The sequence below is a fragment of the Nansenia antarctica genome, assembly GCF_963989245.1.
Source record: "Nansenia antarctica genome assembly, chromosome: 12".
Classification (NCBI taxonomy): Eukaryota; Metazoa; Chordata; class Actinopteri; order Argentiniformes; family Microstomatidae; genus Nansenia; species Nansenia antarctica.
The window spans coordinates 14,257,032-14,329,120 of record NC_137682.1 but is presented as its reverse complement, the minus strand read 5'-3'; the positions used below and the strand labels follow the sequence as shown (position 1 = coordinate 14,329,120).

The 72,089-nt window shown below is 47.1% G+C and overlaps 4 protein-coding genes across 4 annotated transcripts; all 4 read left to right on the top strand.

Moving 5' to 3' along the window:
* Positions 1 to 1,920: 1,920 nt before the first annotated feature.
* On the top strand, positions 1,921 to 2,895 carry LOC308168889 (olfactory receptor 52E8-like; the record flags this gene model as incomplete). The annotated part of the gene is made up of 1 exon (XM_080543531.1): positions 1,921 to 2,895. One exon carries the CDS (start codon positions 1,921 to 1,923, stop codon positions 2,893 to 2,895), a length of 975 nt encoding a protein of 324 aa, XP_080399657.1.
* Positions 2,896 to 25,536: 22,641 nt separating this feature from the next.
* On the top strand, positions 25,537 to 26,511 carry LOC308168888 (olfactory receptor 52E8-like; the record flags this gene model as incomplete). The annotated part of the gene is made up of 1 exon (XM_080543530.1): positions 25,537 to 26,511. The coding sequence occupies one exon, from the start codon at positions 25,537 to 25,539 to the stop codon at positions 26,509 to 26,511; it is 975 nt and encodes a 324-aa protein (XP_080399656.1).
* A 14,174-nt stretch (positions 26,512 to 40,685) lies between these two features.
* Positions 40,686 to 43,676, top strand: LOC308168887 (E3 ubiquitin-protein ligase TRIM35-like; the record flags this gene model as incomplete). The annotated part of the gene is made up of 6 exons (XM_080543529.1): positions 40,686 to 41,090; positions 41,878 to 41,973; positions 42,273 to 42,503; positions 42,617 to 42,639; positions 42,725 to 42,843; positions 43,144 to 43,676. 6 exons carry the CDS (start codon positions 40,686 to 40,688, stop codon positions 43,674 to 43,676), a joined length of 1,407 nt encoding a protein of 468 aa, XP_080399655.1.
* A 1,882-nt stretch (positions 43,677 to 45,558) lies between these two features.
* cul1b (cullin 1b) lies at positions 45,559 to 68,886 on the top strand. The gene is made up of 22 exons (XM_080543427.1): positions 45,559 to 45,679; positions 54,459 to 54,851; positions 56,771 to 56,945; positions 57,288 to 57,455; positions 57,697 to 57,747; positions 57,947 to 58,037; positions 58,271 to 58,434; positions 58,810 to 58,972; positions 59,091 to 59,221; positions 59,335 to 59,442; positions 60,109 to 60,215; positions 60,986 to 61,034; positions 61,678 to 61,809; positions 62,068 to 62,185; positions 63,785 to 63,861; positions 64,505 to 64,623; positions 65,476 to 65,581; positions 66,590 to 66,637; positions 66,795 to 66,877; positions 67,404 to 67,509; positions 67,609 to 67,722; positions 67,899 to 68,886. Exons 2-22 carry the CDS (start codon positions 54,712 to 54,714, stop codon positions 67,977 to 67,979), a joined length of 2,331 nt encoding a protein of 776 aa, XP_080399553.1. The 5' UTR covers positions 45,559 to 45,679; positions 54,459 to 54,711; the 3' UTR covers positions 67,980 to 68,886.
* The last annotated feature ends 3,203 nt before the right edge of the window (positions 68,887 to 72,089 follow it).

Below are 72,089 nucleotides of genomic sequence, written 5' to 3'. Positions count from 1 at the left end.
CAACGATCATATTCTGCTGTTGCACAATATTCTACTGCGCCCCATAGTGTCTTGGTGGTAAAGTGCAGGCAGTCAAAGGTATACTGTCATTCACAGGAGATTAATGCTGGTGCGCGTAGTTCTTTTGGAAAACGTGTTTATTTTAGAATATTTATCATATAAATAAATATAAATAATAGTCATTACATTGACATTTTTGATCAAATAATGGTTGTGGTAATGTATTATTAGCGACCCCCACAGATGTATGATTTTACTGCTTTCATGGGAGCTCAGACCTTCCTTATGGGAGCTCAGCTCCCATTGGCTCCCACATAACTCGAACCCTGGTGCTACGGTTAAGGTTAGGGTTGGGGTTAGGGATGGGATTAGGGTTAGGGTTAGACATGCCAGCATGTACCAAGTCGACGTAGCACATAACCCTAACCGTAGTTTTCCCACATGTACCGTCTTCCCACATGTACCGTAACAGAGAAGCGGAGAGCATTCACATGCAGGGAGGGCTGTCGGCACAACGGTCCGTCGGCATATTGATGCGGCACCCTCACTTAATTTGGGTGAGATGATAGGCCTACTTTGCAACTTTACAGTTTTGGTAACTGTTTGTCTACTGTAACATAAACAGGTACATTAATAATAATAATAATAATTATTATTATTATTATAATTATTATAATTATTAATAATTATAATTTACAATACAAATACAACAATTGGGGGTCCCTCAAAAAAATGTTGGGCGCGCAACCGCCAAGGCCTCATTATGTCCTGTATAACATGATAGCCATCTATGAGGATTGCGCTGTATATAAGATGATAACCAAGGGTCTTTCTGCTGCTGACCATGGGGCTGAGTCCTGTTGATGGGGCCCATTTTTCTTTTAGAATCTGTAGGCTACTGTATTTGTTAATTAAGATTTCATAAATATGATATATTGTCTGAATTTGTCTTGTTTTATCAAATGTTTAAATTATTTTCATTTCTTGTGCTGGTTTATTATGAACAACATGTAAAATTGCAGGAAACTAGCACAAATAATTGGGTGGGAGAGAGGGGCCGCCGCTGCCAAAACGTGCACAGTTTTGGGTGGCTCCGCCGCCAAAAAATCTCACTCCAAACTTTTGGTGAAACTTGGCAGCCCTGTCACTACATAGTTAACAAACTAACATTTGGCTATGGCATGTAACTCACTCTTGGTGTGTCGGCAACAAACATACAAACTTGGTTAGCCTAGTGGACATACTATCTGTGGTGACCACCACATAGGACTCGGTAAACACACACCACCCAGACAGGAGACAACACGGAGTAACAGTTATAATTCTGCCCTCTGGACGTATTTAATTAGAAAAGAAGAATGTCAATGAAAAAAGGAATGTCCAACTGAAACTCGCCTCCTGGTGTCTAACGTGAAACTTAGGGCTCCTCTTGTGGAGGGCAAAAAAGGGTGGACTCAGTACTCCGTTCGGGGGGACAAGCTGATAGTCTTGTAATTTGCTTCAAAATCATTACATATTTTGTTACATCATCCATTGTTCTTCAGATAAGAGGGCGTGTTACATATTTTTTCCACAGCTGTGCTGATATTCGCAGTGGGACAAAGGGATGGAATAAATTTGATCGCAGTCAAGTGGAACACCAACACAACTCTAGTTTCACTTGTGAATAGGCTGTTCATTTTTCCTCTGACACCATCTGTTGGTAAGTTTGTATCACTAGAACAACCTTTACTTTGTTACAGTTCAAGTGTGAATGAGGAGAATATTTGGGAAAACGTGTTATTTATTGTAGGCCTCTCATAATGTATGGTATGTGTGAAACAATAATAATGGACGTCAAAAGACAATAATTTGTATTTGACAATTATAGGTAGCAGACCTACAGCAGACACAACCTGAAGACCTGCCCTGTATGCCGCGATGAGCCCTATGATCCACACCATCACGCAAAATACATCCATTGTGCGTCCTCAGTACTTTTTCATCAGTGGCTTTTCTGGCATTCCTTATGTCAACTACTACTTTATCTTCCTGATCTTTGTCTATCTAATTTCTGTTTGTGGTAACTCTGTGGTTATGTTCATAATAGCCACTGAACGCAGTCTGCATATCCCAAAGTATATTTGTGTTTTGAACTTAGCTATAGCTGACATTGGTGAGAGCAATGCATTTATTCCTAACCTTATTAAGACCTTTCTTTTCAACTCACAATACATCTCATATGAAAACTGTTTGTCCAATATGTTTTTTGTGTTTTTTTTTAGTGCTTTACAGTCCCTCACCCTTGTCCTGCTGGCATATGACAGGTTTGTTGCTATATGCATGCCCTTGAGATACCACAGTATGCTAACTAACAAGACCATGTATATGATGATAACAGGAATATGGACGATCGATGCTTTCATTGTCGGCACAACAGTGTCTTTGGTCACCAGGCTGTCTTACTGTAAAACTATTGTCATTAACAGCTGTTTCTGTGATCATGGGCCTATGATCAAATTGGCCTGCAATGACTACTCAGTTAATTACAATATGGCCAGTATGAATACGTCACTATTTCTCCATTCACCATTAGTCATCATAGTAGTGTCTTACATTTGTATTCTTCTTGCCCTGTTTAGAATCACATCATGGGAAGGACGTCTGAAAGCACTTAAAACCTGTGTTTCACATTTAATAGTTGTGGCATTTTTCTTTCTCCCAATTATCGGACTGTACATGGCTGCAATAACTGTCGGTGTTCATCCCAATGCCAGGATTATAACTTACTCTCTTGCTATTGCTGTCCCACCCATGGTGAATCCAATTATTTATGTTTTAAATACTGATGAAATCAAAGAGATTTTGAAAAGATTTGTCAAAAGAATCCCATCTAGCATTGTTCCAAGAAATTAATGGTCTCTATAGAAGTGGACTATGTTGATTCACATACTGTTTATTCACAGCACTTCAATGTTGTAATTGTAATGTGTTGGCTTTCAACTCTGTTATCTTGAAAACACTCAGTTTGACTTGAGTTTGACATGATGTGTAGTACGGGAGACCGGGTCTTAAAGTTACAGTTGTGTGTTGTCACAGTGCTCACAACAAAACATCTGGATGGTGCTGAGAATTGTCCTCATCCTCATCCTGACCACTTCCTGATCTTTGAAGTGGTCAGGAGCATCATATGTGTGACAGTCTGGTCATTTCGTCCGCATATCGCCATCCGATGTTATGTTCTGACTTTTTATTTTTTATTTTTATACATTTCCTCGTTGTTGAAAATCAATGACACGCCGCTAGTCAACTAACACAGCTTTTTTTGTGAGCCTGCTAACAATGTAACGTAGTGTTATAATTAACTAGGTAGCAGTGGGGATTACTCACCAAATCCATTGCGTTGCAGTATTTGGGCTTGACTAGCGAGTTTGTGTTGAAATATATCTGAAGTATATCAGGGCTGGATTCGTCATGCCAGGCGATACTTTCCCATCTGGTTGGCCAGGGAGAACATTGCCTGTGATGTCGACGAGGTCTTGTGGCCTTTGTGTAGTAGAGTATATGCACAAGGCTTATTTTCTTTTTTCTAGTGTTTGTTCTGTATGAAGAACACTTTACAAATCCAACTGTCATTGCTGAGATGTGTACAGTATTTCAGAAATAAAAAAAGTTATATTCTTGTATTTGTGTGTTTTATATTTGAGTATGAAAACATAACAGTTTATAACAGGCTACTGTACGTATGTAGTGTAACACTGAAAATGTAAAAGGCCTACTGATAATCTTATCACAAAATTCTGTCCATTCGTATGTCACACATTTCATTTCCGACATCACTGGAACAATTTTGATTGAACTTGATGGGTGAATGATGGGTCTTGTCATACAGATGTGGCATGGACAGAATTACAATGATTAGCCCAATTTGTACAAAACTACAGTGAAAGATGAGTCTTGCCACAGAGGTTGTTTCCAGGTGATGCCGATTCCTCATTAAAAACATAATAATAGGATGCAATGTGAAGAGCTAGGAGTGTAGCCTAATGCAGTAGGCCTATAGCCCAATGAATTTGGGAATATTTTTTGTGACAGGGTCTGATGAAAAGGTCTCCAAGTAGGGCAACATCCGGTTTCCGTTTTTTCCAGATTATGAAAGGGTAGAAACAAGTGGAAGAAGTTATGCATATTTGAATGTTGATACCCCCCAAATCAACGAGCCGAGAAATTCAGCCTCAAAGCATTCACAGCCACTATTCACAGGTAGGTAATGGGTGGGAACAATAGCTGGTTAACTCCACCCCAACCACTCCCCCATTACACTACCTGTCATTATCTACCTGTCATCTGTCAGTGGGGTTGTCAACTAACCCTCAGGAAACAAACTTGCAGGGCTGACATGTTTAAATTGCTAAAGAATAATAATAATAATTCAAGATTCATGATTTCATGATTATTGCCATGTGTGCCAAAAGTTTATTACATCCCATTATACAAGTACAAGAGAGTAAAATTCTTATGGCTTCAGTTTCAGTCGACATTGCAGCAGCAAGAGAAAACAAAATGGCAATGGAAAAAATGGAAAAAGGAAACAATAATAATGTTGTGTCTGTGTGTATGCATTAATCATTATAGTCCATAATGCATCTAGTGGGACTTGTGTAGTTCCTTTCCATCCCATCTGGGCATCAAAGCTATAATAAAATAGAAGACAGTGCATTTTAAATGATTGCCCACTGCTACCAACACACAATTTTTACAAAATACTACTATGTTCATAAAATAGAATTGCTAATACAATGACAATGACAAATACCTGAAGTGCTGGTGACTCACATCAAGGTCTCATCTCTCGGAACCTCTCACCTTCGTCATTCTGTAACACAAATTTCAGGTCAAAGGTGTGGACACTTCTATAGTGTAGGCTTGCATGCTTTTTATAGACTCTCATGAACATAGTGTACTGTACTTGTTGAAGTCATCCGGTACTGTAAGAAGTAGGCTAGTGAAATCATTTCACTCCACAGTATTATTCTACAGCAAATCTACAAATCAATGAATTAATCATTATTGTTGATTCCACACAACATTACAGTTCATTACAAAAGCATTTGCCTTTTCTATAATCTATTACATCTCTAACAAAGCTAGCTAGCTAGCTAACAAGCTAACACGTGTTTGACTAGCATAGTAAACACACACACACACACACACACACACACACACCATAACTTGTGTACGTTCGTAAACAACAAACAAAACCGCTAAGTCATCTAACAAAAACAAACAAACAAACAAGCTTCTAATAAAGCTAGCTAGCTAGTGAACAAGCTAACACCTGTGTGGCTAGCCTAGTAAACATTCACTTACACACAGTGAGTAAATAACGTGTAACTCACTACAGAGCTGAGAAGTCTCACGCTTTGGCCGTGAGACACACTCATATCAACCAGTTCACTCTCATACGCCACACCTCAAATTTCTCACACCGAGAAATAACAATTGTTTTGCGCGACTTTTATTTTTGAAATTCTTTGAAAGAAAGCTACCGGACACGAGTTTTGTGGCATCTTTCTGCACGCGCGTTAACTTGAGTCTGCAATCGAAGCGGCAGGCGAGCGCTAATGGAAGAACCTGTGTTCACGCGAGCTGCAAGAACGTAGCAAGCAGTGGTTGCCAGATTGGCCTACTTTTGGTCACACTGGACGGGTGGATTCGGCAGCTTTTAGACTGGTTGGGCTGGAAATTGACATTTCCGTCTGGCAACTCTGGTAGCAAAATATGTGCATACAACATTGTATCTGGTAGCCTACTGGTCCTTTCAAATCGCAAGTTGTTTCATCCGGTAAAATAAGTTAGTGGTTTACGTTTCTCTGTTCTCTTTTTCGGGGTGATGGAGGAGGGATTGGCAGTGAAATTCCAGATAAAATCCATGATGGGACTTTGCTCATCATCCTCCGTCCTCTCACACTCATGCTTTTCCCCCTCCATTAATCTTCTGTTATTCAACACGTGTGTGAAAACGGATTGTATCCTTTATCTCAGAGACATTAAGGCATACCGTTTCTTAAATAGGCCTACTCACTTAAGGGGCCCATCCGCTGTGCCGACGGACCACGATGCCGACGGACCACGATGCCGACAGTTTATTAGAGGATTTCTGCGAGAGCTGACAAGACGGTACATGTGGGAAAACTAGGGTTAGGGTTAGGTGCTAGGGTGCTACGCAGGGTTCGAGTTATAAGCTGAGTTTTGTGGGGGTCTCCAAAATAACAGTGCGAAATGTTCTCATGCACGCGCGTGAATCATGCCCACACAGCGATGGGACTTACAAGTTTTAATTAGCCATAGGCTACTCATTTCACCACATCAACAGCACCACATGAAACAACAGCTATAAGCGATAGTTACGGGTATCTCGGCCAATCATTTTGTTGTTTTTGCTATACAGTCCATTCACTTTCCCTGTTAGCATGACACATTGTCCACATCTCCATTTCCAGTGACATCGCACCTGACATAAATAATCATGTATGCTCGTCCATGAATTGTGCTTTCATCTAATGTTATGCTACTACGGGAATCAAGTGATTTGACATTAGAAATCAATTTGTTTCATCTCTTGTGCAATGTGCTCTACAATCTGGGCACATGAATGATCGGATTGGTGAGCAGGGGCCAACTGTCGCGCCATTCATCTTATTAAGTTTCATAATTGGATTCAGTTTTGTATATGGCATCCTTTCTTTAGCGACAGTATAGGCTGCCCTGAACGAACTAGCTGTCTCCTTATACATACTGGAGGTGAGTTCTGCTACTTTCTTCGGAAGCACTTGCTTTTGTTTGAGCTCTGCTATTTCAACAGTTTCAACGTTGGGTGTCATAACAGGTGCAGCTGAATTCAAGTTTGGTTTCTTGGTTGAAAAACCGAAACTTTCCAGGCTTGTCGACTCGGTCGGCAGCAGTGGCCTTTTTTGGGGCGGCATGATAGCTAGCTACCAGTGGTGTGCCGTCAGGGCCAGCAAGGCCTTCTCTGCTGGCCTAAACATCATCAGAATATACATTTTATTTTAATATATTTTTTCCACAAATATGTATTAATGATTCCCCATAGTCTATTCTCTTCATTTCATAGCTTTCCTCTTGGTTGCGCTGCTTCCAGTCTCCGATTGAGATTTGGAGGGCTGGCCTTTATGTTGGAGCTTTTATCCAATCAAAATGTGTTGCTAGGGGGCTCCAAAATCTGCCCAGCCTGCACGCTAAACGGTGCCGCGGATACGACCTGTAACTTAACGTTGGAACGAGAAAACCTGTGGCGTTCCTAGTAAACCTACGTAGATGCGAGCAAAAGCAACAACGGCGCCTGCTGTAAGGCTCAATGATGTCAGCACCCAGCACGTCTTTTGATTGGATACGCACTATTGATACGCACTATTGATACGCACTATTGATATTCACTATTGAGATGCGTAAATATGCCGGTAGATGTGAAACTTTTGAAAGTGCGCAGGGAAACGGAGCGCCACAACGAAAGCTTTCGTTGACTGATCGATAATACTGATCGATTGTGTCCTGTTTTTGGGTAAACAATAACTTTCATTTAGGGGACACGATAAAAGCGCCGAGTCCACAAACAGGAAACTACGTTGAGCTTATTTCTTTTCTGGCTGAAAACAACCCAGATTTACATTACCACCTGTCCACAAACAAAGTGTTTACTGGGACGTCAGGCAACATACAAAACGACCTGATTTTTGCTATTGCTGAAGTGGGAGAAGAGATCAAAATGGAGATTAAAAAGGCACCCTTTGTCGCTATTATGGTGGACGAGACGACAGACGTGGGTAATGTAGCGATCTTAAAGATGTTAGTTTAACACTCTTCATTGTAAATGCGGATTTATTGATTAAAAATGCTTCGGAAATATTAATATAACTCTGTTGTACTTGTCTGACTATGTTAAGGTGATGCAACGCCCGGTTATACTGTGTTTCTGTCTAGTTTCTAGAGCCATGGCGTCATAACGATGGTATTAAGAGGTAGAATAATTCAGGTAGGAATGTGTCGGACATCACTGAAGGCCTAGGTGTGAAATGCACCGCCCGCCACTGTGTTGTGTCCTGTTTATACCGCCAGTGGGCGCTAGTATGATAGTGATGTATGCAGTGACGGAAGTGATGTATGCACTTACGGATGTCAAGAACAAGAAGTCGAATAAACGTGCGAAGTGAACAGCAGCTGCGTGTCTCCCGGTCTCATTCTTTCCTAACTACTTTCTTACTACAGAATACCACATTTTTGGCGACGAGGATGGCTATTTCCGTACCCTTACCTACACCGTTCATGCCTGTGCCAGGCGAACCTGCTATTTCTTTTCCTACTTGGTTGAGAATGTTTGAAAATTACATGCTCGTAATTGATGCTACCGGAGAAAAATGGCCGGAGGAAAGAAAGCGCGCGGTTCTTCTCCATGCACTTGGGACCGAAGGACAAAGACTGTTCTACACTCTAAAGGATACGGGTGTTACCTACACTTCTGCCGTGGATGGACTGAAAAAGTACTTTGTTCCTAAGGTGAATGTGATTGCTGAACGTCACAAATTTCGACAGAGAGCTCAGGGTCCTGACGAGACGGTTAATCAGTTCCTTGCTTCATTACGCGAGCTAGCTGCAGCTTGTGAATTTGGTGCCATGGAGGAACAAATGATTCGTGATCAACTGATTGAGCGTGTTGCTAATACACGCATACGAGACAGACTTTTGCTTGAATCGGACTTGTCTCTGGACAAAGCTACTTCAATGGCCTTACAAATCGAGGCTGGACTACGGAACTCCAACGTTCTCTCTGGAGCTACAGCTTCGGTGAGAGCCATCGAGAAACAGCCGACGAGGAGGAGGTTCGACAAGGGCAAGAAGAAAGCTCCGACGACGACTGCACCTGCCACGGTCTACAGCCAGCCAGCTACAACTGGGAATCAGCGCGCCTGCTTCCGATGCGGATCCACAGGACACTTAGCTAACAAGCCTACATGCCCGGCGGTTAAGGTGACTTGCAATACATGCGGAAAAGTTGGACATTTTTCCAAGGTGTGTAGATCGGCTCAAAAAGAGGTGCGTGAGGTAGTGGTGAATGACGTTACTGTGCTTTACATGCAGGGGGCCGTCGTGAATGATAAAATTATGTGTACTGTACGAGTTGATGCAAATTATCATTCCCATGATGTTGAGCTGATAGTGGATACAGGCTCATCTGTTTCTATTATTCCAGAGAGTACTTACCAGACACTTTTCCATACATGTGTCCTTGCTGAGCCTACAGTGAATCTGCTTACTTACTCCAGAGAGAAAATTCCTGTTAAAGGTTGCATGCATGCTACAGTTGTTCATAATGGACATTCAGTTACAGGTTCATTGATAGTGGTTGAATCAGGAAATGCATTGCTGGGACTAGATTTATTTGTAGCATTGCAGATGTGCATTGAGGGTAACAAAATTATTACTGTTAGCTCTGCTAGCTCTCCTACTGTGCTCCGAGCACCTACTGTACAGAGTACCACTCCACAGACCGAACCAGAGGTTCTAGTACAGGAGTTAGGGTGTGCAAAAGGTTTTATGCACAAAATACAGGTTAAACCAGATGCTGTGCCAGTACAGCAGAAAATGAGGAGGCTTCCGTTCTCAGTGAGGCAGGCTGTGACCGATGAGCTCGCAGATCTACAGGAAAAAGGCGTTATAGAACGTATAGACGCATCTCCATGGGTTTCCCCTATAGTTGTGACCCAGAGAAATGGGGGAGGAAAGCCTCGCCTGTGTGTTGACCTCAGAGAACCTAATAAGGCAATCATCAGTGACTGTCATCCCTTACCGCACATGGATGAACTGTTCGCTGAGCTCCGTGGAGCCACAGTCTTTTCTACTATAGACTTAGCCTCTGCTTATCACCAGTTGCCATTGCATCCAGATAGCCGTGATTTAACTGCGTTTATCACGCATGAGGGTCTCTTTCGTTTCTGCCGAGTGCCATTTGGCCTCGCTTCTGCTCCTTCAGCTTTTCAGAAAATGATGTCGACTGTACTGACAGGCCTGCCAGGCGTACAGGCCTACCTGGATGATGTGATTTGCTACGGCATCACACAGCAGGATCACGATGTCAGCCTACGGAGAGTGCTACATGCTCTAAATGAAGTGGGACTTAAACTGAACATGCACAAGTGTAAGTTCAACCAGAAAGCTCTGCGCTTCCTGGGCCACACTGTGTCCAAAGATGGTCTTCATCCTGACCAAGACGGGGTCAGTGCTGTGGCGAACGCGCCTGCCCCGCACGACACATCCTCCCTGCGGTCCTTCCTAGGACTTGCATCGTGGTACAGTAAATTCATACCTGACTTCTCTACTGTGGTGGAACCGCTACGTGCTACACTCAGGGAATCTACTGACACTAAGTTTGAATGGACAGCGGATGCAGAGTCCAGTTTTACTGAGGTTAAGAGACTGATTACTGAGAGTCCTACCTTAGCATTATATGATCCTGAGTTACCTACTTATGTCACTACCGATGCTTCTAACTATGGATTGGGGGCTGTAATGAGCCAGATTCACCCAGACAATACAGAGAGAACCATAGCTTTTGCGTCCAGGACACTTTCTCCTGCAGAGAGAAAGTACTCTACCGTCGAGCGTGAGGCGCTGGCATGCGTTTGGGCGGTGGAAAGGTGGAGAACCTACCTGTGGGGACATCGTTTTGTCCTACGCACAGACCACCAAGCGTTGACAACCCTACTCACTTCCAGGGGTACGGGTCGCGCAGGTCTGAGAATAGCGAGATGGTCTGCACGTCTACTATGCTTTACTTATGATGTCACTTACCATCCAGGGAAACGTAATGTGACTGCTGACTGCTTGTCCAGACTCCCTCTGCCTTCGACAGGAGAGGTGGAGGAGGAGCCAGACATGGTGGCTACTGTGTTCACAGGTTCCTCACATGCCATATCTGTGACCGAGTTCACTGCTGCCTGTGAGGCCTGTCCTGAACTGACTCAACTGAGACAGCAGATACAGAAAGGTTGGCCAAAATGCAGTAAGAATGTGACAAAGGAACTTGCTCCATATTTTAGAGTGAGAGATGAACTGGCTGTGGATGAACTACTTGTCATGAGAGGCCCCGACCGTGTGGTGGTTCCTACTACACTACGGTCTAAAGTTGTAAATTTAGCTCATGAAGCGCATCAGGGAATAGTGCGTACTAAACAGAGACTACGAGAGCTATATTGGTGGCCGCAAATGGACAGATGTGTCCAGACATTAGTAGGCTCATATGTCAATACAATGACAAAACAGCCAAAACTGCGCCTGCACCACTTACCCCAGTGGAACTGCCAGGTGGACCATGGGAGAAGGTGGCCATTGACATTGTTGGTCCCTTTGACTGTGCGACATGGGACTGCCGTTATGCTATTACACTCACAGACTATTACAGTAAGTGGCCAGAGGTGGCGTTTGTCTCTACTGTAACTACAGAGGCGGTTATTAGCTTCTTGAATACAGTGTTTAGTCGTGAAGGTAACCCTTCCTTCCTGGTCTCTGACAACGGATGTCAGTTTACCTCCCATGCTTTTGCAAGCTTTCTGGGAGAGAGAGAGATAAAGCACCTGCGTTCCAGTGTTTATTATCCAAGAGCCAACGGGGCTATTGAGAGATTTAATCGAGTTCTCAAAGAGTGTATTCAGACGGCTGAGAGAATGCACAAGCCATGGAAACATGCAGTAACAGAGTTCTTACTGAACTATCGCGCTACGCCGCATGCTACTACAGGAGCTACTCCCTTTGAGTTGCTGAGGAACAGAAAGATGCGTACAAAACTAAATGTCCTCCCTGTCTCACAACAAATTAAGTCACATGAGAAAGTGCAGGAGACAGTGAGACGCAAGCAACAGGAGAGTAAGGAGTACACAGACAGAATGAGGGGAGCGAAAGTGCCCATGTTCCAAGTGAATGACACCGTACGTGTCCGCAGACCGGAGCATGTAAAAAAGGGATCATCAAGATTCACAGAACCGCTGACAGTAGTTAGTAAAGCAGGACAGAATACATACCTGCTCAGTGATGGTCGAAAATGGAATGCATCCAAGCTTACACGCTTCCCCAAGGATGCTCTGTCTGGCACCAGTGGTGAAAAGGAGATTGAGCTAGAGGAGTTCATGGTGCCCGAGACAGAGAATGTGTTTAATGAACCAGGTCCAAGAAGGAACCTTAGAGTCAGAAACCCACCTAGGTGGCTGGTAGACTTTGTGCCGTAGAGAACGTACTAAAAGGGTAGGATAGAACACGGTTCTAACTTAGTACAAAAAGGTCCTACAATGCAATGACAAAAGTGAATGTTCATTTCATGTTTCACTGTCATAAACTGTTTATTGTTGTTATTCATTCTGCTGATTCATTCATTTTCATTTCCTTAGTTTTCATTTTATTTCAATTGTACTGACACCAGTCTACAGAATATTGCATTCTTTGAGTACTGTAATTCCTTTAAGAAAGGGGGAAATGTTGTGTCCTGTTTATACCGCCAGTGGGCGCTAGTATGATAGTGATGTATGCAGTGACGGAAGTGATGTATGCACTTACGGATGTCAAGAACAAGAAGTCGAATAAACGTGCGAAGTGAACAGCAGCTGCGTGTCTCCCGGTCTCATATTTTCCTAACTACTTTCTTACTACAGAATACCACACACTGCTAGCTACTGAATGTTTTCTTCTCAATAATCACGTTCGCAAGCTCTCAACGATCATATTCTACTGTTGCACAATATTCTACTGCGCCCCATAGTGTCTTGGTGGTAAAGTGCAGGCAGTCAAAGGCATACTGTCATTCACAGGAGATTAATGCTGGTGCGCGTAGTTCTTTTGGAAAACGTGTTTATTTTAGAATATTTATCATATAAATAAATATTAATAATACTCATTACATTGACATTTTTGATCAAATAATGGTTGTGGTAATGTATTATTAGCGACCCCCACAGATGTATGATTTTACTGCTTTCATGGGAGCTCAGACCTTCCTTATGGGAGCTCAGCTCCCATTGGCTCCCACATAACTCGAACCCTGGTGCTACGGTTAAGGTTAGGGTTGGGGTTAGGGATGGGATTAGGGTTAGGGTTAGACATGCCAGCATGTACCAAGTCGACGTAGCACATAACCCTAACCGTAGTTTTCCCACATGTACCGTCTTCCCACATGTACCGTAACAGAGAAGCGGAGAGCATTCACATGCAGGGAGGGCTGTCGGCACAACGGTCCGTCGGCATATTGATGCGGCACCCTCACTTAATTTGGGTGAGATGATAGGCCTACTTTGCAACTTTACAGTGTTGGTAACTGTTTGTCTACTGTAACATAAACAGGTACATTAATAATAATAATAATAATAATAATTATTATTATTAATAATTATAATTTACAATACAAATACATCAATTGGGGGTTCCTCAAAAAAATGTTGGGCGCGCAACCGCCAAGGCCTCATTATGTCCTGTATAACATGATAGCCATCTATGAGGATTGCGCTGTATATAAGATGATAACCAAGGGTCTCCATATGCGGTGCACACAGCGCGCAGGGTCCCAATACCGCTGAGGCCCAAGGTCAGAGAGGAGCTACGCCGCATGGAGGAGAACGGTATCATAGAGGAGGTGACCGAGCCAACTGACTGGTGTGCCCCTATGGTGCCTGTGCTCAAGAAGAATGGAAAGGTGCGTATATGTGTTGATCTCAAGAAACTAAACGAACAGGTCAAGAGAGAGAGATTCATCCTACCTACACCAGAAGAGATCATAGCCGAGCTGAGTGGAGCAACGGTGTTCTCCAGCCTGGATGCAGCCTCGGGGTTCTTCCAGATACCTCTGCACAGCGAGAGTAGCCGGCTCACCACATTCATTACTCCATTCGCAAGGTACTGTTTCCGGCGCCTGCCGTTCGGAATAACGAGCGCCCCGGAGATATTCCAAAGGAAGATGACTGAGACACTCCAAGGCCTGCAAGGCGTCGCAGTCTATATGGACGATATAGTCGTGTACGGAAAGGACATGGAAGAACATGATCTCCGTCTCCAGAAGGTCCTGGAGAGAGTCGAATCTTCTGGGCTCAAGCTCAACAAGGAGAAGTGTAAGCTAAGGCAGACACAGCTCAGCTTTCTGGGACAGGTGGTCGACGCCACAGGTGTGCGGCCTGATCCAGCAAAAGTGCAAGCCATCCGAGAGCTCGCAGCACCAGAGAACGTGCATGAGCTCAAACGTGTCCTTGGCATGGTAAACTATCTCCGAACCTGTCCACAGTGGGCCAGCCACTGTACGAGCTGCTCAAGTCCAAGACAGCCTGGACCTGGGGCCCAGCACAACACACAGCCTTTGAGAAGGTGAAAGAGCTCCTGATGACATCACCAGTATTGGTATTCTACGACGCCAACCGACCCACTGCAGTCTCAGCTAATGCAAGCAGCTACGGGCTCGGCGGCGTGCTGCTGCAGCTCCATGGAAAGGATTGGAAGCCAGTCGCATACTGTTCCAGGAGGCTGACGGATGCGGAAACCAGATACGCTCAAATCGAGAAAGAATGTCTGGCGAGTGTCTGGGCCTGTGAGAGGTTTAAGAAATACCTCTACGGCCTCGAGACCTTCGATCTAGTGACCGACCACAAGCCCCTGGTCCCACTAATGAACAGTAAAGACTTGGACAACGTCCCACTAAGGTGCCAGAGACTTCTCATGCGGCTCATGCGCTTTAAGCCAGTAGCTAGTTATGCGCCTGGGAAGACCCTTGTAGTGGCAGACACACTGTCAAGGAGCCCTCTGAGCCACGCTGAGAACGGGAGAGACACACACTCTGAGGTGGAGTGTTACATCGCAGCTGTCATGGACAGTGTGCCAGCTAGCCCACGAAAGATGGACAGCATACGAGCAGCTACTGCGGCCGACGAGAGGCTGCAGACGGTGATCAGGTACATCAGGTCAGGATGGCCTGAGCACGCATACCAAGTACCAAGTGACATACGTGAGTACTTCGCTACACGAGATGAACTTTCAGAGTACGACAGGCTCGTCGTCAGAGGAAGCCGCATAGTGATACCAGCGACAATGAGAGCAGACATCCTCGATAGAATCCACGATGGACATCAAGGACTCTCAAAGTGTCGGGACAGGGCGAACGCCTCGGTCTGGTGGCCCGGCATTTCCACACAGCTCAAGAACATTGTCTATTCGTGTCAGTCCTGTTGTGAGTTGAGAAGAGCACAGCAGAAGGAGCCGTTGATATCTACTCCGCTCCCCGACAGACCATGGCAGCGTATAGCTCTAGACCTCTGTGAGCACAACAAGCAGAACTACCTAGTCATCTCAGACTACTACTCAAGGTATATTGAGATACTGCACATGACGACGACAACCAGTACTCAAGTTGCTCTGAAGCTCAAAGGAACATGCGCCCGCTACGGCATCCCAGATGTGGTTGTCAGCGACAATGGACCTCAATTCTCGAGCGCTGAGTTTCGAAACCTGGCATGTAAGCTCGACTTCGAACACATTACTTCGAGCCCACACAACGCACAGGGGAACGGTCATGCAGAAAGGGCGGTCCAGGTTGCTAAGCGAATCCTGAAACAGAAAGACCCTCTCATCGCACTCATGTGCTACAGGTCGACGCCCTGCAGTACAACGGGGGCCAGCCCAGCTGAACTTCTAATGGGCCAGAAGATCCGGACGACTCTACCGACCATCGAGGGGAACCTGCAACCCTCATGGCCTGACAAACAGCAGATCAAGCAGAAGGACGAGGCTGAAAAGAGGAAGCAAGCCTTCTACTATAACGGACGACATGGGGCGAGACCCCTACCTCCACTACAGCCTGGTGGTAAGGTCCTCACCAAACTGGACCACCAGAAAACCTGGACAGCTCCTGCAGTCAAAATTATAATTTACAATACAAATACATCAATTGGGGGTCCCTCAAAAAAATGTTGGGCGCGCAACCGCCAAGGCCTCATTATGTCCTGTATAACATGATAGCCATCTATGAGGATTGCGCTGTATATAAGATGATAACCAAGGGTCTTTCTGCTGCTGACCATGGGGCTGAGTCCTGTTGATGGGGGTCAATTTTCTTTTAGAATCTGTAGGCTACTGTATTTGTTAATTAAGATTTCATAAATATGATATATTGTCTGAATTTGTCTTGTTTTATCAAATGTTTCAATTATTTTCATTTCTTATTGTAACCAGGGAGTAGCTAAAGGACTGTAGAATTTAGGAAGGGCTGGTTATCTAACTAACTCGGAGCTAAATCGGCAGTGTAGGAGGATAGAGGCAGGGGGGCGCCAGCAACCCTTTAGACTAGCATTACTAGCATTAGCATTAACATTAGCTAACAGACAACTAAACACACAGCAATGTAGCAAATATGAACAAACACATTTATTTATACAAATGATATATACATCCCCGTATATACTCCCTCCCCGCCGGCCACACACACACTCAATCACTCACTCACACGCAGTACCTGGCCTGAAAAAGGCTTAGAGTCCCGGACTGAAAGGAGCGCGTTGAGGCCTGGTTGGAGCTCGCATGTGCGTCGAGGAAGGCAGCAGACAAAGGGGGGGGGGTGACGTTGCAACTCGAAGGGAAAGGGGCTTCTTCGTAGTCAACGACGAGGTGTGACGGGTTCAGGTCCGGTGGTCCACGGTCAGCTCCGGTGGTGTCGGCGGCCGGTCGCAATCCACTCGTGGAGGCGACGGCTCTGTCCAGCTTGGGTCTCGCTATGCGCCAACGTTAGCAGCCGGCGGCTAGCAAGGCTGGCTAACGGGGACACAGCAAAACTGGGCTAGCGCTGCCAACTCAACAAACTCCGAACTCACGGTGCTGCGGGTAGCCCGTGATTCACTACGAACAGTCAATGTTAAAGGCAGGTCTCTAAATGACTCGTGTTGTCTTCGGTCTCAGCACCGTGTGCGTTTACTGATCCACCATCTTTGTCTCACATTCGGTTCCTTCTGCTTCTTCTTCACTCTCGTCACTCTCAGACCACAGACCACTTCCGTCGCTATATATACACCAACCGAACATACATCCGGTCACGTACGCCAATCATACATCCGGTCACGTACGCCAATCAAAACCACGCCCACTAATCCGGCGCTTGCACAATACTAAACAAATCTAAGACAGAACTTATACAATTACAATAACAATACATACACCTTCATGAGAAACGTACATGAATAGTATGGAAAATAATAAAGGAAATAACAGGGGCAAAATAGGGCTGATTTGGGGAAACTAACTGGCTCTAAATTGTGGGCCTTCATAACAGCCGCCCCATGAAAACCTCGGTTTCATTTAACTAGGGAAGGCACACTGGCTAGGCTGCTCTAGCAGCGTGAGGTAGGAGGTGATAGTGTCCTTCGTAATTTGAGGGAGCTCAATCAGGCGTGCCACAGGTCGGGTGTAAGTGCGACCACCAACGTCCACGATGGCCGTCCGCACCCTTCCATCCGGACCCGGCAGGACCTTGGTCACTCTGCCTGTCTGCCAGGCGGCGCGTGGAAGGGACTGGTCGATCACCAGTACCACGGCACCTTCGGATAAGTTGTCTCTCTCCCTCGTCCACTTCTGCCTGACTTGCAGGGTCGGCAGGTAGTGCAGTATGAACTGCCTCCAAAACTGGTCCGCGAGCACCTGGCTGTGCCTCCACCATCTTCTTCCGGTGAGCTCTGCAGGGTCGTAGACTACCTGAGGCAGTGCAGAGTCTCGCCGCCCCATCAGCAAGAAGTTGGGCGTAATGGGATCCAGATCTGCTACATCACTGGAGGTATAGCCTAGGGGCCGGGAGTTCAAGATGCCCTCAATCTCTGCTAGTACAGTCTCGAGCACCTCATCGGTAGGCACCTTCTGTCCGAGAATGGTACGTAGGACGTTCTTTACTGAGCGAATCTCCCGCTCCCAGGCTCCCCCGAAGTGTGGAGCATTTGGGGGGTTGAACTCAAACTTCACTTGCTGGGAGGCGAGTCTGTCACGGGCCTCCTCAGTCATCGCAGCGTAGCTCGCCCTCAGCTCGGCCTCACCACCGACGAAGTTGGTGCCTCTGTCCGACCGGAGGGTCTTAGGGGTCCCTCGCCTGGAGGTGAACCTCTTGAAGGACATGAGGAAGCTGTCGCTTGTGAGCTGGTGCAGAACTTCAAGGTGCATTGCTCTCGTCGTCAGGCACGTGTAGATGATGCCCCACCGCTTTTCGGAGGCTCGCCGGTTTCGGACTAGGAGTGGCCCGAAACAGTCGACCCCAGTAGAGTGGAACGGAGCCTGTCTCAGTCGCAGCCGGTCCTCGGGCAGATCGGACATCATGGGCTGCGGCGGCGTGGCTCGCCACCTCTGGCAGTCCGAGCAGGACCTTTGATATCTCCGTACCGCCTCCCGTCCATGGAGTATCCAGAATCTCCGTCGTACCTCCGCGAAGACACGCTCTCCACCCGCGTGCTGCACTTTGTCATCATGGTGCTTGATGACCAATCTGGTGACCTGATGCTTAGTGGGAAGCACAATGGGATGCTTCGTGTCTAGGTCTAGATCTTGAGCGCGGCGCAGTCTGCCACCCACGCGAATGAGAACACCGTCGAGCTCTGGAGCTAAGCCGCGGAGTCTACTGTCCGAGGGGATCGGCTTCCCTTTCTCGAGACACTCCAGCTCTCGGGAGAAGGCATCCTGTTGGGCACTCTGCAGCACCAGGAGCTCCGCCGCGGTGTAATCTTCGGCGCTGAGCGTAGTATCTAGGGGTAGACCGGCCTTGGAGCAGAACATCCTCTTCTGCAGCTCTTCGAGCGTCTCACACTCCTCTCCCGGAGTAGTCTCAGGGTCTACGACCTGGGTGGCTCCGCAGAACAACGTCTTACGCAGCTCTTTGTCCTCTCTGTCTTCTGCTAACGCCGGCGTGGCTGGCCACTCTGACTCCCGCTCCTGTAGGAAGTCTGGTCCCGTGTGATACAGGTGGGGCTCAGCCAGATCCTGGAGAGTTGCCCCTCTCGTGATGACGTCAGCAGGGTTCCTCTTGGTGTCTACATAACGCCAGCAGTTCACCTCAGTCAACTCCAGAATCTCTGCGACTCGGGTGCCCACGAACACCTTATACCGACATGAGCTGGACTTCAACCACTGGAGGACGGTAGTTGAGTCTGACCACATGGTGACGCTCATCAGAGGTAGCTGGAGCTCGTCGAGCAGGAACCTTCCCAGTTGCGCGCCGTTCAGGGCAGCACACAGCTCCAGTCTTGGGATGGACTGTTGCTTTTTCGGCGCCACTCGGGAACGTGCCAGGACAAACGAGACGTGGACTTCACCTCCAAGCTCTGCCGCTCTGACGTATGCCACGGACCCGTACGCCATCTCCGAGGCGTCGCAGAATACATGTAGCGTGATGACACTCCTCTCTAGGTCCGTGGAGGGAGGGAAGTAGCTCCGCTGCAGCTTGATGTGCTGGAGAGTGGGAAGTTCCTGCTCCCAGGCCTTCCACTTCTCTTCTAGGTGACGAGGCAGAGGATCGTCCCATCCTCGTTCTTGGGCCCACAGCTCCCGGACAAGCACCTTGGCCATCGTCGTGAAGGGAGCGATATATCCCAGTGGGTCGTACTGGCTCGCTAGAGTGCTGTATATCGTTCTCATCGTGACGCGTTGGGGCTTGGCAGGCTTATTGCGATAGCGTAGAGTGTCGGTCTGGAACTGCCAGATAAGTCCGAGCGTCATCTCCTGAGCATCATCTGGTGAGTGAGAGACCCAAGCCTCGCTGCTGGTCGAGGTGGCCTCCTTCGGGAGGTCTCTGATGACTTGCGGGTCGTTGCTGGCCCACTGGCAGATCTCAAATCCACCCTCCTGGAGATGAGCACGCAGGTCCTGGACTAGCTGACGGGCTTCCGTGGCTGTCTTCGAACTGTGGAGGCAGTTGTCCACGTAAAAGCTCTTATGGACGGCGTCAAACACTCCAGGAGGTGCCGTCTCCTGCGCGGCGTGAGTCTGTAGCGCATAGGTGGCGCAACAGGGGCTGCAGGTTGTCCCGAAGGGTAGCACCTCCCACTGGTAGATAGAGGGGTCGGGGTCGCTCGGGTCCTCTCTCCAGAGAAACCTCATGAGTGGCTTGTCTTCCTCCAACATCCTGACCTGGTGAAACATTCGCTTAATGTCACCACTGACTGCGATCGGCTGCTGACGGAATCGCACCAGAACTCCCAAGAGAGCTGGGGTCAAGGTTGGACCAGGGAGAAGATAGTGGTTGAGGTTGAGCTTCCCCACCTGGTAGCTACAGTTGAAGACCACTCGGTTCTTCCCGTTGTGGTGAACATTGTGGTGCGGGAGGTACCAAGACTCGGCACTCTGGTTCGCCTCGGCTGGCTCAAGCTTCTTCACCAGCCCGGACTCCGTCAGTTTCTTCATCTCAGTTCTGTAAGAAGCAGCAAGGACCTCGTCCTTCCTCATACGCTTCTCAGTGCTGGTCAGACACTGTAGGACGGTTCGAGGGGATACTCGAAACTCTGGCATGGGTTCTCTTCGGAGTAGTGGTGTGACGTATCTCTTCACGCCCTGGACTTCGATACGCACTGTCTTTGCTTTAAGGAGGTCTATGGCGTAGACGTCCTCCTTTGACCGTACGTAGAGCTTCTCATTCTTGTAGGGCGCAACGTCTAGCGTCCACAGCTTCTGGACGTTGTCTAGTAGCGCCGCATTCATGGAGTCCACACTGGTGTGAAGGCAGTTGATGGTCTGCACTTCTTCGGTTCGGACATGGAGGGATGACGTAGCTCTCCCTTCTCTATCTCTCCACTCGGTAGCGCCTTGGAGGGCCCACCCAAGCGCAGTCTTAACAGCCATCGGGCAGCCTCGTGGTCCTCTCAGCGGAGGACGGAGCGACACGATCAGTGCAGCGTTGTCCGAGCCGATGAGAAGGGTTGGCTCCGCTCCTTCTATCGGATGTAGGTCTACTCGCCGTAGGTGGGAATATCTTGCGCGTAATCTCTCCAGGGGGTAGTCGTAGCGGGAGAGCGCTAGCTGGTCTGCGGTGAAGACATTCTGAAGCCGATATCTGTCCGACGGCCGCCCCGCCGGGGAGATAGAGAAGTTGATTCTCGCCCCGGTGACCTCTTTAAGGTCGCGACGTATCGTGCGCAGAGTCAGCTTCTCCTCAGTCCCTTGGAGCCCCAACTGGCGCACTGCCTCCTGGAGAAGGATGGTCCGTTCCGACCCGTCGTCTAGAACGGCGTACGTGTCGTACACAGCGTTGTTGTGGTGAAGTCGGACCTTCACCACCTTCAGTAGGACCTTGGAGCCGCTGCTCTGGGCTGGGTCTAGGTAGTAGACAGGTGTTTCCTCTTCCGGGGCGCTACCGGACCTAGGGCTTCTGGTGCCCTCCGTGGACCTGGCGAGTGAGACCTCGTGTAGGATGTTGAGGTGGACCTCCTCACAGCGGTTGCACTTCCTCCTCAAGGTGCAGTTCTTAGCCAGATGGTCGCGCCCACAGTTCCAGCACCTCTTGTTCTCCTCGAGCCACCTCTGCTTGGCCTCGGTACTCAGGTTGTTGAAGTCACTGCACTCATTGAACCAGTGCTCGCTGGTGCAGTACGGACATGGCGGTGGACCTCTCCGTCCCTTTTGAGGGGGTTGAGAGGAATCCTTTCCCTCAGGTCGGGCTTTCCTCTCTCTCCGAGGCTCCTCCTCCGTGTGCAGCACTCCTACTGGGCGTCCTCTGTTCGAGCTCGGCCTGTCCCAGCGGTCTCCCTTCTCCCTCTCCTTCTTCGGCTCAGCGTAACCCATGGCGTCTACGTTGGTGTCATGCACTTCCTCCAGTAGGAACTCCGCGAAGGCAGCCATGCTCAGACCCAACTTCCCGGGGTTACGAACGCGCTGCTTTCGCCGGAACCTCTCCTGCCGGAAGCGTGGGATCTTGCGGAGCAGCCGCTCTACGTTGGAGGTGCTGTTGATCTCGCTGGCGCCAGCTGGGCCCTGCGTCTTCAGCATTCCAACCAAGGTGTGCACGCGGAGCGCGAAGTCATCCAGCGCCCGTTCATCCTTGATGGGGGCCTGCTGTTCGAGGGCTTGCAGTTCAGCAAGGGCGTGGTTCCAGGGACGACCGTAGCGGGCATCCAAGTCGGCGAGCGCTCTGGTGTAAGGTGTCGGTGCGGAGGCATGGGCCAGAACCATGTTGTGGGCTCTGGGGTTCCTCACATGCTGAAGGAGAATCGCATATTTGTAGGACTCTGAGCAGGAGTCGTCCAAGAGCGTGTCTAGGCAGATGCGTAGTTCCACATACTGGCTCCTGTCCTCGTCCTTGAAGAAGGGGAACTTGGGTCCCTCCACCTGGGGAAACATCCTGTAGTGGATGATCGGGGCTGGAGTGACGGTCTGGGTGTCCGGCCTGCATGCATTTTGGTTCACTGGAGGACCTAGGGGTGTGCTACGCTCTTGGGGAATGGCTCCCCTCCCGGGCAGCGACGCTGGCTCCCTCTGGGCCGCGTAGCGGTCGGGTCCCTGGTCCTCTTCCTTCAAGGTGGTCAGCTGGGCCTGTAGTTGGACAGTCATGGCGGGGGTCATGGAGCCATCGGCGGGGGGTTCAGGAGATGCCACTCGAGAGGGCCGTGCGGATGATGCTCTGGAGCTACGGGCCGACGGAGCTCTGCTGATGCACACGTCGCGCATGGTCTGCATCACTTCCTCCATCTTCTCCGCGTGCAGTTGCTCTCTCGCCATCTGCCTCTCCGCCGCGCGTTCCGCCCCCTCCATCTGGAGGCGCTCGCGCTCGAAATGGATGCGTTCCCTCTCTAACGCCTCCTGGCGCTGTCTCTCCGCCGCACGTTCCCTCTCTAACGCCTCCTGGCGCTGTCTCTCCGCCGCACGTTCCGCTCCTTCCATCTGGAGGCGTTCACGCTCGAACTGGAGGCGTTCCCGCTCTAACGCCATCTCGGCCTGTTGGCGCATACATTCTGACAGCGCGGCACTACTCCCTCTGGAGTGCATGCTATCCGCCCCAGAGGCAGAACTGCCCACGGAAACCCTGGACCGGGAGGAAGCCACTGAACGGCAGGAGCTAGGTCTCGAGCGCGCCGTACTGGGAGGCAGATCGTTAAGGCTGAGGCCCTCCCTCTTCCGCCCGCAGGCGCTGTCAGACCGGGCCTCTCCTTCCTGTTCTTCCGTTTCTACGGCAAAACCCTGCTGTTCTGCCATCTCATCCTCAGGCTGGTGCTCTTTGATGGCTGTCTCGGTGCTAGCCACCCGCGCGCCGGCGGACACCTCGGCCTCTCCGACCACTGTATCCCGTGGAGTGCGCTCCTCACTACCACTCAGTGAGCTTTCGAGCTCAAGCTCATACTCTTGTAACCTCGGAGGCAATCGCGGGACTCTCTGTGGTCGTGGCTCTGGCTCAGGGGGCGGAGAAGGGGGGGTAACTGTCTTGTCTGGTTGGCTGCGCTCAGCCATGCTATCACTACACAACCTATCCGGCTCGAAGGACCAATTGTAACCAGGGAGTAGCTAAAGGACTGTAGAATTTAGGAAGGGCTGGTTATCTAACTAACTCGGAGCTAAATCGGCAGTGTAGGAGGATAGAGGCAGGGGGGCGCCAGCAACCCTTTAGACTAGCATTACTAGCATTAGCATTAACATTAGCTAACAGACAACTAAACACACAGCAATGTAGCAAATATGAACAAACACATTTATTTATACAAATGATATATACATCCCCGTATATACTCCCTCCCCGCCGGCCACACACACACTCAATCACTCACTCACACGCAGTACCTGGCCTGAAAAAGGCTTAGAGTCCCGGACTGAAAGGAGCGCGTTGAGGCCTGGTTGGAGCTCGCATGTGCGTCGAGGAAGGCAGCAGACAAAGGGGGGGGGTGACGTTGCAACTCGAAGGGAAAGGGGCTTCTTCGTAGTCAACGACGAGGTGTGACGGGTTCAGGTCCGGTGGTCCACGGTCAGCTCCGGTGGTGTCGGCGGCCGGTCGCAATCCACTCGTGGAGGCGACGGCTCTGTCCAGCTTGGGTCTCGCTATGCGCCAACGTTAGCAGCCGGCGGCTAGCAAGGCTGGCTAACGGGGACACAGCTAAACTGGGCTAGCGCTGCCAACTCAACAAACTCCGAACTCCCGCGGTGCTGCGGGTAGCCCGTGATTCACTACGAACAGTCAATGTTAAAGGCAGGTCTCTAAATGACTCGTGTTGTCTTCGGTCTCAGCACCGTGTGCGTTTACTGATCCACCATCTTTGTCTCACATTCGGTTCCTTCTGCTTCTTCTTCACTCTCGTCACTCTCAGACCACAGACCACTTCCGTCGCTATATATACACCAACCGAACATACATCCGGTCACGTACGCCAATCATACATCCGGTCACGTACGCCAATCAAAACCACGCCCACTAATCCGGCGCTTGCACAATACTAAACAAATCTAAGACAGAACTTATACAATTACAATAACAATACATACACCTTCATGAGAAACGTACATGAATAGTATGGAAAATAATAAAGGAAATAACAGGGGCAAAATAGGGCTGATTTGGGGAAACTAACTGGCTCTAAATTGTGGGCCTTCATAACACTTATCATGAACAACATGTAAAATTGCAGGAAACTAGCACAAATAATTGGGTGGGAGAGAGGGGCTGCCGCTGCCAAAACGTGCAGTTTTGGGTGGCTCCACCGCCAAAAAATCTCACTCCAAACTTTTGGTGAAACTTGGCAGCCCTGTCACTACATAGTTAACAAACTAACATTTGGCTATGGCATGTAACTCACTCTTGGTGTGTCGGCAACAAACATACAAACTTGGTTACCCTAGTGAACATACTGTCTGTGGTGACCACCACGTAGGACTCGGTAAACACACACCACCCAGACAGGAGACGACACGGAGTAACAGTTATAATTCTGCCCTCTGGACGTATTTAATTAGAAAAGAAGAATGTCAATGAAAAAAGGAATGTCCAACTGAAACTCGCCTCCTGGTGTCTAACGTGAAACTTAGGGCTCCTCTTGTGGAGGGCAAAAAAGGGTGGACTCAGTACTCCGTTCGGGGGGACAAGCTGACAGTCTTGTAATTTGCTTCAAAATCATTACATATTTTGTTACATCATCCATTGTTCTTCAGATAAGAGGGCGTGTTACATATTTTGTCACAGCTGTGCTGATATTCTCAGTGGGACAAAGGGATGGAATAAATTTGATCGCAGTCAAGTGGAACACCAACACAACTCTAGTTTCACTTGTGAATAGGCTGTTCATTTTTCCTCTGACACCATCTGTTGGTAAGTTTGTATCACTAGAACAACCTTTACTTTGTTACAGTTCAAGTGTGAATGAGGAGAATATTTGGGAAAATGTGTTATTTATTGTAGGCCTCTCATAATGTATGGTATGTGTGAAACAATAATAATGGACGTCAAAAGACAATAATTTGTATTTTACAATTATAGGTAGCAGACCTACAGCAGACACAACCTGAAGACCTGCCCTGTATGCCGCAATGAGCCCTATGATCCACACCATCATGCAAAATACATCCATTGTGCGTCCTCAGTACTTTTTCATCAATGGCTTTTCTGGCATTCCTCATGTCAACTACTACTTTATCTTCCTGATCTTTGTCTATCTAATTTCTGTTTGTGGTAACTCTGTGGTTATGTTCATAATAGCCACTGAACGCAGTCTGCATATCCCAAAGTATATTTGTGTTTTGAACTTAGCTATAGCTGACATTGGTGAGAGCAATGCATTTATTCCTAACCTTATTAAGACCTTTCTTTTCAACTCACAATACATCTCATATGAAAACTGTTTGTCCAATATGTTTTTTGTGTTTTTTTTTGTTACTTTACAGTCCCTCACCCTTGTCCTGCTGGCATATGACAGGTTTGTTGCTATATGCATGCCCTTGAGATACCACAGTATGCTAACTAACAAGACCATGTTTATGATGATAACAGGAATATGGACGATCGATGCTTTAATTGTCAGCACAACAGTGGCTTTGATCACCAGGCTGTCTTACTGTAAAACTATTGTCATTAACAGCTGTTACTGTGATCACGGGCCTATGTACAGAATGGCCTGCAATGACAACTCAGCTAATTCCATTATGGCCAAACTGAATACGATACTATTTCTCCATTCACCATTAGTCATCATAGTAGTGTCTTACATTTGTATTCTTCTTGCCCTGTTTAGAATCACATCATGGGAAGGACGTTTGAAAGCACTTAAAACCTGTGTTTCACATTTAATAGTTGTGGCATTTTTCTTTCTCCCAATTATAGGAATGTACATTGCTGCATTAACTTACGGTCTTCATCCCAATGCCAGGATTATAACTTTCTCTCTTGCTATTGCTGTCCCACCCATGGTGAATCCAATTATTTATGTTTTAAATACTGATGAAATCAAAGAGTTTTTGAAAAGATTTGTCAAAAGAAGCCCATCTAGCATTGTTCCAAGAAATTAATGGTCTCTACATATCTATAGAAGTGGACTACTGGGCAAATCTATATGTATATATTGCTAGATGGGCAAATCTATATGTATATATGTATGCAGACATGTTTGAGAGGGAGGGGTGGGTGGAGGGGGGGGAGAAAAACATATTCATATTCATGCCTTTTTCAATGTACGTGACATCTTCTATACTGGAATAAAAAAAAGAAAAAAAGAAGTGGACTACGTTTATTCACATACTGTTTATTCACAACACTTCAATGTTGTTATTGTAATGTGTTGGCTTTCAACACATCTTGAAAACACTCAGTTTGACTTGAGTTTGACATGATGTGTATTACGGGAGACCGGGTCTTAAAGTTACAGTTGTGTGTTGTCACAGTGCTCACAACAAAACATCTGGATGGTGCTGAGAATTGATTTTACATTGAAATCTGTATCCTCATCATGAGAGATGTTGTTAATAGTTTTTCATGACCAAAATAACAAATAATTGTTCTATGTATCATAATCTCTTCTGTTTTGCAGTAACGACAAATGATGATGCCGAAGAGCTACAATACAGTGCTGTATTAGAAGTGGTCAGGAGCATCATATTTGTGACAGTCTCGTCATTTGGTCCGCATATCGCCATCCGATTTAATGTTCAGACTTTTCTTTTTAAAAATGTGAATACATTTCCGCGTTGTTGAAAATCAATGACACATCGCTAGTCAACTAACACAGCTTTTTTGTGAGCCTGCTAACAATGTAAAGTAGTGTTATAGTCAGGGGTGCACATAACTTTTTGGGGCCAGTGCTCAGAGGAGCACCTAGGGATGCTGCTTGGTGCTCCCCGAGCTCGCGAGTCACGACCCGTCCCACAGGATGGATAAAAAGGGATACATGGATAACTTATATTAGCAAAACGACATGTATTCATAAATAAAGATGAACGAACAAATTATTGTGTCCGAAACAAATGCAAAATCAAATGACTGCTCTTTAAGCATGAAAGTCTGTCAGACTCCTTTAAACACAATGAAATCAACTGACATCTCTTTAAGCACTAACTGAATGTCTGTTCTTTAAACACAATGAAATCAACTGACATCTCTTTAAGCACTGCTCTGTTCTGTAAACACTGAAATCAACTTTTCAACAAAAAGTTACAGCCTAAGCATTTATTTATGCTACAAGCTTAATCATAATCATCACTGCTCTCTTGACTGCTGTTAATACTGTCCTCAATTTCAACCATGGTAGAGGATGTTGTAGGCTATCACTTTAAATAGCTCATTATTTTGATTGTGCAACAAAGTCTTTTTTTTTCTAATAGAATCCCCAACCATATTCCCTGGGTCAGGGGTCGAGGTGCGATAATGAGGCTGTAAAACGTCAGCAGTCAGCAGTTGGATTTTGAGGAAGTAAATTCCTCTCCCAGCGGTTCCAGCTGTTGGTGCGCAAGAGCGCGTTCATGCGGCTGATCTGCCGCGCAGCATGCATTTTGGCGACGCATGCGCACTGGCGCACCAGTTATGTGCACCCCTGGTTATAGTTAATTAGGTAGCAGTGGGGATTACTCACCCAATCCATTGCGGTGCTGTATTTTGGCATGACTAGCGAGTTTGTGTTGTGATTCTCAACAACGTTGAAACGTAGTTCTGTGTTTCAAAATAAAAGTCCAAACATTTTGATTGGTTGCCAACATGCGGACCAAATGATCAGACGGTGTCACATTTAGCAAAAGGTCCAGTTTGGGCTGGTTGTCCACTTAATTTTGGGGTGGTTCTCACATCTGATTGTTGGTTGTTAACTTAATAAAACATGTAACCATTGATATACATCATAATTTACATCAGTTTAGATTGGTTTCTACTTCTTCTGTTCTCATGATAGCAATGTCTCAGGCAAATTGTCCCCCACAATGAAATCTGGAATCTGACCGTTCATGTCACAAAATTCTGTCCATTCGTATGTCACACACTGTATTTCCGATACCACTGGGACAATTTTGATTGAACTTGATGGGTGACTGATGGGTCTTGTCATACAGATGTGGCATGTACAGAATTACAATGAAAGATGAGTCTTGTCACAGAGATTGTTTCCAGGTGATGCCGATTCCTCAAAAACATTATAATATGGTGCAATGTGAAGAGCTAGGAGTGTAGCCTAATCCAGTAGGCCTATAGCCCAATGAATTTGGGGATATTTTTTGTGACAAGTTGAAAAGGTGAAGTAGGGCAACAACATTTTTCAGTTTTTTCCAGATTATGAAAGGGTAGAAACAAGTGGAAGAAGTTATGCATATTTGAATGCTGATACCCCCTGTTGTGTACCTACTGTGGTTAGTAGGCTACTCAAATAAACACGGAGAAACGGACTGTAGTTTACTAGCTTCTTTACTTGGAGTAATGACAACGTTACATTGCATGTCACGTCCTACATAGGAATGCTGGGAGGTACGTCCAACAGGTACGTAATAACATAGTGACGTAACGTACTCAGGCCAGGTAGAATAAACAATGCTAGAGCAATAGATGCAAACCCAAATACTCTACAACTCCTCCCCTTCTAGATAACAACAACATTAAACACCATAGCATTTACTAGGTTGAACATAACTAACAATACCCTTGCTTTAAACGGATAACTAAACACACTAGTGTCTTATTCAGAGAGATAGTTTGTCTGGAGGTCTGTGGGTGCGTGTTGGATAACGTCTCTCCTCCGGGGGTGTGACCCCGGGCTCGCACCACCAGCAGGGAGACCCAGGCGTGGGGTCAGGGGCCGACCAGGGCTAGGCAGACACCCCGTTTCACGGTCGGAGGTTGGCAGGCCCAGGCTCTCCTGAGCAGTGTTGGAGGTAGGCAGGCTCAGGCTCTCCTGAGCAGCGGTGATACGTGCAGCAGGATCCACCACCTCTTCTGCAGTGCGTACCTCTGACCTCCGTAGTTGGTCAAGGTGGCGTCGCCAGACAGTGTCAGGAGCTACTTCTACAGTGTAGGACAAGGGCCCTTGTCTTTCTTTGATTATGCCGGGCACCCACTTGTGTTCTCCACGGTAATCCCTGGCCAGCACAGTCTGTCCAATCTCTAGTTGACGTGTTTCCCTGTCGTGCGCCCTTAGACCCTGTCTGATCTGCCGATCCATTACAGTCCGCCGCAGATTTGGCTTAAGCAAGTCCAGTCTTGAGCGTAACCCACGTCCCAGGAACAGCATGGCGGGTGTCCGGTTGGTAGTAGTGTGAGTGGCGTTACGGTAGGCAAACAGGACATTGGCCAGCTTCTGACGTAGAGAGAGAGAGGCATCTGCCATAGCTCGCAGACCTTGTTTTAGGGTTTGTACGAACCTCTCGGCGAGCCCGTTGGTAGCCGGATGATAGGGGGCTGATGTTATGTGTGCGAATTCCATTGAGCTTCAGGAACATCTGGAATTCATTAGCCGTGAATTGAGGACCATTGTCACTCACCAACTGTTCGGGGATACCAGTTCTTGCAAAGAGGCTTCTCAACACGTCGATCGTGTGGGCTGTTGTCGTGGAGCTCATGGTGAACACTTCTGGCCACTTTGAACATGCATCGACCACCACTAGGAATGTTGTCCCCATGAATGGACCGGCGAAATCAATGTGGATACGTTGCCATGGCGATGCAGGCCATTCCCAGGCATGGAGAGGTGCAACTGTCGGCTCAGGCAGCCAGAGCAATGCATGGCGAGTTGTTCTATCTGTTGGTCAATCCCCGGCCACCAGACGTAGCTCCTGGCGAGTGCTTTCATCTTCACCACTCCCAGATGGCCACTGTGTAGCTCTTCCAGCACCCTGGACCTGAGCTTGGTGGGGATGACGATCCTCATTCCCCACATAAGGCATCCAGAGTCAATGGTGAGCTCGTCCCTACGTCGGTAATAGGGAGTGAGGGGAGACCCTTCGTGGGTTGTCCAGCCAGTCTGCGTTGCTCTGTACACTTGTGAGAGAGTTGCATCTTTCCGGGTCTCTCTCTCAATCATTTCCGCCGTCACCGGGAGGCTTTCGAGTTGCATGAGTGTGAACATCTCCACCGGTTCCTTGTCCCCCTTTGTCGTTGTTGCTGTGTCAAGTGGCAGCCGGGACAACCCGTCTGCGTTGGCGTGTTGCAGTGTTCTCTTGAATTCGATCTTGTACCGGTGCCCTCCTAGGAACAGGGCCCAGCGTTGCATCCGTGCTGCAGCTGTCACGGGAATCGCCTTCTGGGGGTTGAATATCGAGACCAGCGGTTGATGGTCAGTCACCAGGATGAACTCCCTGCCGTACAGGTACTGGTTAAACCGTTTTACGCCCCAGACCAGGCCCAACGCCTCCTTGTCTATTTGAGAGTAATTCTTCTCGGCCGGGGCCAGGGAGCGTGAGGCGAACGCTATTGGTCTTTCGGTCCCGTCCCGCATCACATGTGACATAACGGCTCCTATACCATACGGCGAAGCGTCGCATGCTAACTTCACAGGCAAGGAGGGGTCGTAATGTGTGAGTACTGTCTCCGATGTCACAAGCTTCTTCACTTCCTGGAAGGCCTGTTCACATTCTGTGGTCCATTTCCATTTCCGTTCTGCCTGAAGTAGTTGGTTCAACGGGTAGAGCACCGTGGACAGGTTAGGCATGAACCGGTTGTAGTAGTTGATGAATCCGAGAAACGACCTCAGCTGCTGTACATCCTGTGGCTGAGGAGCCTCCATGACGGCCTCGATTTTCTCTTTGCATCTATGCAAGCCCTGTGCATCGATGGTGTGGCCACAGTATGTGATACATGATTTAAAAAACTCACACTTGTCACGTCTGGCCCGGAGTCCGTAGTCTTGAAGTCTCTGTAAGACCTTCTGGAGGTTCTCCAGGTGTTCGTTATCGTTGGCCCCCGTCACAATGATATCATCTAAGTAGCACTGTGTGCCTGGAATCCCTTGTAACACCTGATCCATGGCTCGCTGCCATATGGCCGGGGCAGAGGCCACTCCGAAGACCAGCCTGTTGTATCGGTACAGGCCTTTCAAAGTGTTTATCGTCAGGAACATCTTCGAGTCTTCTTCTATCTCCATCTGTAGATAGGCTTCAGCCAGGTCCACCTTGGTGAACCGTTTTCCACCGGCCAGGTTTGCGAAGATGTCCTCAATCCTGGGTAATGGATATTGTTCTGCTTGTAGCACAGGATTGATGGTGATCTTGAAGTCTCCACACAGCCTCACTGCCCCTGACTTCTTTGCTACTGGGACAACGGGTGTGGCCCATGGACTCCAGTCTACCTTGGACAGGATCCCATCAGCTTCCAGGCAGTCCAGCTCAGCTTCCACTTTCTGTCGTATGGCGTATGGAACTGGGCGTGCTTTGTGGAAACGTGGGTTGGCTCCGTCTTGGAGAACGATTTTTCCCTTGATGTGTTTTAACGTCCCGATGCCGTCTTGGAATACAGGTGCTGCGGCATCCAAGACTTTCTCCAGTTTCACCTCTGTGGACTTGTGAGTGGGGTTTGGCGCCACCTGCAGGCTCTTAATGGATTTCCAGTCCAGCTGCAGCTTCCTCAGCCAGTCTCGCCCCCACAACGCTGGTCCTCCTCTTCTTACGACGTACAAGTCCAAAATGCATTGTTGACCATTGTGTTGTACATCCACAGGCAGTACTCCGAGGGGCTTGATTTTCTCTCCAGTGTATGTTTTTAGGAGGATAGATGATGGGTTCAGCTTCTGGTCTCCAAAGTACTTCACAAAGTCAATGTGTGCCATCACTGACACTGCAGAGCCGGTATCCAGTTCCATTTGTACTTGTTTGCCATTCACCTGTGGTGCAAGCTTCCCTGCCGCCTCCTTTGACGTGGTAAACACCAACTGTTATGTTCACGCTCCTCGTCTGACTCGTCGTCTGCAGCCTCCTCCATGTTGTGCACTTTCCTGTTCTTTTGCGCACTCCACTGTGTCTTTTTTTCATTTTTGTTCACTCTTGATTTTCCCGAGCGACACACCCTCTGGATATGTCCAGTTTTGTTACATAGTCTGCAGACTTCGTCTTTAAACCTACACTGTGATGGGGAATGTGAGCCCCTCCCACACCTGTAACACAGTTCTTGCTCTCTTGTTTGTGTGACGGTTGCCATTTTGTTTACATTTACTGCCTTTACTCCTGTCTGCAGTTCAACAGCATCCCTGGCTGCTGTTTCCATTGAGACTGCGATTTCCACTGCCCTTTTGAACGTGAGGCCGGCCTCTGTTAGCAGTCTCTTCCGTATGGCCTCACCAAGAATGCCACATACCAAACGGTCTCTCAACGCATCATTCAGTCCATTTGCAAATTCACAATGTTCAGTGAGTCTCTTCAGCTCAGCCACGTAACTGACTATGGATTCACCCTCATGTTGATTTCGGAATGGAATGTATGGAATCTGAAACGTTCAGCAATTAGTAGTGGTTTTGGGGATAAATGTTCTTTCATTACCTCCACCAGTTGCTGGAATGTTTTTACGGAAGGCTTTTCTGGGGCAGTTAGGCCATATGATTTCCCCCCCATTGCACTCAGCAACACTGCAACATGTGTGTCATCCTCAATGTCATTTGCCTTGAAATACTGTGAAATGCGTTCAGTATATTCGACCCAGTCATCCGTCGCGCCGTCAAACGAGTCAATTGATCCAATTCTAGCCATCTTGCCACGCTGTATAACGGGACTTACACTTTCACTACTCACGTCGGAGTCACTAGTCTCAGTTTGTTGTTCCTGCGAAACAAGTTCGGTCATATCAGAGACAGGGTTCACTTTCCAACCACCTCGTCGCCACTGTTGTGTACCTACTGTGGTTAGTAGGCTACTCAAATAAACACGGAGAAACGGACTGTAGTTTACTAGCTTCTTTACTTGGAGTAATGACAACGTTACATTGCATGTCACGTCCTACATAGGAATGCTGGGAGGTACGTCCAACAGGTACGTAATAACGTAGTGACGTAACGTACTCAGGCCAGGTAGAATAAACAATGCTAGAGCAATAGATGCAAACCCAAATACTCTACACCCCCCAAATCAACGAGAAAAAATGGCAAAAGGAAACAATAATAATGTTGTGTCCGTGTGTATGCATTTGTCATTATAGTCCATAATGCATCTGTGGGACTTGTGTAGTTCCTTCCCATCCCATCTGGGCATCAAAGCTGTAATAAAAATAAACCCCTCAAAAAAAGTTCGGAAACTCTTTTTTTGTTGATTATTCCTCCCCTTTAATAATACCAATTGGTATTGTATTTTATATCATTGGAAAGCCTGATTAGTCACCTTTACAACGAGGTACAACTTGTAAGGATCATGCATTAGTGGAATGAGCAACCCAGCTAAACGTGTGGGTAGTGGCCAAAAAATATTTGCCAAAATTGCCTATATTCTTCTGTTGGTATTCACTCTCGTTTTGAGTTGCTTGGTGGATTGGATGATTGCACTCTCCCACAGTAATAAGGAAAAAACAACACATATTGGCCATTTTTACACTTTATTAATTTTACACTGTCAGGGACCTCAGTAGCGTGTGGAAGATCCATACGCAGTCACAACAGCTTGGCACCTCCTCCTCATGCTGGTCACCAGCCTGGTCACACACTGCTGTGGGACGGCATCCCATTCCTCAACTAGGATTTGCTGCAAGTCAGCCAACATGGTTGCGTTGGTCACTCTGGCACGTACAGCACGCCCAAGCTGATCCCACAAGTGTTCAATTGGGTTGAGGTCTGGACTCACGGCAGGCCATTCCACCCTCTCCACTCCCAAATACTGGAGGTGCTCTGTGATGATCCTGGCTCTGTGGGGGCGAGTGTTGTCATCATGGAGGATGGAGTTAGGTCCCAGATTCTGGAGATATGGGATCGCCACTGGCCCCAGAATATCATTCCTGTCAATTAGGTGCCATTCAGGTGCCAGTCACACACCTGTGACTGATATACACCTGCCAGCACTTGAAGCTCAAAACGAGAGTGAATACCAACAGAAGAATATTGCAGGGGATTTTGGCAAATTTATTTGGGCCGCTACCCACACGTTTAGCTGTGGTACTCATTCCATGAATGTATGATCCTTACAAGTTGTACCTCATTGTAAAGGTGACCAATCAGGCTTTCCAACGATATAAAATACAATACCAATTGGTATTATTAAAGGGGAGGAATAATCAACCAAAAAAGTGTTTCCGAACTCTTTTTTAGGGGTTTAGAAGACACATTACATTACATTTAAAATGATTGCCCACTGCTACCAACACACAATTTTTACGAAATGCTACTATGTTCATGAAATAGAATTGCTAATACAATGACAATGACAAATACCTGAAGTGCTGGTGACTCACATCAAGGTCTCATCTCTCGGAACCTCTCACCTTCGTCATTCTGTACTACACATTTCAGGTCAAAGGTGTGGACACTTAGTGTAGGCTTGCATGCTTTTCATAGACTCTCATGAACATAGTCCAACTGAAACTCGCCTCCTGGCGTCTAACGTGAAACTTAGGGCTCTTCTTGGGGAGGGCAAAAAAAAGGGTGGACTTAGGTGGACTTAGTACTCCCTTAGTAAGCCGGTGTCCCGTCTCCGACACTCCGGGGAATGGGTTAGATGCGGGCTGGTCGCTCAGCTAGTGGCGGGCGGGCTCGCTCTCTACTTCCTGCCGGTTCTCTCCACACTGCGGGGAGAAGACTGTTATGTACGACAGTGTCATTGTCTTTGCAGCACTTTGTTGCCCTTTACGACGTCACGTTACGTACGTCTGTTAGAGCTTTACGACGGTGTGTGTGTGTTGTCAGAATGAATGGCACATGGCAGTAAACGGAGCTCAGTTTGTATACCTGTGTGGATCTACATTTATTAGCACAACACAAACATAATATTGGCGACGAAGATGGCTGAATTTACTTTGCCACCACCGGCACCTTTCTTGTCTCTGCCCGGCGAGCCTCCTATTCCGTGGGTAGGATGGCTGGATGACTTTACTGTCTACCTAGACGCCATGGACTTCACAGAACTTTCCGACAAGCGGAAAATGGCGCTGCTCCGTCACTGTCTCAGTACGGAGGGTCAGAGGATATTCCGAGGCCTCGGCTGCGCTGAGACCTACGAGGAAGCTGTCGCTCTCCTCACTAATCACTTTGCCGGCAAACAACGGGTGCTTCTCCGGCGGTACAAGCTACAAAAACGGCTTCAACGCCCCGGTGAGTCTGTTCTGAGCTACGTGACCGATCTCAGGGATCTGGCGCGAAAATGCAACTACGGGGTGATTCACGATCAAATCGTACGGGATCAGCTTATTGAAGGGACATTGTGTGAGAAAATCAGGGAGAAATTACTTTTGGAGCCAGATGAGCTAACACTAGATGATGCTCTAGCTAAAGCCATGCAGGTAGAATCAGCGTTACAGTGTACTAGCATGCTGACTGCCAGCTCACGCTCCGACTCCGCCTCCACGGCCTCACTCACGCAACAGCTTCAGCCTGCCTACCAGGACAGCCAAGAGGACACAGATGCGTGGTTCCCAGTACAGCAAGCTCGCAGACAGGGGAACACACGTAGCTCTGATAGCTGTAATAACTGTGGGGCTAGCTCACACAATGCACGGCTCCTAACTGCCCAGCTCGAGGGCAGACATGCAGGAACTGTTTGAAGCCCAACCATTTTGCTAAAGTGTGCAGGTCTGCTCCTGCGGCTCATCCCCCACAGTCCAGACCCCGCTCAACTCGCAGCGACCATACTGAAATTAGAACTGTGTCTACAAACCATGTGAGCTTTAAAACATGCACAGTGCAGCTGGGTGAGGTCAGCCTTCCCTTGTTACTGGATACAGGCGCGGCTGCGTCTCTTCTCAATCTCAGCACCTACAACAAATTCTTTGCCCACCTGCCATTGCAGCAGCCCTCCACTCCCCTGTGCGGATATGATAGCTCTAAGATAGAGATTGTGGGCATCCTTCAGGTACCAGTGCACTATGGATCTAAGCACATGTCTGCATTCCCATTCCACATCGCTAAGCGGGGTGCCAATCTGCTGGGCCTCGACCTGTTCACGGGCCTGGGATTCACACTGCATGACGACAGTGTGTCAGCCATTCAACATGTCACCTCCACCTGGGAGCAGAAATGGCCAGCGCTGTTCGATGGACTGGGTTGCCTCACAGCCTTCACACACAGACCCCTGGTGAACACAGAGGTGTCACCAGTCATGCAGCCCCTGCGCCGGATCCCTCTCGCTCTGAGGGATGATGTCACAAAGGAACTCAACATGCTGCTGCAGGCAGGCATCATCGAGCCGGTCAACGCCGCCCCCTGGATTTCAAACCTGGTCATCGCTAAGAAAAAGTCAGGGGGGTTGAGAGTCTGTGTGGACCTGCGGTCTGTCAACAAGGCGGTGATTCCAGATAAATATCCCTTGCCTACCTCAGAGGAGCTGACCACCCACTTCTACGGCTCCACGGTTTTCACAAAGCTCGACCTGCGCCAGGGCTATCTCCAGGTTCCCCTCCACCCAGCCAGCAGAGACTTGACAACCTTTGTATCGCACGCTGGGGTCTTCCGGTACACCCGAATGCCTTTTGGGCTTAGCTCCGCCCCCAGCTGCTTCCAGAAGGTCATGACCACCATCCTTGCTGGTATCCCTGGGGTCGCGGTGTTCTTGGATGACATCGTGGTCCATGCCCCAGATGTGCCAACACACAACGAGTGGCTTCACAGGGTGTTTGCAGCCCTCCTGGACAATAATCTGACCCTGAACACAGAGAAATGCTCCTTCGCCGCTACCGCCATCGACTTTGTGGGGTTTCGCCTCACAGCAAAGGGCATCACACCTCTCCTGTCCAATGTCGACGCCATACACCGGATTCCGGAGCCCACCTCTGCTTCCCAAGTAGCCTCATTCCTGGGCATGACAGCTTATTACCTACGGTTCCTGCCCCACTACTCTCAGACCACAGCTCCCCTTCGCCAACTGCTCAAGAAAGAGGAGCCATGGAAGTGGACTGCAGCATGCTCAAGGGCGTTCCACTCGCTGAAGATCCAGCTCACCACAACCCCCATCCTGGCCCACTTTGACCCGTCCAGCCCTACCCTCGTCACCTGTGACGCCTCAGCCGGGGCGGTGGGTGCCGTGCTCTCACAGGTTCAGGACGGCGTCGAGCGGCCAGTTGCCTTTGCCTCCAGGGCTCTTAGCCCCACCGAACAGAGGTATTCAGTCGGCGAACGCGAAGCTCTAGCCTGTGTCTGGGCATGTGAGAGGTGGCACCTCTATCTATACGGCCGGCGGTTCACCCTCCGTACAGACCACCAGGCCCTGACCACACTGCTGTCAGCCTCAGGCAGTGGGCACAGGCCTCTCCGTTTGCACAGGTGGGGGGAGCGGCTCAGGCAGTATGACTACCAGCTCAGGTTCACCCCGGGGAGGGACAACGTAGTGGCCGACCTCCTCTCTCGGTCTATCGAGGCCCCCACCCCAACTGTCTCTCCGGATGACGACACAGAGCCAGAGCTCATCCAGATGTTGCATGGGCCCCTGCAGACAGCAGTGTCACTAGAGGAGCTGCAGCGGGAATCGGAACAGGACCCTTTGCTATCCACCCTGCGCACCTACATACGCACCGGATGGCCATCACGGGTGCCGGAGGATTTGGCCCCGTTCGCTAGAGTACGGCACGAACTCTCATGCTGGGGGGACGTCTGTGTCTCCAGGGGCCTCTGCACTGTGATCCCAAGTGGCCTGCGTGCGCGTGTCATGTCCATGGCGCACGAAGGTCATTTGGGCATAGTGAGGGTCAAGCAACGATGCCGCGACCTGGTGTGGTGGCCAGGCATCGACCGTGACATCGAAACAATGGTCAAGGACTGTGCACCATGTCTGCTCAGCGGGAAAAGTGGGTTGCCAGCCTCAACACCCCTGCAGCCTACCCCGTGGCCGCCCCGCCCATGGGAGCATCTCCAGCTTGATATCTGTGGAGAGATCCATGGCCGAGGGGTCCCGCACCACCAACGCTTTCTGGTGGTGGCATACGACCTCCACTCCAAATGGCCTGAAGTGGTCCCAGCAGGAACGGTCACAACACGGACCATTATTGACATCCTGGATGGCCTGTTTGCTAGATGGGGTCTGCCACTCACCATCACCACAGATAATGGGCCCCAGTTCATCTCAGCAGAGTTCTCGGACTTCCTCCGCACCAAGGGGATCAAGCACATCCGCACGGCATACTTCCACCCTCAGGCCAACGGGGGGGTGGAACGTTTCAACCAAAGCCTTAAAAATGGGATCCGAGCACATCTGTTCCAGGGGTGCACATTCCAGGCCGCACTCAACCAAACACTGTTGCACTACAGAGCTAGTCAGCATGCAACAACGCAGACCTCTCCAGCATCCCTCATGCTTGGCCGTGAGATGGACTTGCCACTGAACAGACTCAGGTCCCGGGATGCAGTGACACCTGCAGCAGGCAGCACCCGAGATGCTGCTCAAGCAGCAGTGGCCACACATCAGGGGGAGATGAAGCGACGCTTCGACAAGAAACGTGGAGTAAAGACCACCACCATCAAGGTGTCCGACTGGGTTCGGGCCCGTAGGCCCCAGCGACATAACAAGATGGCATCTTTCTGGTCTCAGCCCCTTCAGGTGACACGTCAGCTGGGGCCAGCCACGTTCCTGCTGAGCGACGGATCCCGCTGGCACGCCAGCCGACTGCGGAGGGTGCCTGGTCCTCCTGGGCCTGCCATGGCCACACTGCTGCCAGCAGCCGGTGCAGCAGAGACAGATAGAACTGTCTCAAAGGCCTCGAGTCCTGTACTGCTAAGGGCAGCTAGGCCGCCCCAGGCTCCGCCGCAGCCACTGCCTATGTGGCCTCCACCCGCTCAGCCTCTACCTGCTGTTCCTCTTCCTCACCCTCCTCCACCTAACCCTGGCTTCCTCGCAGGGTCACAGCCCAGGGGGGAGGTCGATAGGCCACAGCGGGAACGGGCTCGCCCTGCACACCTCCAGGACTATGTCACTAAATTTCACACATAGGCCTTCAGGCCCTACTCCTGTTTGACTGTTACTTTAGTTGTTTGAGTTTTGGAAAGGGGGGGGAAATGTTATGTACGACAGTGTCATTGTCTTTGCAGCACTTTGTTGCCCTTTACGACGTCACGTTACGTACGTCTGTTAGAGCTTTACGACGGTGTGTGTGTGTTGTCAGAATGAATGGCACATGGCAGTAAACGGAGCTCAGTTTGTATACCTGTGTGGATCTACATTTATTAGCACAACACAAACATAATAAAGACCATCGTTACTACCACCAGGCACTGATACTCTCTGCCGTATTACGGCTCTCACCGGTGTCGCTGAGCCTCGCTCAGCTATTGTCTCCACTCACCGCCCGCCCGACCCTTTCGGTCGCAGCTTAGAGTCTCTCTCTCTCTCTCTCCTCCACCTACTGGTCTCTCGGGGGGAGGAAACAGGCACAACAGTTAACACGCCACTGATGGGGGTTTAATTGGCATCAGCCAGTGCCAATTACGCCCCCATCCCCTTCACCAACCGTCCTGCAGCCCCCTCTGCAAGCCAGATGCGACACGCTCCCCACAATTATGCTCTTGTTTAATACACACATATCATGTAAAGTCATATCATGTAAAGTCATTCAAGTCATGATGCTGTGTAGTGAGCTAATTTTATGTTTATTCAAAATCACATATGGCTGTTGCCATAATAAACCTTACTTCATGGAGGCACGGTCTGACAATATTGTTTTATGGTGTGTGTGTGTGTATGTCTGTGTGTTGATAATGAGGATGAGAGCAAAGTTCACCCATGATATAATCATTGTTCCTATAGACTACATGACTGTAGATTATTGCTCTCTCAAAGCCCCACCTGTTTACTGATCTAGGTTACAGACAGAATACAGGAAGCAATGCGGTTAGTGGACCAACGGAGGAGGAAGCAAAGTTTAGTTTGTTAACAGTCCTTTCTGACAGGCACTGAGATTCATGCCTGCTCCAAGAGACACCAGACTAAACACACAACTCACACTGAGAGGAGAGAGACTGTCTTTACACAACTACAGGAGGGAATACTGTACAAACCAGTGACTTAACCTGCTGCTGACTGAATTAGAGTACATGTTCAAGAATCAACATGAAAGGTGAAAGTAAACTTTAGAAGCCATTTCAGAGGAGGAAGGACTGGGTGAGAAAATGGCTTCCAGATCGTATCTCCCAGAGGAGGATCTCTCCTGTCCTGTGTGCCGTGACATCTTTAAAGATCCTGTCGTCTTGTCATGTAGCCACAGCTTCTGTAAAGCCTGTCTGCAGAGATTCTGGAGAGAGAAAGGATTTCGTGAATGTCCAGTTTGTAGGAGAAGATCCGCAAAGTCAGAACCTCCCATGAGTCTGACTTTAAAGAATCTGTGTGAAGCCTTCTTACAGGAGAGAAGTCAGAGAGCTTCAGAAGGGTCTGAGGTGCTCTGCAGTCTGCACAGTGAGAAACTCAAGCTCTTCTGTCGGGAGGACAAACAGCCAGTGTGTGTGGTGTGTCGGGATTCAAAAACACATAAAAACCATGACTGCTGCCCTATCGATGAAGCTGCACAGGAGCACAAGGTACACATTTTAATGAGATCCCATATGAATTTGGTCACAATTATTATTTTGTGTAAAACACCAACATCTAAGGAACATACAAGGAGAGACATTCAGTCTCGAAATTTAATGATTAGGCCTAGAGGGTACCAAAGTACAGCATTCAAACCTTTCATGTGTTAAGAATGCTTAGGTTCAGGTGTGAAGTGTGTAGTCAACAAATCACCGGTTTCTTTCAATACAATGTGTGCACAAGGGAGAGATACAACATACAGCAAAGAAGGGAGGATCTCTAAGGAGAGGAAGGCCAGTTCTCAATTTTAAGCTTAACTACAAGAAGTAGAAAATGATTTCGCTCAGCCCCCCATTGCTCTCAATCTTAACACATGACCTGCCAGTGTCCATCCTGATGTCAACATGTTTACCATGCTGAGCATAATGGCGCAACCATCTTGGCCTAAGCCAACACAACTACTTCTGGGGACAGAGACAAGAGCGACCTGGTCTGACAATGGTAGTACTAAAGCATCATTAAAAAAAAATCATCAACAAGACTATTCTACTTACCATGTGTAACCACTGATAGATAATCTGATAGATAACGACCGTTAATGTAGTCTAATTAACGGTCATTTAATAGAACACCTGTGCGGTGGAGTGATACATATAGTTAAAAGTCCCAGTGCTGTTATACTGTATATCGGCACTCATGGAATGCCTTTTGTCCAATCAAATTACTTAGTCGCAACGAACTGTTGTATAATTGGTGTTACACATTTCCTGAATACTATATTTTGTTTATTTCTAGGAGAAACTCCACACTGCACTGAAACCGTTACAGGAGAAGCTGAAGGTCTTCAGTAAAGTTAAAGAAACTTGTGATCAAACAGCAAAGCACATTAAGGTAAGAATGTTGAGCCATATGATAATCCTAATCACTAATATTCTAGTAGTGTTTTAACATGACAGCTTTAAATATTATAAAATATATTTCACATAACAACTTTTTGTTCCACGGTTGGGTGTTAGTTAATATTGTGTACATTGTATTTATTGTTTATATTGTTTGTATTCTTCTCATTGTAAAACAGTTTGAGACAATTGTCTTTGTAAAAAGTCTGATACAAATATATTTGATTGAAATGTAACTGATTGCAAAAGTAAGTGGTAATTTTCCCGTGGCTGGTGTGTTGTATGCTCCAGAGCCAGGCCCAGCACACAGAGGGGCAGATTAAAGAGGAGTTTAAGAAGCTTCACCAATTTCTAAAAGAGGAAGAGGAGGTCAGGATAGGTGCACTGAGGGAGGAAGAGGAACAGAAGAGTCGGAGGATGAAGGCGAAGCTTGAGGGGCTGAACAGAGAGATTTCATCATTTTCAGACGCAATCAAAGCCACAGAGGAGGAGCTGAGAGCTGAAGACATCTCGTTTCTGCAGGTCAGTACTGCTCTCTATAAGCTAGTATGATTTGATGGTCATTACTGATTGACTGATGAATATTGATTCATTGTTTAATTCAATCTGGTCTTGACTCTTTTGTGCCTCTGCAGCACTACAAGGCCACAGTGAAAAGGTAAGTGTTCTCCCTCCTGTCCCTCTCTTCTCTGTGGTTCTGAACCCAACCCCACAGCCACACTGACTCCTGAATGTCCTTCCAGAGCCCAGAGCACACTGCCAGATCCACAGCTGGTCTCAGGAGCACTGATAGATGTGGCCAAACACCTGGGCAACCTGCAGTTCAGAGTCTGGGAGAAGATGCAGAGGATTGTGACATACAGTGAGTATAAATTCAATATCTTATTAAATGTATTTTATTATCTATACATATAATGTGTTCTCATGAACTGCTATTGACACTCAGACATACAGACATAAACAAAAACATCTTTCTACCAGAGTGCATATGCCGGGTTCAATGACAGAAGTTAACAGTATCAAAGAAAGTTAGGAAATACATTGACTGTGATATATGTACAGTATTATGACATCATTGTTGGTTTATCATCGTCTCCACTTGGGGGTGGACATGGGTGTGAACAACAAACACAGTATCAGCAGAAAATGCATCTCTCTTCAGCTCCTGTGATTCTGGATCCTAATACTGCCCATCCACGTCTCATCCTGTCTGAGGATCTGACCAGTGTGAGATACAGTGATGATAGACAGCAGCTTCCTGACAACTCAGAGAGGTTTGATAACTACAGAGAGGTCCTGGGCTCTGAAGGCTTTAACTCAGGAACACACTGCTGGGATGTTGATGTTGCAGACAATACAGGCTGGGTCCTAGGTGTGATAGCAGAGTCTGTCCAGAGGAAGGGAGGCATAGAGGGTGGAGGCTGGGGAATATGGCACAACAGTGGTGAATATGGAACATTGTCAGGGCTAGGTACTCCTCTCGCAGTGAGGCAGAAACCCCAGAGGATCAGAGTGCAGCTGGACTGGGACAGGGGAAAGCTGTCTTTCTCTGACCCTGATAATAACACACACCTACACACGTTTACACACACTTTCACTGAGAGCGTCCGTCCATTCCTATTCAATGGCTCTAATGTAATCTCTGTAAGGATCTTACCAGTGAAGGCCTCTGTAACAGTGGAACTGCACAGTTAGAGCTGATACCACTGTCTGTAACAGTGGAACAACCATGTATTTACAGTATATATAGGCATTGCCACCACTAACTATTTGCAGTCCCACTCATATTTTTTGTTTTATTGATAGATACAGTAGAGATTTAGACAGGAAGGATGGGTGAGAGAGAGAGGAGGGATGACATGCAGGACATAAGAAGTCAAACTGGGAACCCTGCGGTTATGTGGTCGACACTTAACCCGCTACCCCACCTAAACGCCCATAGTCATTGATTCTTGAAAGAATATATGTCTTTTGTTTATAGCTCAGTCTATTAATTTGAGAATGGTTCCATTTCTACAGCACCATCTCTCGGCTGTTTACCAAAGAAAGTGTCAGGAAGACCAATTTGTTGTTGTTTAAATCCCAGACTGCACCTTTAAAGCTGTTGGCATATTCTTACTTCATGGAGGCATGGTTTCATAACATTTATGTTGAACTTTATTTGATTGTTAATTCCTTTTGGCTCCTCAACTTTACATACAATTATTTTTAAAAATATGATGTTCTGTAATGATGATATGGAGCCTATGCAGACACGATTTGGACAGAAAAATACTGTATGTTGTGAATGCTAGTGCAGCAGAGATTTTGTGTAATAAACAAATTATTAAAATATATTGTGACTGAAAACAGTTTCTTTTACATGTTTATAGTCTTCCAGATTTATTGTCTGTCTTTAAATAGTCACTCCAGGAGCATAATTCAATCCTATCTCCAGTAGAGGGCATAATATAACAAACATTCACTGACTTTCCTGACCAACCGACAGATAGACGAGAAATCAGCAGAAAAGGATGTAAGTGGTGATTGTGACATACAGTGGGGTGCAAAGAAATTGAGTGCAGCATGACTGTAAGGACAGAGGAAAGTTGTCATTCTCTGACCCTGATAATAAGTGTTATAGTGTGTGTGTGTGTGTGTGTGTGTGTGTGTGTGTGTGTGTGTGTGTGTGTGTGTGTGTGTGTGTGTGTGTGTGTGTGTGTGTGTGTGTGTGTGTGTGTGTGTGCGTTCGTGCGTGTGTGTGCGTGCGTGCGTGAGAGAGAGAGAGATACTATTATGTACAATAATGCAGGTTTGCCTCTATTGGAAAAAGGTTTAAACATTTTTCATTTTAAATCCATGAGGGATGTATTATTTTAATATTCTTCCATTCTTTTATTCTCATATCAGCACTGCTTTAATTCCATTTTTACCACAAGATGGCGGTAAAATACTATTTTTATTTAGAGATGCGATGGAGTCTGTGGAGGACCAAACCTGCCATCATAAAAATGTAATTAATAAATTAATAATTGTACACTCCAACAGAGCAAGGCCAAGCACTGCACTGCGACTATGGCCAAAACCTCATACTGTCTACTGTTTACTAAAAGTATCTACTGCATACTAACCATGAATACTATTTAGAGCCTTATGCGCCGTACAATGTATGCAGTTAGTAATCAATGTCAACATACTACCCCATTAACACTGAGGAAATATCTGACAATGTTAACCCCAGTGTGTCCTGTCTTCCAGACCCTGGCCTTTAAGCATCATGGTAATAACATTTTTTCCTCATTTTAGTTTGTCCTCTTCAAATGCTGTGAGCTGTCCAGGCCAATAATAAAGTAGTATTCTTAACCAAAAAAGTAGAACATGTTTTCACACAATACTAACTAATGTTTGGGACATTGTTTGTTTGATCTTATTTTTTTATCAATAGCAGAGATTTCTCGGGATCAGTATAATGTTTGCGGCCATCTTTGTAGTCATAACGCCATGCAGGATGTAGTGTAGTCCAGTCATTCAGTAGCGGGTCTTGTCGGCCACCGTACTGCTGTGATCTCTGAGGGAACTGAGAGACGAAGGCTGACATGGTAACGTCGGGATCCTAGCAGCTAAGCTAACCCATCCAGTCAAGAAACGCAGGGGAGAATATATCGCTTGGTGAATTCGTATCGCTTCTGTTCCCCGTTATTTTTGACAGCTTTGAGATGGTAAGAATACATTTTTTTCATACAACAGCACCTTAATGACCTAATTCTTCCGTCAACTCGAGAGGGCTAACTGTTAGCTAGCTAGCTAGCACCCCAACCGAGACGTTGGGTGAATAATCCTGACTCATTGAACAAGGGGTGCCATTTTGCACTCGAACATGTTAGCTATGCTTTTTAAACCTCGCATGTATGTCCATCCTTCCCATGTTATAGGGCATTTTAGTGTTACAATAACTTGTAAACAACACGTAAAGACTACAATTTCGTGACAATGTTGGCAGCGTGACTCTGTGTACGTCGCTGCCCCTGGTAGATATCTGGCTAGCTAACGTTAGCTCATTTAGCTGGGTGGACTTGTTAGCTGATAGCTATTTTGCTAGCTCCTTTCTCTATCTTGGTTTAGCTAGCTAGCAAGCTGATCCATCTATGATGTTGCCAAGAAAGTTGCCTCACACAGCCACACAGGTTAGCTTGGTAAATAACCTACTGAACGTAGATCGTACCTACCTCCACCTCTACTAGCTAGCTAAGTGTTGGTGTGTAATCCAATGTATATCTGACTACAGACAATGGACAGACAGACACCTTTAGAGATAATGTGCTGTTCTGATTCCACATTCATTGTTGGGCACAGCACCTTTAAAGCTTTGCGTTAGGTTAGAGGCAGTTTTCTCGTCTTTGGACTTTTTCAGCTGATGAGTTTAAGGGAGCTAAAATGTTCTATTCACTTTTTTGTGTGTATTACTATAGCAACTACGTGGATGAAGCTGACCATTGACTTGTGATTTGTCCGATCAAACGCCAAAGGCCTTATAGTTATTGTTGCATATTGTATTAGCTTTGTTCCACCTAACATCAAAGCCAGTGTTTTATTAGTTGGTCTAATAACAGGTGACAGGACAGAGCCTACGACACACACACTATGCAAGCAGTATTTTATAGATTTGAGCCTCAAATGACAGATCTGAACAGGCTATTTATATATAAATGATAGATTTGAGAGTCTTCTGATCTAAAGACCGTTTGTCTACCATCGCGTTTGTCTGTAGTCATATGCCTGGAGGGTCAAATGTGGCAGAGGCAGGGAGACATGATGTTGTCAGTTTGTGGAATAACGGATTGTTGTGTTTTGAAAGTCAGGTAAGGCTAATAATAAGAGTCTAAATCTGGTTCTGTTGAATCGCTACAGCCCAACTGTGATGTTTTGCAAATGTAATGATAAACCATGATGTGTTCTAATGACAGACCTGTAGATCTAGGATTGGTTTAACAATTGGGGGGTTAGCAAAAACAGACTCCATCCATACACACTCTAGGGCTATGTAGAGTAACAGAGCAGCTAACTAACTTCCTCCCTTAAGGCTGCACTTCCTGTAGGAAACCAAGCTGCCTGACATTTAAATGTTTCTCAGACTGCGTCAGTGGCTCAGGCTGATTCGGCCTGCGGAAACATGTCTGCCTGACTTTATGAGAGTTGTGTGTGTGTGTTTCAATTTGTGTGTCAATTTAAGCATACGTGTTGTAGCCTACTGTGTGTGTGTGTGTGTGTGTGTGTGTGTGTGTGTGTGTGTGTGTGTGTGTGTGTGCCCAGTGCCCACCCTCCCTCCCTTTACCTTGGCTGACCTGTGTCTGTTTATTATGTGAGAGACGTACAGAACTGATGCTGCTGATTCGAAAATCAATCCGGGTGGGTTTGTGTGAGTGTGCGCTCGCCTGTGCTGCTTGGCTATCGAATGCTGAGCAAGAGGAATCAAAATCTGCTTACGCTAATGAAATGGCCTCACTCCTAGCAAGAGACCAGTTGAGTGGTTTCCAATACAGTGGTTTAGATGCGTGACAGAGTCAGTTCATCATAGACCCAGACTTCTACACAGGCCAAGTGTGTGGGTATTACCTGAAGTTTACCATGAGGCATTAATGATGTTCGTTCTACAGATCCTGTGAAAGTAGGCTAAGCCACTCTCATTGGTGAGATGATTAAACAGTTAAGGCTGGGATGGGATGTGCTTGGATTCTTGGTTGAGAACTGTGTCTTAAGAATGTCTATAGGGTAAATGTATGGGGATTGCATGGTTGAGAACTGTGTCAATGTCCCTAAGGTAATTGTAGGTTATTAGGTCAGTGAGTCTGGCCAGTCCCCCGTTTACCTTGGCTTGTGTAATCAGATTGAATGGACTGGGCTTTTTTCCCACAAACAGTACAGCTACCTCTTGCTGGCTGCTTGTTGTACACTAGGACACACTCTCACAGAACACACTCACACTAGACACACTCAGATGGGACACTCACACTAGACACACTCACAGAGGGGGACACACACTGGACACACTCAAACTAGACACACTCGCACAGGGGACACACACTAGACACACTCGCACAGGGGACACACACTAGACACACTCGCACAGGGGACACACACTAGACACACTCGCACAGGGGACACACACTAGACACACTCGCACAGGGGACACACAGTAAATGTTTGCCTGTCATTATATTTGTGATTTTGTTTACCGATCAGGGCTTGGGCACACAACTGTAAAACACAACTGTAGCCTAAAGCAGTTGCATAATGTGTTAAATATGTAGGCATCAAAGTGTACTTTGTGCAGTAGGTTCTGCATTTTGTTGACAGTCTAGTTGCACAGATTCTTCGGTGAGGAAACGGGCCAAGTGGTCGTTCCTAGAAATGGACAGTGGTCACATGACAGGGTTGTGAAAGGTACAGTAGGGTGATCTTGTGTCAAGTGGAACGTGGTGTGGTTGTTGTTTGTTGTTTATTGAAGGATCACACCCTGTTTGTAAATAAGTGTAACTCATTTCAGGTCAGATTGTCTAGGGCCTGCCCTGTATTTGTTTCAAATAGTGTTGGTTAGGATTGGGGAGGATAATGTGATCCTAGTTGTGTGGTTAGTTACAACAGGCAGAGTTGTTAGGCTTGCCCTCTCTGCTCAGGCCCTCTCACGACAGCAGGCACTGTAGGCCCAGACTTATATTAGACCAACATTCCACCGGCATTGTCTGCTCACAGTTGCCATGGTTACTAGGAGGGGAGCCCAGGTGAAGCTAGGCTATGGGCTGCTTTCAAATACTTTGAAGATGGAGCTTTTTTGTTGTCGTTGCTTAGGCCTACATTATGACTTAAGCTTGACCTCATTTGAAAACATCACAAAGTTCAAGGTATGGTAAAATTAATTTGATTTCATTTGATTTGATCACTTTATATTCAGTGACAGAGTACAAGTACTAAGACAACTAAACCAATCTAACCAGATTATAAATGTAGACAGTGCATGGTATGATACGTTTATTACTAGGGGTGTAACGGTTTACATATTCGTACCGGAAATCTTCGGTACGGGCCGTTCGGTTCTTGCGATACAGCGTTGTACTGCACGTGCAAAACTTTTTTTCCTTTTTTTCTTTTCTTTGAAGTAATCTCAGGTGCTGCGCTAGTAAATTTGCTCACACTGGGTTCAACGTCATAGAGCCACCAAGTAATTTGATTGGACTAGAGGCATGCCAAGGAGTGGTGATCAGATGTCCAGAGCGATTTCCAGTACGCATGCGCGCGCACAGAGATAGTCAGTAGTTTTACCAGTCGTTATGGTGAACGCAGTCCAACTACAGCTGGAGGTTCCTCCAGCATCCCTTAAATCTCTGGTTTGGGAACATTACGCTTTCGCAGTTACATACAAGGATGATGGACAAAGACAGGTGGTTCAGACCAAAGCTGTATGCCGGCATTGTTCAACTATGTTCGGGTATGCGGCTGGCAGCCTGGCAATACATCAAACTTGCTAACCCATTTGAGTCGGCATCATGAATCATGATCCGAATGTAAATATCACCGGTACAAAAAGAAAGAGTGAAGTGCAAACCCAGCTCCCCATGGCATTTAAGCAACCACTCGTTAACAATTCAGACCGGGCCAAAGCCATAACAAAATCAGCGGACATGTGACCATACTCCGTTGTCGAGAACATAGGATTTAGACACATGCAGCCTTGATAAAAGGTGGTGATGTTCCTTTCCTTTATGCCTAGCGAAAAAGGAAGGCGTCTTCAGTTCCAAATACAGACAGTTTTCAGTGTTTAGTTTTTTGGGTGGCTAAGTCTGGTCCTCGATGGCTGTAGTGCTGGCAGGCTTTGGTTCCAACCCAGCCCCCATACTCCGATTCAACTAATCGACCTATCATCAAGAGAACATTTGGAGGGAGTGACTGAAGCCTGTCTCTAGACTGAGGAAGTTAATTTAAACTTGTTAAAATCAGTGTGTTGTTATAGCTGTCTTGCCTGAAACGCTTGCGACGGCAGGGTTCAGCAGTTGACTGACAGAGAGAAAATGAGAGGTGGGGAGAGAGGGGGGGGGGCGGAATAAAATCCTGACCTGGTGTGTGTGTGTGTGTGTGTGTGTGTGTGTGTGTGTGTGTGTGTGAGAGTATACTAGACAGCCCTGTATTGTATACACCTGTCTGATCTTGAAGTTTTGAAAAAGGGGGTTATCAAGATCAGTAAAAAGTGGCTGAAGTATAGTTTTGATGCAGATCAAGAAGTAGGCCCAGCCTAAGAAGGAGATTGTAGGGGCTAGGGATTGATTTGGGATGTTGTGTCACATCTGTCATCGTTGTGTGTAGTTTGTTGCAGTATGTGAGCAGCTCCTGGCATGCCTACACACCGATGACAGTCACAGAATGACAGTCACAGAGACGTTGAAGTCTGACGTCAGTCATTTCAATAGTACTAGCTTGTATTCCGTAAATGTAATGTGTACTTCCTCATCACCACTCTGGTCTGTCCACCCACAGAACGTGCGCAGTATTCGCTCTTGTCAAGAACAATGCAAGAAAACGTGTGGGCAGCCCCTGTCAGGTCTGTGCACGGGCCACACAAGACCAGCACACGAGACCGTCCCTGAGCCGCAAACATCAATGCCAGCAGCAACTGACACAGACACAGAACATTATTCAACTGATAAAACAATGCCCGCTATAGAAGCAGGCATTTCTTTAATTAAGGCTAAAGTGTATAAACTGCGGTAACCTTAATGGGTAGCAACATCGTTATTTTGATTGTATTTATATTGTTGTGCCGTATTGGGTACCCATAGTGTCATTTATTACGATTCTGTGCAAATCCTTTTTATTATTTATGACAAGATCCTTATATGCCTAACTGTTGAAAATATACTACATGAATAGTTTCAATATGGCTCCAATATTTAATTGTATTTCTTCAACAACCTTTTTGTCATGAATAATATCTGTAGTGACGCTGTGATGTCTAAAGGTTCTTTACCCAAATAACACAAGTTTCCAAGTAAGTAATACCCTACGTTTGCAACCGAAGCCATAAGTCTTGTAGCCTAATGATTTTATATTTATTTGCTAAAACAACAAAAGGCCTATCAGGGGCTGATTAGATCTAATGTCAATCGCTAGAGAACAGTAATAGTTACCTTGTTAGTAACATAATGCTAAATCGTATGGAAACTTACCCATATCTTCAGATATCAAACACTTATTGCTGTAGGATGTGTCCAACGCATCGATTGCAAAATAACAGTAAAATGTAGGCTACGTTGTAGAAAGTTGCATAAATATGTGTCTATATGAACCCCTCAAAAAAAGTTCGGAAACACTTTTTTTGTTGATTATTCCTCCCCTTTAATAATACCAATTGGTATTGTATTTTATATCGTTGGAAAGCCTGATTAGTCACCTTTACAACGAGGTACAACTTGTAAGGATCATGCATTCGTGGAATGAGCAACACAGCTAAACGTGTGGGTAGCGGCCCAAAAATATTTGCCAAAATCCCCTATATTCTTCTGTTGGTATTCACTCTCGTTTTGAGTTGCTTGGTGGATTGGATGATTGCACTCTCCCACAGTAATAAGGAAAAAACAACACATATTGGCCATTTTTGCACTTTATTAATTTTACATTGTCAGGGACCTCAGTAGTGTGTGGAAGATCCATACGCAGTCACAACAGCTTGGCACCTCCTCCTCATGCTGGTCACCAGCCTGGTCACACACTGCTGTGGGACGGCATCCCATTCCTCAACTAGGATTTGACGCAAGTCAGCCAACGTGGTTGCGTTGGTCACTCTGGCACGTACAGCGCATTCAAGCTGATCCCACAAGTGTTCAATTGGGTTGAGGTCTGGACTCACGGCAGGCCATTCCACCCTCTCCACTCCCAAATACTGGAGGTGCTCTGTGATGATCCTGGCTCTGTGGGGGAGAGCGTTGTTATCCTGGAGGATGGAGTTAGGTCCCAGATTCTGGAGATATGAGATCGCCACTGGCCCCAGAATATCATTCCTGTCAATTAGGTGCCATTCAGGTGCACCTGTGACTGACATACACCTTCCAGCACTTGAAGCTCAAAACGAGAGTGAATACCAACAGAAGAATATTGCAGGGGAATTTGGCAAAAAAAATTGGGCCGCTACCCACACGTTTAGCTGTGTTACTCATTCCATGAATGTATGATCCTTACAAGTTGTACCTCATTATAAAGGTGACCAATCAGGCTTTCCAACTATATAAAATACAATACCAATTGGTATTATTAAAGGGGAGGAATTGAAAGTTATATTATAGTTGGAAGTTTGGAACTCGATTCATCATCACAAACTGTAATATTACAACATCATGACAATCATTCCTTCATCATTGCAGCATTTCTATTATGGCTATATTACTGTCTTGCAGTAGCTAGTTGGAACCATTGAGAACATAAACCATAATTAGGCTACATGTAGTGGCCTATACTGTTCAGAGAATCTAATATAATGTACAGTACTGTAGCCTGTTTGCAGCTGTTACTATCAGTTTTCCACCTGCTCACACATTCTCTGCACTTGCCCAGGCTGGTGTAGGCCGCTGTCATATGACATCTGCACTTTATAGAAGTATGAGAAATGCTTCTATCGTGCCATCTGGGCAATAAACAAAAATGACGGTGACCAGCTGTAGAACAATACTGACTCTGCCATTGGAATTACATTGGGAATTGTCTTTTGGGACAGAACTACAAGTGAGAACGACAACGGGAACCACGAGTGGCCACTAGGTTTTGCGGCGCGCATACACACACACACACACACACAGTAAACAAGTGACGAATGCTGCTGATGTGTGTGTCTGTATCCAAATATAGCAGCAAACTCTATATGAGTCATAAACACACAACAGTACTACACACACACACTTACAAGCATAGACATATATACACACTATCAAACTATCAGACTCAAGACAAAGACACACCCAAACTTAGGCTGTGTGTGCGAGGCAGGCAGGGCTTGTCAACAGTGGCAGGAAGTAAACAGTTCAGGTCACATCACATCCTCAGTGGGCGTGTACACACACACACACACACGCACAAATCACGTCCTTAGCTATCGGCCTTAATGACAGTAAATGACCACAGACGGCCTGTCCCTTCTAAATATAGCTGCTCTGCCTGCCTGTCAACAACAATAAGCTTCACCTCTCTCTCTCTCTCTCTCAACAGGGTAGAGTTGATGATGTTGCAACGTTTCATTTCTTCCCATGCATCCTGTTATTCATATTCACCATCTCATGTATCGCTGTGTGCAATAGCATGAGGCCTTCATCATTGCGTTCACCAAACCCACTGCTACCGTCACAGCTACATCTAGGCCTTGGGTTGGTACCGGCACAGCTACATCTAGGTCTTGGGTTGGTACCGTCACAGCTACATCTAGGCCTTGGGTTGGTACCGTCACAGCTACATCTAGGCCTTGGGGTGGTACCGTCACAGCTACATCTAGGCCTTGCGGTGGTACCGTCACAGCTACATCTAGTCCTTGGGGTGGTACCGTCACAGCTACATCTAGGCCTTGGGGTGGTGGCGATGGTCAGGACCAGCGCTGCGCTAGGAAACCTCCCAGGGAGCGGACTGTTTCTGTCCCCGAACTCCGGCCTCCCTCAGAGGAGACTGGGGGAAAGGACCAGTCGGTCGAGCGAAGTGGACTAATCTGTCATTAGCCCAGTGACGTCAGGGTCCAGTTTAATAGTTGAGTCTAGGGCCAGTCTGACTGCCAGCAGTGAGAAGGGATAAAGCATAGTATTAAAGACCTATAATATATAGGCACTACGAGGTTGACCAGGGTCCTCCTGCGCAAGAGAGGATGAAAGTGATCATCGCAGTTAGATGAGATCAAATCAAAACTGAAATTATGGCTGATCGATAACCAATCATGTGACCACAGACCCAAAACCTTTTTCTTTCTTTCATTTTTTTTATGTTGTAATGTTTTTATTTCCTGTAGTTCTGTTTTATGTGATTTTACTTTTTTTTTTTTTTTTTGTACACCTGAGGCTGTATTTCCCCAGTGGATTTACCTGCCCAGGGACTGCTGATGTAATTTAGCTACCCAGCTAATTCAGGGAGAGTCAATGACTGTCCATTGTCCCTTTTAGATAAACGAATACAAAAAAGAGGTAGTTCTACTCTAGCTGTTTGTTTTTGGTTAAAGGGTTTTTGGTATTTTTCGTATTTTCTAGCATGACCAAGGTTGTATGGTGCATTCAAGTGCTCCTCCGATACTCTGATCTTCCCACCAATACTTTAATGGGGGTGAGATGGATTAATGAGATGGATCTCAGAAGTGAGTGGGAAATAATAATAATAATAATAATAACGTTTTCCTGAGGAGCACTTGAATGCTTTAGTAATGATGTCAGTAAGACAAATGAAGTCAAATACTTGACCTCACTGTGTTTCTCTCTCGCTACCTTCCAGGTGGTCTGGTGAAGGGGTGGTGGCAGCAGCGTGGTGTAGGATTTGCAGACAGAGCCACCTGGGCGTGTGGAGGGGGAGTGCACCTAGTTGAACCCTGAGCCCAACTTACTGAACACCCACCGCCTGCCTACCGATGGACGACTCACTCTGAGACTGATAACGGAGAGAAACGACCAGAGAAGAGAGGAGAGGACATCAGAGAGGAGAGGAACAGCTCGGCGCGGGTGGAGGAGAGGATAGGAGGGACGGCGCCATGTCGTCCAACAGGACCCCCAACCCACACGGACTGAAGCAGATCGGGCTGGACCAGATCTGGGATGACCTGCGAGCGGGGATCCAACAGGTGTACACGCGCCAGAGCATGGCCAAGGCACGCTACATGGAACTCTACACGTATCTGACATGCTAAAGGGGGGGGGGGGGGTTTACCTGTGAACTGTTATTTTGGGGGGGCAATTTGGGACGTTTCTAGGGCACTGTCACTCATATATATATACAAACATTTATTGTTGTATGGTTTGAATATTTCGGGGCGGCTGTGGCTCCGGAGATTCTTTAGGGGTAAAATAGCGCCCCCGCCACCACGTCGACGCAATGCCGCAATTGCAGTTAAAAATTACAGAAATCTACAGAGTGCAACGCTTGTAGAAAATATTACCGTCAGAGTTTGGCCGCCTCATAATTCTCTATGCAGGAAAAACCCTGTGTTTCCATCTCCTGGCTCTATGGTAGATCCCATGGCAGTGTTTACATCTCCTGGCTCTATAGTAGATCCCATGCTGAAGGTGCGAGTTTCAGTTGAAGCTGAAGAGATTGGAGGCATACATGGCTATTAAGAGGAGTCAGCTAAAGTTGCAGAAAGGTGAACTAACTAGAAAGTTAACACTAGCGTGTAAACTGACTGGTACAGCTCAGGAAATCTGGTCTTGGAAGACAGCCTCGACACTTGAAACATAAAAAAATACTGCTCTAATTGACACGGTGGCGTAAGATATTCTGCCTGAAGATATACGCTCTAATGCGTGCAAGGGGTATTAGCATCATGCCTTTTTTCTGTTCTGCATTATTGTTATGTTAATGCTAATTTAAGTATTCAGAATCAGAAGGAGAAATTCATGATGATTAATACCAGATTAAATGAGATTTGTCACTGTTAAAGGTGGGTTTTTTTGTATTTTAGATCCATGGCTGCCTTTGTGAATGTCGCACACATAAAAAAAAACGATTATTCGTTCATAGCACCCACCGATTATTCGAATATGAAGTTAAATATTTAGTTATGCACATCCCTAATGCTTACCTCCCAAGCCCCTGTACAGAGGAAGCAGTGTGTGGGGTGTATCGCAGTATCATTGTGGCTCGGTTGTCTATTGCCCTGTAGAACGACAACTCTGGGTCACATGCAGACGGTCAAAGTACTGAAATCACAAACCAGGATAGAGGAAACACACCGGACAACACCGTCATGGTGGGGCCGGCTCCTTACGCAAGCACCCTGTTGATGCCAATCTCTCTAGGTTGTTACGGACAGAGGGAGTGTTTCCTGAACGCAGAGCCGAATTTCCACTTGTGTCGTGCCTCCTAGGCTAGGAAATGTACATGACACTCACAGTGCTAGACTGCCGGGCGTCATGTTATCAACATCAGATCCACTTGACTAGTCGAGCCGTCTTAACACTGTTGACTTAGCTTAGCCCACTTGGGCCCTTCCACAGGTAATGTACATGTCTCCACCCTGAAGATGAAGACAAATACCTAACATTCCTCCTGCTCAAGCTTCATGCGTCACAGAATCCGACATACTTTTTCCCCACTCAATCAAGCAGCAGAAATGGTATTTGTTTGAACAGGTTTGGGCAAGCGATGCAGTTACAGTACAGACGGAGCTAATAAAGCCATGCTAACGCCTGCTTCTGTTAGCATTTTAGCTAGCTTAACTCTTTTTTTTAATTATTATTGGGAGCCGGAACTGAGGACCATTGTTCTTGTATAAAGAAAGGGATTCTTTTCTTTTTTTTCTGAGTGGTGCAGTCCCACTCATATATTTCTTTTTATTGATAGAGACAGTAGAGATTTGACAGAAGGATGGGTGAGAGAGAGAGAAAAGAGAAGGGATGACATGCAGGACATGGACATGGTCCGCAGGCAGAATCGAACCGGGAACCCTGCGGGTTACGTGGTCGGCGCTTAACCCGCCACGCCACCTGAGCGCCCCCAGGAATCATATTCTTTAAAGAGAAGTCATTGAACAGAATTTGTATCTCCAATTGTTTGTTGCGTTTGTCGCCTTAACCCCCCCCCCTCCCTACCAGACATGTATATAACTACTGTACCAGCGTGCACCAGTCCAGCCAGGGCCGGGGGTCTGGTCCCCCCACCAAGCCCTCCAAGAAGACCACCACTCCTGGGGGGGCTCAGTTCGTAGGCCTGGAGCTCTACAAGAGACTGAAGGAGTTCCTCAAGAACTACCTGACCAGCCTGCTCAAGGTGAGACTACAGCATGTTTGTTTCCCATCCCTAGGCTCCTCCCCCTCCACCGTTCATAGACACCTGATAGACGTCTGATACGAAGAGAGAGGCTCAATTACAATTGACCGTTTGCCTGCGTTTACTTTCTTTCTCTCCTGTTACTTTTCTTTACACGACCAATGCTCCTTTTCTCCCTCTCGATGTCTCTTTCGCTCTTTATTTTTTCCATCCATCCATCCACCCACCCCTTTCTCCCTTCTTTATTTCAAATCTCTCCCTCTTCTCTCAAACCCATCGCTGCCACTCCCCCCCACCCAACCTCATTCTCTCCCTCCCTCGATCCCCTCTTTTTCTGCCCAGGACGGGGAGGACCTGATGGATGAGTGTGTGTTGAAGTTCTACACCCAGCAGTGGGAGGACTACCGTTTCTCCAGTAAGGTCCTGAACGGGATCTGTGCCTACCTCAACCGCCACTGGGTCAGACGGGAGTGTGACGAGGGACGCAAGGGCATCTACGAGATCTACTCGGTGAGGGAGCGTCAGGGTTCCCGCGCTGATCTGATGTCATTACCTCAATCCTTCTACTTAGTATGAGTGATCCATCACTATTTGTTTGTACATTGACTTTGGTGAAAGTGAAATGTCCTAAAACATTTTAATGAATGCTCATTTACACTTACACACATAATGAGCTCTGAAATCTGAAAACCTCCTTTACCCCGCTTTCTCTTCCTCTCTCACACACCAACCCCCCTCTCTCTTTTCTCAGTTGGCTCTGGTGACGTGGCGGGAGTGTTTATTCCGACCCCTAAACAAACAGGTGGGTGTGTGACGTCACAGCATGACGTGACTGTCTGACTCTGTCTCACTCTAGAGACCACCCCCCCCCCCCCCCCCGACCACATCCATCTGCCTCACTGCAGTAGTAATGCAGTTAAAATCATCCATTGGATTAAGCTTTCCCCCACGGTTCATTCACTAATACTGCTCCCTCGTCTCTCTCCCTCGTCTCTCTCTAGGTAACAAACGCAGTCCTGAAGCTGATAGAGAGAGAGAGGAACGGAGAGACCATCAACACCAGACTCATCAGTGGGGTGGTGCAGTCCTATGGTATACACACACCCCTACACTACATCCCTACACACTACATCCCAATTCACACCAGATATACACACCTTTAGTAATCTCAACCCCTTTTTCCTAGGGCTTCAACAATCCTACCACATTCTCAGACTCCTTAGATAATACATAGCAGTTTCATTCTCGATGGTACAAATTTGACTTGAGCAGAATGCCATTGTGTTGGTAACCGTGTGTGCGTTTGTTGGCTGTCCCCCCTGCAGTCGAGCTGGGCCTGAACGAGGAGGATGCGTTTGCCAAAGGCCCGACACTGTCCGTGTACAAGGAGTACTTTGAGTGCCAGTTCCTGACGGACACGGAGCGCTTCTACACGCGGGAGAGCACAGAGTTCCTACAACAGAACCCTGTGACAGAGTACATGAAGAAGGTAAGAAAGAGGGAGATGTGTCTGGTAGTGTGTGTGTGTGTGTGTGTGTGTGTGTGTGTGTGTGTGTGTGTGTGTGTGTGTGTGATGCTCCTGGTCTGTCCAGGTCTGTCTTATGAGATCTATATCTCTTAGGTTAACTGGGATAACTTCCCAGCGATCTACAAGTATTTATGGGGTTCTCCTAATTAATCAATTTAAACCAACAGTTGCAGTATTTTCATCATTTGTTCTTAAATTTTTGTCACTGATCCAGTGGGCCTCTGGCTTGGAAAATGTACTGGCGCGTAAGGGTTTGAAAGCCATGACCGGTCCAGTGGGTAAATGGCATTGTCAAACCGTGAGTGTGCGCGTGTGTGTGTGTGTGTGTGTGTGTAGGCAGAGGCTCGTCTGCTTGAGGAGCAGAGGCGTGTACAGGTGTACCTACATGAGAGCACTCAGGACGAGCTGGCCAGGAAGTGTGAGCAGGTCCTCATAGAGAAACACCTGGAGATCTTCCACACGGAGTTCCAGAACCTTCTGGACGCTGACAAGAACGAAGGTGCGTGCGTGCGTAGCCCCATACCCCTCTAGTCTATTCCATCTAGGCTGTATGGATTGTTTTGGTTCCGTCTATCTGTCTGTCTGTACTCATGCACACCTCTCCCTCTCTCTGTCAGACCTGGGGCGGATGTACAACCTAGTGTCTCGGATCACTGATGGCTTGGGCGAGCTGAAGAAGCTTCTAGAAACACACATCCACAACCAAGGGCTGGCCGCCATCGAGAAATGTGGAGAAGCTGCTCTCAACGTACGTTCTGAGTATCACCACCATACCCAACAGTCTGTAGCCAGACTTGTGTAGCGTGTTATCCAATGTACACGTTCTGCATACGAAACCCTGTCTGTCTCCGTCCCATCTAGGACCCTAAGGTGTACGTTCAGACCACCCTGGACGTGCATAAGAAGTACAACGCTCTCGTCATGTCAGCTTTCAATAACGACGCCGGGTTTGTCGCTGCACTCGACAAGGTTTGTGCTTCCACACCCGCTGCATCTGATTGGATTTAAGTTTATTTTTAGTTTTTTTATTTGATGTATTTAGTAGGGATAGTTTGGCCACCGAAATTATTTGGCAGAAAAATAGCACACAAAAAAAGGCACATTCGGTGTTCGGCCGAATGTGTGAAAAGGCTGAATGTTTACCGAATACAAGACGTTTTTGTTATGACATGATCAAACAGTGCAAGCAACCCGTGTTGTTCTGTGAATGAGACGAGCATTGAGTGAAGACTGCCTACTGCCAAGTCATATAATTACAGCAAACATGTCGGCGGTTTGGCATCTGCTCTCTGAACGTCAACGAGAGGCACGTTCCGACATTAACACTTCCGTTTTCGTTTTCGCGACTTCAAAATAAAAGCGCGAGCTAAGCGATCACTGGAAACTGATGGGATCACAGTATTATGTGACAACTGCTGGTGAAAAGGGTAACAAGCCGGAAGCCGATTTAAAAGTTCAGACTTTTATTTAGAAAAATGTAAATATATTTCACCATTGTTGAAAATCAATGACACTTGCTAGTCAACTAACAATAAACTAAAACAGAAAAAAACTGCCGGTACACACTCTATATTCGGTATTCGGCCAAGTGTTTCCTTAATGCGTTTCCTTAATGTGTTTCCTTAATCTCCCCAGGCGTGTGGCCGTTTCATCAACAACAACGCCGTCACTAAGATGGCCCAGTCGTCCAGCAAATCACCTGAACTACTGGCCAGATACTGTGACTCTCTGCTCAAGAAGAGGTGTGTGTGTGTGTGTGTGTGTGTGTGTGTGTGTGTGTGTGTGTGTGTGTGTGTGTGTGTGTGTGTGTGTGTGTGTGTGTGTGTGTGTGTGTGTGTGTGTGTGTGTGTGTGTGTGTGTGTGTGTGTGTGTGTGTGTGTGTGTGTGTGTGTGTGTGTGTGTGTGTGTGTGTGTGTGTGTGTGTGTGTGTGTGTGTGTGTGTGTGTGTGTGTGTGTGTGTGTGTGTGTGTGTGTGTGTGTGTGTGTGTGTGTGTGTGTGTGTGTGTGTGTGTGTGTGTGTGTGTGTGTGTGTGTGTGTGTGTGTGTGTGTGTGTGTGTGTGTGTGTGTGTGTGTGTGTGTGTGTGTGTGTGTGTGTGTGTGTGTGTGTGTGTGTGTGTGTGTGTGTGTGTGTGTGTGTGTGTGTGTGTGTGTGTGTGTGTGTGTGTGTGTGTGTGTGTGTGTGTGTGTGTGTGTGTGTGTGTGTGTGTGTGTGTGTGTGTGTGTGTGTGTGTGTGTGTGTGTGTGTGTGTGTGTGTGTGTGTGTGTGTGTGTGTGTGTGTGTGTGTGTGTGTGTGTGTGTGTGTGTGTGTGTGTGTGTGTGTGTGTGTGTATTGTGTGTTGCTCTGAGGTATGGACCGTGAGCGTGCGTGCGTGCGCGCGAGTGTGTGTGTGTGTGTTAGTGAGAGAGAGTGACAGACACACACTATATATATATATATATATACACACTATGTATATCCAGAACCTTTTGAAAGAGACTGTGTGTGTGTGTGTGTGTGTGTTGTTCTGCAGTTCTAAGAACCCAGAGGAAGCAGAGTTGGAGGACACACTCAACCAAGTGGTGAGATCCCCAAGCCACACTCTGGACCCTGTCCTACAGAAGCCCCACACAGCCACACTCTGGACCCTGTCCTACAGAAGCCCCACACAGCCACACTCTGGACCCTGTCCTACAGAAGCCCCACACAGCCACACTCTGGACCCTGTCCTACAGAAACGCCACACAGCCACACTCTGGACCCTGTCCTACAGAAACCCCACACAGCCACACTCTGGACCCTGTCCTACAGAAGCCCCACACAGCCACACTCTGGACCCTGTCCTACAGAAACGCCACACAGCCACACTCTGGACCCTGTCCTACAGAAACCCCACACAGCCACACTCTGGACCCTGTCCTACAGAAACGCCATCTACTGTTTCCTTTTCTTAACATGATGATGATGCAACAACACCCTGATTTCATCAGTCAGCCTCATGTCATGTCTCACAGCCTGGTGGCTGAGGAACACCGGTTGAAACTGTTATTTGTTTTCCTTTTCATGTTTACATCAGAGTGCGGATAAGCTACTAACTTGTCTTTTTCTCCCTCTCCCTCTCCCTCTCCCTCCCTCTCTCTGTCTCTGTATCTGTCTCTCTCCCTCTCTGTCTCTCTGTGTCTCTCTCTCTCTCTCTCTCTCTCTCTCTCTCTCTCTGTGTGTCAGATGGTGGTGTTTAAGTACATAGAGGACAAGGACGTGTTTCAGAAGTTCTACGCCAAGATGCTGGCCAAACGCCTCGTCCATCAGAACAGTGCTAGTGACGACGCGGAAGCCAGTATGATCTCCAAACTCAAGGTCTGTACACGCACACATATACAACATACGTACACACACACACACACAACATACGTACACACACAAACAAACTAACAAACCAGTATGATCTCCAAACTCAAGGTCTGTACATATACACACACACATACAACATACGTACGTACACACACACACACAAACAAACCAGTATGATCTCCACAGCCCACATTTAAGGTGTATTTACACACACACACACACAGAATTCCTGTTTGAATTCGTTCCCTCTCTCTCCCTCCTCAGCAAGCGTGTGGGTTTGAGTACACGTCCAAACTGCAGCGCATGTTCCAGGACATCGGAGTCAGCAAAGACCTCAACGAACAGTTCAAGAAACACCTGACCAACTCTGAACCCCTTGACTGTAAGAGAGACATCCACACTAGAACTCACTGTACACACACACAAACACACACACACACACACACACACACACACACACACACACACACACACACATCTCAGAAACACCAGACCAACTCTGAATCCCTCGACTGTAAGCACAGAGACATCCAAACCATACACACACCATTAGGGCTGCACCAACAACAACAAAAAATTGCGATGAATCTAACGACTATTTTTTCAATTAGTCGATTAATCTAACGACTAAATTATCGATTATTCTAAAGATATTTTTTTTATTACTCGATTAATAACAATGAATTTACCCAAAATAAATATTAAAAACTTCTCTTAAAAACAAACAAATGTAACAAGAAACAAAGTATGCAAAAAATTGCCCAGTCTTAACTGGTAATCTCTGCTTTACAGATCAATATAAAATCTCTCCAAAATTTTTTTTTAAAGCAAGAGCTTGTTCAATTCAAGTAAAAGGAATAGTGCAGTCATCTGGGGTGTGCATGGATTTGGGTTCCTTTGGTGGAATACGTCCTCCACACTGATTTGCCTCATCCTGAAAAAAAGACACAAAGCACATTAGAATAATAGAAAGAAAGATTTAGAAGAAGAAAGAAAGATTTTTATTTTTATTTTTTATTAATAGACACTGGAGAGACAAGGGGGCACTCGAGAGACAGTACAAGGGGGGCAGTCGAAGTCTTAGGAGGCATAGTATGGGGGAAAAGCAGGTGTCCTAGGAGACACAGTGCTGGGGGTAGTAATGTCTCAGGAGGAGCAGTTAAGGTGTAGTCTGAAGAGATGGGCCTTCCGTCTCCGACGGAAGATGGGTAGTAGGGCAGTTCATTCCACCAGCTTCAACTGTTCGTGCATAGCAGTTGTAATAATAACTTTAATTTATATAGCGCCTTTCAAAAAACCCAAGGACGCTTTACAAGGGAATGATCGGACAGACAAAACGGAAAACAAACAAGCAAAACTGAAACAATGACTAGGGGCCTAAGGGCCTTGGAGAACAGATGTGTTTTGAGGGCTAATTTGAAGGAGTCCAGGGTGGGGGCGTTGTGGATCACTATGGGGAGGGAGTTCCAGAGGGTAGGTGCGGCCACGCTGAAGGCTCTGTCCCCAAAGGTCCGTAGGTTGGTGCGGGGGGTGGATAGCAGGCCCATGTCTGCGGACCGCAGGTTCCGGGAAGGGGTATGCTGGGGGGGAGGTCAGTTAGGTACTCCTGTTATAAGCCATTTCAGATTTGCCAAGCTTACAGAGCACCACATTGTTTGGTCTCTGCCTAATATACTCCCACACTGTAGTTCAGATGAGCGTGAATCCATGCTTTCACTGGGCACAGCCCATCTTACCGCTTTGCGACGCACCGACACGTTATGCAAATCAACGTATTTCCATAATCGATTACGTTGACGAGTCGCCCCAGCCCTGCACACCGTACACACACACACACACACATTTCAGAAACACCAGACCAATTCTGCACCCCTGGACTGTACAACACAAAGACATCCACAACACACACAACACACAGATGGAATCTGTGGAGGGGGGATTGTGATCGTGTCTGTGTGTCTGTGTGTCTGTGTCTTTACAGTGGACTTCAGCATCCAGGTGTTGAGCTCGGGATCCTGGCCCTTCCAGCAGTCCTGCACATTCGCTCTGCCCTCTGAGGTGAGTCACAAAAACCTCATCAGCCCTGTCAGCACATCACTCCTCCACCATATGTACCCTATAACACCTCTCACAACCTCAGAACCATAGAACAGCAAACCACACAACACAAAATTTCCAGTTTTTATTGGATCGAGACACTAGAGATAAGGATGTAAGGAGGAGAGGTTATGTCAGCAGGGCATGGGCCAGGATTCGAACCCATGCCGACATGGGCATATGTGTGCACTGTAGGCCATGGAGCTAGACCACTGTGCATCACTCCTCCACCATATGGACCCTATATAACCCCTGTCACAACTTCATCACCGCAGACCAGCAAACTTGACCCACACCATATCTAGATCAACAGTGTCCCAAACCTATCACGGTTCATGTATCAGCCCCAATAGCAACTGAATATCAAATCTCCCTTCCGTTACAACGTCTTACTGTCACATCGTAACATCTCAGTGTCTCCTAAGCAGTCCCATATTAACTATGAACCAGCTTTCAGAACCTTTTTATCGTACTGACACGATTTACATTCTACGTTGTATCTGTTAACGGTTCCCCCCCTCTCGCTCTCTCTCTCTCCCCCCACCCTCCCTCCTTCACCTCCCCCCTCCTTCCCTCCTCCCCTCCCTCTCTTCTGTCTGGTCAGTTGGAGCGTAGCTACCAGAGGTTTACAGCCTTCTACGCCAGCAGGCACAGCGGCAGGAAGCTCACCTGGCTCTACCACCTGTCTAAAGGAGAGCTGGTCACCAACTGTTTTAAAAACAGGTACGAGTCGCCCCCTAACCTAACCGCCGGCTCCGGGTCAGAACCAGGGGCGGATGGCGGAGGTAGACATCGGAGGACGGTCCTCATTCTGTCAACACGTAGAACTGAATGAGGAGACACATGTTTGATACCATTCCTGATTCCATCCCATGCAGTACAATGATCCCGTTCTCTACCTCCACCAGCCTCCCCGGCCTTCAATAGCCTTCAGCATTAGGGATGGGGAAACAAAGGTTGTGGAAAGACTAATCTGGTCCGAGATAATGATAATAATAATAATAATAATAATAATAATAATAGTAATAATAACTTTTATTTGTATAGCGCTTTTCCTGCAAAAGTTGCAGCTCAAAGTGCTCCAATCGTTATAGAATCATAATTAAATTATTTAGTCATTTAAAAGGCAATATTAAAAAGATGGGTTTTTAGTCTAGACTTGAACATATCTGCTGAGGTTGCATCCCTAATGTAAACTGGCAGTGCATTCCACAATCTGGGTGCATAAAATGAGAATGCAGCCTCACCTAATCTCTTCTTTTGTACATGTGGTACACAGAGAAAACCAGATGTGTGGCTTTGGATCAAATTGTCTACTAAATAAGTGAACAGTAGTAGTATTACTACTCTAACCTCGTTCCCCAGGCTGTTGCACACAGAGCCTCAACCCTTCTATTTGGTAAACAAAGGCCAAGTTTGACGTGTTGTTGGTTCTTTTACGTCTTTAATGACTGGTCCTGGGTCAGACATGGTTAACATGGAGATTGAGGTTGAGGGTAATCTGATCCTTGGCTGAAAGCCTCTTGTATCATACCACACAGTGTTTGATGTTCCATCTCTTGGTGCTGTGTGCAGGTACACTCTCCAGGCCTCCACCTTCCAGATGGCCATTCTGCTGCAGTACAACACAGAAGACTTGTACACTGTCCAGCAACTCACTGACAGCACACACATAAAAACTGTGAGAATTAGTGTCTCTCTCTCTCTCTCTCTCTCTCTCTCTCCCCCCCCTCTCTCTCTCTCTCTCTCTCCCCCCCCCCCTCTCTCTCTCTCTCTCTCTCTGGCAGGTTTGCCCTTGTTGATGTAAGAGTGTAACAGAGGTCATAAGGAGATAAGAGGAGATACTTACAACTGTATGAGAGGGCCTCTTCTGAGCTGGAGCAATAGTGAGGGCCTTTTGATTGGGAGACGGGCGACAGCAGGGGCCCCTAATTTGCCGTGGGGGGGGGGGTGTCAGGCAAGTTGTGGAAATGGCAGTGGTTGTTGCAATCAAGGAAAAAGTCTCGGTCTCTAACAACCTCCACGCTCTGGAACAGACTCAACTTGTTAGACCCCCCCCCCCCCCCCCGTTTGGTTTCTTAAGAGCTAGACAGGACAGCTGTCAGTACAGGAGGGAGGGGGTCAAGGAGTCACTGCATTCTGCCTACAGGCAGCCCAAAGAGCGTTGTATCAACAGGACCTCAGCAGGAGGGGTGGGGGGCCATGGGCGTCACTGTGCAGGACGGGGGGCCAGGGAGAGGGGGCCAGGGGACCGGGGGGCTGGGGATACAACATGCATCTGTTGGGATCATTGAGGGGGGGGTTGAGGCACAGGAGGGCTCGACTTGATCCAACAGTGGGGAGGGAATGTCCTTTTTCTGTGGGCAGGATAAGATGATTGGCTCTTCTGGTGTTTAGCTATGCTAGGCTAGAGGATTTGTTTGGGGTGCTGATTTAATGCATTTCTGTATTGACTGACTGGTCACCATAAAGGCTTTTTTAGAATTCAAATTCTCTCTCTCACACCCCCCCCCCCCCCTCTTGCCCTATCTTGCCCTCTGTCTCAAGGGCTCTCTCTATCTGTCTGTAAACTGGGAGTACTTTCCACCATCTCTGGCTGGGAGTGTTGGAGCTAATGGCATCAACGTGTTGCATATGACCTGTGATCTGGCTCTGAGAGTGAATGTGTCTTGTGTTTGTTTTGTTCCAGGACATCCTGGTTCAAGTGTTGCAGATCTTGTTGAAATCCAAATTGCTGGTAAGTGCAGATTTTCACCTGGCTCAATATTTGTTATGGGAAAAAGAAACTATGTTATACCACCGGAGTCCACTAGAGGGCTCTGAACTCTGCATCCGACTCAGTAACAGTGCCATTATACTGCAGAGGAATGCTGACGTCTCTGTGTCTGTGTCAGGTCCTGGAGGATGAGAGTGCCAACGTAGACGAGGCCGACTTCAAACCAGAAACCCTGGTCAAAGTCTTCCTGGGATACAAAAAGTGAGTGGTCTCTCTAGGTGGGGTAGTAGGGAGGAGGGCATTTCAGATTATTTATCCATTCAGAAACCTACGCAGGATAACTCTCCTTGGGAATCCAGCACCTCGTGTGGTGTTATTTTAGGGGGGGGGGGGGGGGGTCAGGTTTAGGGCTTATTAGAAGGACACTGCCCAGGAAACAAAGAGTCCAAAAGACGTCCTCAGGGAAGCCAGAATGTGGGTTCAGATGACGTCTTTCTTTCTTATAAGACGTCCTAAAGATGTCATCTGGACGTCCTAGAAAGACGTCATCTGAACCCACATTCTGGCTTCCCTGAGGACGTCTTTTGGACTCTTTGTTTACTGGGTGGTGCGTAGACACAAGTCTCAAGATGTGTGTTCAGCCTTTGGTTGAGCCTGCCGCTGTTACTCAGCGCTGTACAAATACAATTAGATCAATCAGCCAGCTGACACGTCGACAGCAGCAGATGGTCAGGATGTGTAGTGAGATGCGTTGTGGGTAATGGAGTTTGCGTGTGGGCGTTTGCAGTAAGAAGCTGCGCGTCAACATCAACGTGCCGATGAAGACGGAGCAGAAGCAGGAACAGGAGACCACGCACAAGAACATCGAGGAGGACCGCAAACTCCTCATACAGGTACACACACACGCACACGCACACATCTGTCTGTGAATTAGCCTGTCTTCATAGGCATTTGTAAATCATGCTCATACACGTGCGTGTGCGTGCGTGTAGGCTGCCATCGTTAGGATCATGAAGATGAGGAAGGTCCTGAAACACCAGCAGCTCCTGGCTGAGGTCCTGAACCAGCTCTCCTCTCGCTTCAAACCCAGAGTCCCTGTTATCAAGGTAATGTACACACACACACACACACACACTAAACCAACATGCACTCATACTCACGTGCGGATGGGAGTGCCACTTGTATTTCACCAAATGTAGTGTTTTCTCATGGTCTCTAATCGTCTCTCTCTCTGCGTGTGTGTCTCTCTCTTTTTCTCTCTCTCTCTCTCTTTCTCTCTCAGAAATGCATTGATATCCTGATAGAGAAGGAGTATCTGGAACGAGTGGATGGAGAGAAGGACACATACAGCTACCTGGCCTAAGCACCTCCCTCCCTTTTCTTTTTCTGTTTTTCTTTTCTTTGTTGTTTTTTTATGTCTCAGTAATAAAGTGTGGATCTTATGACTAGTGGACATGTTGTGAGGAGTGTGTGTGATCAGGGTGGTACACACACAGATGAAGGGAAAGGGTTGTGGTCTCACACTCATACAAACACCCGCCGTGTGTGACCTCATAGTCGTGAGAGATGGACTCTGGCTCTCGCCCTTCTGGCAACGAGTGAACCCCTTAGAACAGGAAATCAACAACACACACACACACACTCCCCCTGATCTGAACTAACCTGCTCAGGACACACTGTCTCTCTCTCACACATACATACATACACACATTCTTGTTTTGATATGTAAATATGAACACAAACGTCTATACCCCCCCATCCCTCGCGTAGCACTAAAAATGTAATGAATCAGACAACCAATCAGATGAGACCTGCACCCAGGGTTACTGCATGCTATTGGCTCCCTGCAAAACACAGTGGCAGAATGAGGACAGGAGTCCTCCAGCTGCTGGGCTGCTAACATCCAGATGCAAGTCAAAGAGGATGGCGGACCCACTCCAATCAGAGGAATGGAACAAGAACCCCCCTTGTCATTTATGTATGTCAGCGAAGCAGCACTTCTGGAGAGTATGGAGGCTGTTGTCAGGCCTAACAGGGAGCTGCCCGATCCCAGACCGACCTATAGCTCCTCCCCCTCTGGGCACTTGTAGACATCAGAGAGGGTTAGGTAGGTCATGTGGTGAATGTTCTACCTAGCCTGGCGTATGAACGAGCAAGGCAGAACGACTGCCACATTGCTTATGTCTTATCAGACCCTCTCAGATCTACACTAGTAGTGTACACTAGGGGTTCGTGTGGGGTTGGGCATGCGTTACCTGTATCGTTACTGCGAGGAGAACCATTTGTATAGTGTGATTCATTTTTTAAATGTGTGATAAATAAAAAGGAAAGGTTTCTCTATTTCTGCCTCGTCAGACTATCATTTCTAATCGGAGACCGGTTACTTTGTTTGGATGCTTGTTTTATGCGGTTCCTTATCCCCTGCTTGAATGCACTTGTGAGTTACCCTGAATAAAGTGTCTGCTAAGTAATGAGAAAAGGTGCAAACGATATCAGATCATCGCCGTTTCAGCCAAATCCGGCGCCGTGTAACTTTGTTGATTACTTGTGGAGATCTGATATAATTGGATATGGAGTACAGAGATGTGTCATCACTTCTGAGTCCACGCAAACATTTGACATACATTTTTTCTGTCAGAAATCAGTGTTTAATGAATTCTTTCAGGAATTGTACAGATTGTCCCTTTTAAGTATCTCTTCAAGAATACAAGTCATAGCAAATTAGTGATTAATCTGGAAAGTTGTTGAACTGGCTTCACATTTTATTATATCACCACTGATACAATGCCTATGGCAAAATTCACAAGAAATGTTAAAGTGGACACAAATGTATGTGAGCTCCTCAGTACTCTATAGGTGTAAGCAACATGGCTTAGAGAAACTTACACCTTAACATCCAAGATTAGAACACAAGAGTGCTTTAGGCCAAGCAGGGAGACCCAAACAAAATGTCTCATAACCCAGTAAACAAAGAGTCCAAAAGACGTCCTCAGGGAAGCCGGAATGTGGGTTCAGATGATGTCTTTCTAGGACGTCCAGGTGACGTCTTATGGACTACAGAATCGTCTTCTTTTTTTTCATTTTTTTTATACTTTATTGCAGGGTTGTACATTACATTTCAAGTTCATTTCATACACTTTACAAGTTTTCTTCACTTGTCTAAGTTCATCCTGCATCATTTTTTATTTTTTTTAAAGAGAACAAAAAATAAAAAGATAAAGAATAAAGAATAGAGAGAAAATACAGAAAAAGAAGAGAGATATTATAAGGATAGAGATAGAAAAGTAAGAGATAAAAGGAGGGGGGTGGGATCGGTGAGGGGGGGGTTCTTCCTACTCATTCATTCGGTCCATTTACTCCAGCTCATAGTGAATTGCTCTTCACGGTTTCCCACTTTATAAGTAATTCTTTCCATTTCTTTTATCTCTTCAACAGTTTTTTTCCAATTATTAACAGATGGTGGGTTTAAGTCCAACCATTTACGTGTAATTTGCTTTAAAGCTGCAATACGTAATATAGTGTACAAATATTTATCTCCCTCCCTGTGTATATCTAATGGAATAAGACCGAGTATAATATTGACTGGATGTATAGGATTTTGTAAGGTAAATGTATTTTTTATTTTTACTTGAACTGCCTCCCAAAACCTTTTCAATTTAGGGCATGTATAGAAAATGTGTGTGTGATTGGCTTCTTGTTCCGTACATTTCCTCCAGCATTCTGCATTGCCTGTTGGCCTCTGTTTTGACAACATTTTCGGTGTTAGGAAGATCTTCATATTTATTTTCCAAGCAAATTCTTTCCAGAATTTTGATTGTGTTGTCTTAAATATTCTTTTGCATGCATCGTCTTCTTTTTGACACAACATGAGTTCTAATTTTTTTTTTTTATGGACAAACAACGCATCAGTGTGCAAAGACCTTACGACTGGGTCTATCTTTATGCAACTGGCCCCAGGAACTCAGATATGCTTTGACCGGAGGTCCGTTGACTCCGTTCTGATAATTCACCAGGAAGCAGGCCACACTGAACAGCTGGTTGATGCTTCCAGTGACGGAGAGGGGGATGACTGTATCAAACAGCTTGTTCTCCTTCACCCTCCTGATACACCTCTCCACATGGACCCTCAACCGTGCGATAGACTGCGTCTCTCGAATGTCTTTCTCGAGCATCTGGGTCCTCTCAGACAGGAAGGCCGGCCGGTACACCCTGCAGGAGACGAGGTCATCAACGAATAAGCCCTTGTCCACCATAATGGCCATGTCAGGGGTCAGGAGAGAGATTATTCCAGATTGTTTGAAGATCTCTCTATCACTCACTGAGCCTGCATAGAGGGCTGAAACAAAGGTAATGGCTCCATGTGGTGCCATTCCCAGCATGCTCTTGAAGGTGCAATGTGACGTGTGTGCTGAAAACACTTCGCTCGGCAAGAGGAGGGAGGAAGGTGTTTGGCAGCGGATCTCTGTGCAGCCGATCACGACTTGGGTGTCTGGGTACTTCAACTCGAACTCGCGCGGCAGCTGAGCTTTGACAGCTTCCGGTGACATCCACAGACACACTGACCCCAGCAGGTTGTAAAGGAAGTTGGCCCATGTGACGACAATCCTACTGGCTGTGGCGCGGCGAATGTGGAAGCGATGTCCTAGATCCCTCAGCGTCATGCCCACCGAAAGGTGCATCAGAAATAGCAACAGCTCGTCAACAGGTTCCAGTTTCTGTCAATAGAGGAAAAACAGACATCATGTTCTCATACTTAGACGATGCGCAACAGAACATAGCGGCCAACAGGTTGTAATTTAGCAGTTTTTAAAAGTGTGTCCAGACCAAAGAAGAAAACATACTGTTGCTCTTAAAGGAACAGGCTCCTCAAGGTCAGTAGAGGATACCTTAGCCCGGGTGACCCTCACCATTTTGGAGGTAGACAGCTCGATCATGCGCCAGAAGCACATGAAATGCTCATAGGTAGCAAACCTTAAGACACAAGCCAGAATACATGACGTGTTAGTTTCATTGTATCTACACAGTTGTTAGACTACAAGGATACATACGTTTGTTAAAGTATAGCCCAGTACTTATTATCTACTACGTGGGTGCGTGTGCGTGAGAGAGATGGGGGTGGAGAGACTGAACAGGTGAGTTAATTTGCCTGGGCCCTGGGGGGATTAATAAATGAAATGATCCATATCAGACATACCTGGTGTAAAACCGGATGTCCTCGTCGGAACCTGCGAATCGCCTCAGGCTGAACTTGGCCTGGAGCTGGACGGTCTCGAGCAGTTTCTGGAGCCTTTCTATTTCGCTCCTGAATGACTCGTTCTGGGCCAGGGCATCATCCAAAGCGGCAGGATTAGGAGCCACGCAATAGTCATGGTCTTGCAGGGTCTGGGTGAACCCTGGCCTGACTAACCCTGGCCTGACTAACCCTGGCCTGACTAACCCTGGCCTGGGTGCTGCTGGTTGGGCGAACTCGTTC

What these genes read in the sequence shown, in the direction of transcription:
- cul1b (XM_080543427.1), top strand. Translation starts at nt 54,712, where the DNA reads ATGTCGTCCAACAGGACCCCCAACCCACACGGACTGAAGCAGATCGGG. An exon ending in TTGTCGCTGCACTCGACAAG is followed by an intron (nt 59,443 to 60,108) that starts GTTTGTGCTTCC and finishes TAATCTCCCCAG; the next exon opens with GCGTGTGGCCGTTTCATCAA. An exon ending in GACTCTCTGCTCAAGAAGAG is followed by an intron (nt 60,216 to 60,985) that starts GTGTGTGTGTGT and finishes GTTGTTCTGCAG; the next exon opens with TTCTAAGAACCCAGAGGAAG.